Source organism: Nyctereutes procyonoides, unplaced genomic scaffold, assembly GCF_905146905.1.
Source record: "Nyctereutes procyonoides isolate TBG_1078 unplaced genomic scaffold, NYPRO_anot_genome, whole genome shotgun sequence".
In the NCBI taxonomy this organism is placed as follows: Eukaryota; Metazoa; Chordata; class Mammalia; order Carnivora; family Canidae; genus Nyctereutes; species Nyctereutes procyonoides.
Window position 1 is genome coordinate 56165556 of NW_026575131.1, and position 67968 is coordinate 56233523.

Here is a 67968-nt window from a genome sequence, read left to right on the forward strand (position 1 = left end):
GGCAGGGACAGGCAGGGAGACGGAGAAGGGGACGAAGCAGGTGCGCAACGTGCGCGTTCCCAGAGCGCGCGAAGGGTTTAGAGGGTGCTTGCTGTCCATATTCCCGAAATTATGTCCCAGTAAAAAGTTAGGACACAGAAAGCAAATGTTTGTTGAAGCGCCGGGCGGAGACCCCGTCCGTCCCTGGAGACCCGCCCGGGGCTGCGAACCTCTCTCCCGGCCTCCCTGAGGACACTGGTCCTGGGCAGGCGCCCGGCGTGGACCGAGGGCCACCGGTGGACACATTTCTGCAGCCCCGTGGGGGCCACGTGTCCTCTAGCGCCCCCACCACCCTCTTGGGGTGGCCAAACACAAGAGCGTCTCTCAGAGGCCAGGGCTGTGCCTTCTTGCCCAAAGACCAGGGTCCACTCTGTCGCTGGCGGTGGCCAGTTCCTCCCCGGTGAGAGGAAAACCAGACGTCGGCGGGGGCTCGCGGGCTGTTCCTGGATGGAGCTGCGTGGGCTTGGGAGGGCACAGGGTCCCTACTGCTCTGTCCTGGCAGGTGATACATAACCAGGTGGGGGGGCTTGTGCCAATAAAACTTTATTTACAACCACAGGCAGCGGGCTGGGCCAGGCTGGGGGCCGCCGGCGTGTTGACCTCCGGGTAAACGCGCTCCCTCCTGGGGCCGGGGGTGTGCGATGCTGGAAGTTGGGCAGAGCCGTGTGCCGTCGGCAGAGCACCCTCCAGGATGGGGGGCGGAAGGGCGCGTGCACGGGCAAGGACTGTGAAAGGAAGCTGACGCAGGACAAGGACAGCACGATGCTGTCTACGGAAGACGCTCACGCCAGACACAAAAGTCCTGAAACGCCGTCCGCATCTTCCTAGGGATGTGTGTAAAAATGCTTTTATTTTTTAAATGTATTTTAAGTCATCTCTACACCCGACATGGGACTCAAACCCACAACCCCGAGATTAAGACTGAGCTCCTCCGACTGAGCCAGCCAGGCACCCCATTTTTTTTAAAGATTTTACTTATTTATTCATGAGAGACACACACAAAGAGACAGACAGACAGACACAGACAGAGGGAGAAGCAGGCTCCGCACGGGGAGCTTGAGGCAGGACTTGATCCCAGGACCCCGGGGTCATGGCCTGAGCGGAAGGCAGATGCTCAGCCACTGAGTCAGGCGCCCCTAAAAATGTATTTTAAAGAATAAAAAAAGGGGCGCTTGAGGAGCTCAGTTGGTTAGGCCTCTGAGTCTTGATCTCAGCTCAGGTCTTGATCTCAGGGTCACAGGTTCAAGCCCCATGTAAGAACCTACTTTAAAAAAAAAAAAAAAGAACAGAAAGGATAGAGACAGGGAACAAATGTCTCCGGGGAGAGGAGGAGGAGGTAGATTGGAAGGAGACTCACTTGTGCTTTGTTGCCCCGAAGCACAGACCCCTGGGCGGAGGTCCAAGCACAACCTTGGGGGTCCAGGCTCCAGGGCCTCTGGCCTTCGCCCAGATGTCTGCTGCAGCTGCCCAGGGCTAATGACACTGAAGATGAAGCTCACCGGTGCCCGGGAAGCGCATGGAGCCAAACCATCTTCCTAACTGACCTCCAGGAGCTAGTGACCTTGCCAAATGCCACGTCAGGCCACACCCTGTCCTTGGTTCCCCATCACGTTGAGAGTCAGATGCAGACGTCCTGCCCATTCCCCAGGGGCCCCTTCTCCTGCTCCCCCCACGGCTCGCCCGCTCCTCACACTAGGCACAGTCCCGCCCGGGGCCTTTGCACGCGCCGCTCAATGCCTCAATGCCTACACCACCATCCCTAACTTCCACACGGCTGAATCCTCATCCCAATTTCACTCAAAAGCCCCCTTTAGGGAGTCTCACGGTCCATTCTCCATCTGTTGTCATTCCCTGTCTTCCCCTGCTGACAATGAGCCCCGGGACGGCCGGGACAGTGGACACCCCCACCATGTGTCCCCAGGCCCAGCCCGGCACCCGGTGCCCACCCCTGCCCCATTCCCCACCCTGGTGCAGGGTTGGCCTCACAGGTGTGCACAGGACGCTGCACACTTCACACACCAGCTGCTCGCGGCTTGCCTGCCACACCAGCAAAGAGCTGTTTATTTTTTTTTAAGGTTTTATTTATTTATGCATGAGAGACACAGAGAGAGGCAGAGACACAGGCAGAGGGAGAAGCAGGCTCTCCGTGGGGAGCCTGATGCGGGACTCGATCCCAGGTCTCCAGGATCATGCCCTGAGCCAAAGGCAGACGCTCAACCACTGAGCCATCCGGGTGCCCCAAAGAGCTGTTTAGAGGGGATCCCCGGGCGGCTCAGCGGTCTAGTGCCTGCCTTCAGCTCAGGGCGTGATCCTGGGGACCCGGGATCAAGTCCCACAGCGCACTCCCCGTAGGGAGCCTGCTTCTCTCTCTGCCTGTGTCTCTGTCTCTCTCTCTGTGTCTCTCATGAATAAATAAAATCTTTTTTTTTAATTTTTTTTTATTTATTTATGATAATCACACAGAGAGAGAGACAGAGAGAGAGGCAGAGACACAGGCAGAGGGAGAAGCAGGCTCCACGCACCGGGAGCCCGACGTGGGACTCGATCCCGGGTCTCCAGGATCGGGCCCTGGGCCAAAGGCAGGCGCTAAACCGCTGCACCACCCAGGGATCCCCGAATAAAAAAATCTTAAAAAAAAAAAAAAAAGAAGCCATTTAGAGAGAAAGGCAGCCGACCCTCGAACGCAGGTTTGAACCGCGGGGGCCCACCTGCACGCAGACCTTTTACAGGGCAGCCCTGTGATCTATTTTCTGTCTCCGACTGTAATTTTAGCAACTGGTTCTCTCGCTTTACTTCGGGAACACGGCGCGAAATACACGGAACATGGTAACACGGCCCGTCGACTCTCGTGTCACCGCCCGGGCTTCTGGGCAGCAGTGCGCTCTGGGAAGTCGAAAGATCCACGAGGGTTTTCCCCCGGGGGGCGGGGGGACATGCACCTACATGCACCCATACGGTAAGGCTCAACCGTACCAAGACTTACACCCAAACCCTATCCTCAAGACGAGCGGCTGCAAATGCCCCCGGGCGCTGAGACACGGGATGAAAGACCCCGGCTGTGGCTCCTGGTGGCTCGTTTTCCTGGTTTCAGGCTACGGAACTTTCTCCGTAAAAAGGAAGCCTCTGCATGTTTATCCGAGCTGTCAGGCTGGCGTTCCCCCCCGAAACGTGGGGAGTTCCCACCTGGTCGGGGCAGGGGCTGCCTTCTAGCCCTGGGGCTGGGAGGGCAGCACGGAAGGAGCCGGCCTGAGAAGAGGTGGCTGCGACCCTGGAGCACCCGAGCTGTGCCCGCTGCAGGCCCAGCCCATGCACCTCTCTAGGCCCCGCTCTGGGTCCAGCCCATCCCTCCACCCGGACCCCTCCCACCCTCGTCCCCCAGCAGCGGCCACTGGGGGCGCCTGTGAGCACCCCAGCAGGTGGAAGATCTTTCCAAACCGCAGGCACCCCGAGACCACGTGCGGTCACCCCCCCACCACGGTACCCAGAACACAAGCTCCTGAGGACAGACCTTCCCTTTGTTCTTGCTGAACGTCACAGAGCAGGGCACACGGCCGCTGTTCGCAGACGGGCGGAGCTGGGTGGACCGAGGGCCACGCCCAGACCGGGCTCCCCGGGTCTACCTGCTGCCCCCCCAACCTGGGTGGAATGTGCCCCCCCCCTCAAATCCACATCCCCTGGGACCTCAGCATGTGACCTGATCTGGATGGAGGATCCATGCAGATGTGATGGGTCGAGATGGCATTGTAGGGCACGCAGGGGACAGGGGGGCCCCCACCCCACATGGGGTCCTCAAACAGCAGGAGATGCAGAGAGAACCCGTCATGTCGCGGGAACAGGGATGCAGAGGCTGGAGCCTGACGTCTATGAGCCGTGAGAGCCGGGGGAGGAACCCCACGGCCACTGGCCGCCCGCGCCCTGACCCTCGGACTCCTGGCCTCAGAGCTGCCTGAAGGCGCCCAGCGTGCGGCGCAGCTGCCCCGGGAAACGCACGCCCCACAGTCCCCCCCTCCCCGATGAGGAGCTGGCTTGCACCCCACCTGGCAGCTGGGGGGCAGGAGGGCGAGACCACGGGGCACGGCGGGGGCACGAAGGCCAGCCCCCCGAGGAGTGGGTACGCTCAAATCCTGAGCCCCAGCCCCCCCGACAGCACACGCAACGCTCATCATTCGATATGGCTTTATTTTCTGATCGTCCAAGTGCGTCCCACAACCAGCCTGAGCCCTGAACAGTTGGCAGTCCTGACATCCCGCCCCCGGGAGGAGGACACCCACTGGGCGCCTGAGCCAACACCGAGGACACCCACTGGGCGCCTGAGCCAACGCCGGTGCCCGCGTCCTGCCCCCCGCAGGCGGCCGGGCTGGCTGGGCTTCAGCCCGGCTTCGGTAAACAGTCTCTGGGGGAAGACTGGCTGCGGGGAGGGGGTGGTGAGGGGGACAGGAGAGCCTGTGGCCCCCATGCCTGCCCCACCCTGGGAGGCTGGGACCACAGCCCTGCGGGGGGGGGGGTCGGCTCGGAAGGCAGGAGGCCCGAGGCGGAGTTAGAGACGCGGCCCCCAGGAGCCCATCCCCGTCCCCGCAGCAAGTGGCGAGCTGGCTTCTGAGGGGGGCTGGCTGGGGGCACACGGAGGGAGCTGGGGTCCCCCACACCTTATTAAGGCCTCCCTGGAAGCTGAGGCGGGCGCCCAGAGCCCTCTCCCTCATGACGACCCTGCCCTTAGCTCAGAACGCCTAAATGATTATATTGCTAATGAATCTGTACGCCTGGGTCTCCCTGAGATCAATCTCAGCAGCGCTAGACGCCTCCTCCGCACCCCCTCCCCTACAAAAGCCTCATCTGTGGGGTTCGGGCCTGGACCGTCCTCCCCATATCCCAGGTCCTTGGGAGGGCAGCCCCATGGGGGCCGCGGCCACATCCTCTCCAGCAAATGCTCTCCCTGGACCCCCAGCCTGGACGCCCTCCTAGGACACGGGGTCACCAGCTGCCCCAGCACACACCTCCTTTCTACAGATGAGGAAACCGAGGCCCAGAGAGCCTGAGGTCAGGGAAGGGGTGGGGGCGGGTAGGGGCCTCCTCTCTGCTCCACGGCTGCCTCCTGCCCCTGGGGCTCCAAAGGCACCCAGGTTCCTGGGGGGCAGGCCCAAGCTCCCCAGGGCACGTGGGTGGGGGCAGACGGTAAGAAACACACATGAAGGTCAATGGCACAGGGAGCCGGGCCGGGAGGCCGCCGGGTCTTCAGGGCACCAGTGTCCACGGGGGCTCGAGGGAGACGCATTCCAAGGCTGCACCCTGAGGCGGCTCCCCGCAGCCCGGGCCAGGGTGGGGGACACAGGGAGGGGTCAGGACCTGGGGACCTAGAGGCCAGTGCTGCCCTTCTTCAGACCAGAGGGGGAGCATCTGAGTCAGCAGAGAGTGGTCTGGCCGGTGTGGTGGGCGAAGGAGGCCCCTTGCCCCTCGGGCTGCGGTCCATCGGTCCGTCTGTCGGTCGGTCGGTCGTGGGCCAGAGGAGGGACGCTGAGGCGGTGCTGGGCACGTCTCCTCTGTCGTCCACAGTGGGCGAGCCCTGAGGGCTGCGGGGCCGCCTCTGGGGCTGGGGGCTCCTCTGCAGACGCATCCCCAAGTCTGTGGCCTGGCCCCTGGGGACCTCCACCAAACGCTCCTCCGAGGGAGTTCAAAGGACAAAACAGAGAAAGAATCCCCCAAGTCCTCAAGAGCAACACAGAAAAGCTCTAATTCAGGGTTTCGGCCTGAGCCGGGGGCGGAGCCTTGCCCTCCTGCGCGGAGGAGTGGGGAGTGGCGGCAGGCAGGGGCTCGCGGCGCGGGCGAGGGCCCCGTCACTGCGTCTTGGCCTTCACGAGCAGTCTCTGAACTGTTTTGTACAGGAGGTCGAAGTGCTGCAGGCAGCGGGAGGGCTCGAGTGAGGCTGGGGGCAAAGCCACCCCGAGGAAGGCCAGGCCCGCTGTGGGGCCACCGCTCCCAGGCAGCGAGCATGGGGGCCGAGGGCTCACCTGGCCAGGTCGCCCCTCCCACGGGGGGGCCTGGCCTCCCACCTGTACCTCCCTCCCCCCTGCTCACCTGGACTGCCGTATAGGCCATCCCGAGGTAGGCGCCTATGCACACGGCCAGAAGCAGGTCGAAGATGGCGGGCTTGACCCTGAGGGCGGTAGGCAGGGTCAGGGGACCACGTGGCTACCAGCCTGCCTCACCTCACCACCCCCAGATGTCCCCAGATGACACCGGACCACGCACCCCAGGCCGTGACCCAGGGGCGCCACGGCTGCTGGTCCAGGGTGGCTCACCTGTAGGCGTTCATCACCTGCTTCAGCTGGTCATAGAAGACAAACTCGGGGTCCCTGGGGAGAGAGCACTTTCACCCACAGCCCGGCCACCTCCCACGGCCCCCACACACCAGCCCACCCGGAGGCCCCGCCAGCCCGGGACGGGGAGGGCGCGCGAGCACGAGGCTGCCGATGACCCTCCTGGGGAAGGACTAGCCTCTATTCTGGGGTCTCTGCTGCTTTTCTGGGTGTCAATCATACTCTTGAAAAACAAAGGGGGGGCACTCGGGTGGCTCAGTGGTTGAGCGTCTGCCTTCAGCTCAGGGCGTAATCCGAGTTCTGAGATCGAGTCCCACATCGGGCTCCCTGCATGGAGCCTGCTTCTCCCTCTGCCTCTGTCTCTGCCTCTTTCTCTCTCATGAATAAGTAAATAAAATCTTAAAAAAAAAAAAAAAAATGAGGGAGCAGCGCCTGAGTGGCTGTCGGTTGGGTGTCTGACTCTTGGTTTTGGCTCAGGTTATGATCTCGGTGGTGAGACAGCCCTGCGCTGAGCCCAGCTGGAGTCGGCCTGAGAGTCGCCCTCCCCACCCCCACTGCACCGAGCTCTCTCTCGCTTTCAAATAAGTAAGATTTTATGTCCTTACTGAGAAAGCGAGACTGTGTGAGCACAAGGTCGGCGGGGGGGGGGGGGGGGGGGAGGGGGCGGGCAGAGGGAGAAGCAGATTCCCCAATGAGCAGGGAGCCTGACATGGGACCATGACCTGAGCCGCAGACAGACGCCTCACGACGGAGCCCCCAGGAACCCCGATAAATATGATCTTTAAATAAAAACAAAGTAGGGTGACTCTGTGGAGAGTCTCCTGGTCTGGAGAGCACGGAGGGAAGGCGATCATGGTCTGGGAACCGGAGGCCCTGGCTCCACAGCCTTGGGTCCACTCTGGGCCTCAGTTTCCTCTTCTGTCCAAGAGCCCGAACTCTTGCACACCGTGAGTGGGCAAAGGCCGAGAGCCAGCGAGGGGCACCATGTGGTGTGGGGGCATCTCCTACCGGCGGACAGTGGCAGGTGCCCTTCCTCACAAGGCCAAGTGGGGAGCCCTGAAGCACGGAATGGAAAAAAGACAAAACCCAGGTGGCCCACGGTGGGGAGGAGCATCCTGAGGGCAGGTGGGGGACCCCGGGCACAAGCCGCCTGACACCCAGAGCACGAAAGAACCAGAGGGTGGGTGGGGGAATAGGGCTGCCCAATAAAACATAGAACGTCGGTTATGTGCGATTTTCAGACAAAAAAGAAATGGCTTCTGGTATAAGTATGTCCCAAACATCCTGTGAGATATACTTACACCAAAAAAAAACAAAAAAAACAAAAAAAAAACAAACCATTTATGTGAAATTCACATTTAACAGAATCCCTGTACTTCCTATGGATTGTTTTATTTCTGGTCCACTGCTTTACGTGCTCAACCTCGCACCCAGGGTGGGAGGCTCCAGACGAGCCTGCTCAGCGGCGAGCCACAGGCGACGGGTGCAGGCGAGGCGGCTCACCGTTTGTCGGCCTTGATGTGGTGCTGCTTCACCTCCTTCAGGTAGCGGCTCAGGTAGTGCTCCAGCGTGCTGAGCAGCGTGCCGTCCTTGTCCACCAGCTGGGCGGCCCGCGGCTGGTTGGTGAGCCAGTCCATCACTGAGTCCAGCTGCTCCTGCTGGATCTGCTGCGGGGGCGCGGCCATGGTCAGGGGACACCCCCCCCTGCCAGTGCCCCCCCCCCGCCCCTCTGCCCCCACCGTTACCATCTGCTCCGTGAAGACCGGCATGTCCGGGGGGGTTCCCTGTGGAGAGAGGAGGGACGCACCCTGAGTCTGACCCGCGGGCGGGGGGTGCCAGGGGCCAGTGGGCGTGGCGGGGGCCTCACCTTCTCGGTCAGGTTGTAGATGACCCGGGTCAGGGCCTCTGCAATGAGCCTGGTGTTGCGAGTCAGAGTTTTAGAGTCAACCCGGGACCTTAGGGCAGGAGTTGAGGAAAACAAACACCGGTGTCTGGAACGGGCGTCCCTTTAAATCACCCGAAAAAGCCCAAGCATATTTTCCACAATAATGAAAACCAGCAAAGCCACAGCGGCCTCAGGGCGGGCGCCTGCCCAGCGTCTGCCGGAAGGGCTGCACAGCTCTGGGCCCGCTCATCGCTGGGGACGTGGGCATGGCAGAGCCGAGGTGGTGCCCAGTGGGTGAACGGTGCTCCCCACGGTCGCTCCCGCCCGGAACCTGGGAACCGGCCTGGTTTGGAGGCAGGGCCTCCACGGAAGAGGCGGGTACAGGCGAGGTCGCGTTGGAGGAGCACAGCCCTTCATCCGATGCCCCCACAGGAAGGGGAGACGCGCATACGCACAGGGGGACAATCCGACCCCAGGGGCAAAGACTGGGGGACTGCAGGCCAAGGGACCCCAAGTACTGCCAGCGACACAGACCCGTGAAAGGAGCGCGGTGCAAACCAGCGCCGACACTGCTGACTGGGCGGCTGTGTGGTGCCGGGCCTCCCGGGAGGGCGGAGAGAGTGCACTCCTTTGCTCCAGCTCCCTAGGCTCTGGAACACCCTTCTCCTGGCTCATTCCCCTTGGCTCTGGCACCACCTCCTCCAGGAAGCTTCCCTGATGTCCCAGGAACAGTCAACACCTCTGCCCGCACCTGCTCATAAAACCCCGGCCCCATGCAGGGCCGACCCACCACTGGGAGACACAGACGGGAAGCAAAGTCCTATGGTGGCAGAAACCAGAGGTGCCCAGGGTCTTGACGAGAGGTAATGTGAGGAAGGAAGGTGGGGGAGGGCTCCCTGAGGAGGTACGAGACAGGACACCACTGTCCAGGCCTCCACACAGCCGCACAAAGGCCCCGGGGGAGGAGCGGCAGCATCTGAGCCACAGGGCAGACCGAGGTGCCCAGCATCTGGGGGGGCACATGTGGGGTCTGGACCTCACACCTGGGGGCCAAGGGCCCCCAAGCCACTCACTCAACCCTCACGTAGGGGGGTCTCTGTAATCCGACCCAGCTCCCCCCTCACCAGGTTCAGGCTGGCCACCCTCCTCCGTCCCATTCCTTGAGTCGCCACCACCCACACCTGAGGTCCACTCCCCCCGACGTCTGCGTCTACACCCGGGCCCAAAGGCTCGCACAGGGCAGCTGTGGGTGGAGGGGAGGCCCCGGGGCTGCGGCTGCGCCCACCTCACATCCATGATGCTGCTGCGCTGGCCGTCGCGATGGCTCTCCAGGTGGGACAGGGTGAAAGCAGGCAGCCGGCGGATGGCGAAGCGCTCGTGCTCCCAGGCCAGGATGTCCTCCGCCAGGTTGATCTTCTTGTGCACCATGGAGAACCGCACCTCCGGGAACTGGTGGGCGGCCACCTGCGAGCAGTGGCGCTGTCAGGGTGGTGCTCCCGCCTTGGTCCTGGCCATTTCCGTCCACGGATGTCCACAGGGGGTCTTGACAGCTGGGAGGATCCCAGGTCCCTGCCGAACCTCCCTTGCCCTGAGGGGCCCCACTCCCTGGCCCCGGGTCAGGAGAGCACCTACCGCCTCCAGCTCCCGCAGGAAGGCGTGCTGCAGTGTCCCCTCGCGGGGTGGCTTGGACACATGCAGGTGCAGGCTGTCCCCCCGGCCCACGGTGTCCAGGCACAGGACGAAGGCCACGTTGTCCTGGAGCAGGCTGGAATCTGCGGGGCGGCCGAGCTGGTTGGGAGACGCAGGAAGGGCCATGGCCCCAGCCCCAGGTCACACAGGGCCACTCACCTGTGTGGTCCAAGTTGTCTTCCAGCCAGCGCTTGGTGCCCTGGTAGTTGAACTTGCCCCCTCCAGAGGCAAAGAAGAGAAGGTTGTACCTGGTGTGAGGGAAGTGGGGTATGAGCATTGCAGGCGAGTGACCAGGACCCCGACAAGGAGGTGGTCTCCCCATAAGTACTGAACCCTGAGCAGCCTTCCGAGCAGGGTCTCCCTGTCCTGGCAAAGCAGACTCTCTGGGGGTGTCCAGGGCACTGTGGGGGGCTGAGCAGCATCCCTGGCTCCAGGACACCCCCAGCTGTGATGACAGCAAACATCCCCAGAAAGGATGCCGGGCCCTGGGGTGCAGGATCTGGGTGGGGCTCAGCTCCAGGCCTGGTACACAGGGGGCCCTCGATTCAGACGCAGTCATTCCTGGGGTGCGTGAGCCCCTGTACCCAGCGGCTCCACCCTCCCGGCAGCCCCTCCCGCCCGGCTGTCACGTACGCAGCGTGGGTGCGCTTGTAGGTGTAGAGCCTGGAGAAGAGGCGGGCGAGCTCCAGCAGCACGGAGATGCCGCTCCCGTTCGAGTCCGCACCGTGCGACAACCACTGTGGGCAGGAGGGAGACAAGGCCAGCGGTCAGCCCCAGGTCCCGCGGTGGACCTTGCTGCCCCTACCACGGTGCCTGTGGCTGCTAACAGCCCCCACCTGCCTGTGGACACCGCTCTGCTCTAACCCCAGAATGACGGCGCTCCGGGTTTGCAGGGCAGAGCCCCCGGGACACAGAGCCCAGCGCGCTCTCCCCAACACTCTGCCCCATGCCCGCGGGAACCTCCGTGCAGAATGCAGAGCCTAGAGCCCTGGGCGGCCGCCTTGGTATGGTCCCCAGGATGGCTGCCCGCCCATGCTGCTGGGAGTGGGGTCGGCACAGGTTCCCTCTGGCTGTGAAAGCCCCCAACTCCTCTGGATCCTATCATCTAAAGCGACATCCCCGACAGCATGATGGGATCTTGGGAAGTAAAAAAAACCTGGATTCTATGATGGGGCTTGGGACCCTCCCAAGGTCACAATCCACACACTGACATGTCATGTATTGACACTATTAGAATTCAGGGAGAGGGCAGCCCAGGTGGCCCAGCGGTTTAGCGCCACCTTCGGCCCAGGGTGTGATCTTGGAGACCTGGGAAGTCCCAGGTCGGGCTCCCAGCAGGGAGCCTGCTTCTCCTCTGCTTCCTCTGTCTCTCATGAATAAATAAAATAAAATCTTTCAAGAAATTTTTTTTTAAAAAATAAAAGAATTCAGAGATAGATGGCCCCACGATGCTCAGGGAGGGAACCAGACACAGGAGGCCACGCAGTGAGTCCACATGTATGACACGTCCAGGACAAGCTTGTCCACAGACGGGGAGGGGGCTCTGGGGGGTGGCTGCTGACAGGGACATGGCTTCTAAGATGGAATGTTCTGGAAGTAGATGACCACGGTGGCACAACTCTGTGGATGTCCTACAACGCACTAAAATACACATTCTAGGGAAACAACTCAAATGTTATGTCAATTCCATCTCAAAAATAAATAAAAATGGATAAAAGCTCCACAGCAGGGATTGGAGGAGATTAGGAGGATCCCAAGAGGCTCCTGGTCAGCTGAGGAGGGAGACTGATGAGCAGGCCGGGCACTCTGAGGTGACCGCTGAGGCCCTGCCTGCTAGGCCGGGTGGGGCCTGGAACAGCTGCCCACCATCGGTCGCACGGTCAGGACCTCCGACCAGGCTGCCACTGGCCACCTCTCTGGTTCAGCTGATTCGTCTTTCAAAGCAAAACATGCCTGATGAAGACACGGGCACTGTTCACGCGTTGGCGTGAGCCTTAACCTCGCTGTGCCAGGGGCTCTGAGAGCACGGCCCCGGGCAGGTCTGGGGCCCAGCAAACACGCCTGGCCCTCCTCGGCGTCTGAACTGGACTCTGGGCTCCTGCCTCCCTCGTGGGTGGAAGACTCGAGTCCCTGAACCATCTGTGCAGACAAGGGGTTCGTGCTGAGCACCTGCTGCCCTCCTGAGCCTGGGGGCCCGGCTGAGCCGGGCAGAGGGACCCACGAGACCGACCCCCGCGGAGAACCTGGGCGCCTGTTCTCTCCCAGGCCCCGAGACCACACCTTGCGTGCATACTCACGGCTCGTGTTGGGGGAACTGAGCGTGTCCTGTGGGTCACCCGGGAGAGGACCCTGGTGTCCCCGCCCCGCCCCCGCACCTGGGGACCCTGACGCAGACCTAATCCTGATCCCCGGCCTGGGCACCTGCTGGCTGTGGGGGCCAGGCCACAAGACCCGCCTCAGGTTAGCCCATTTCTGCTTCGTGACGACGCCCTGGGCCCTGAGAGGGTGGGTGCTGCTGCTCTGACCCCCACCCCGAGCTAGCCCGAAGCAGTGCCGGGAGCAGAGGGGGGGTGGGGGGTGCCCGTGCCCCTCCCCCAAAGAGCACGCATACATACGGGGGCTACTCCGAAGGCATCGTAGTGGGCCACGATGACAATGGTCGGGAGGTCTTCTCCACCCAGCCCCGTCAGCCGCCCCTGCAGAGAGACGGTCTGTGAAGCGCACACTGGCTGGACCCCAGCGGCCAGAAACAGCGCCGGCCTCCCCCACGCGGCGGGGCAGCATTTCCGGCTTGGCTGCCTCGTCACAGACAACATGCGAATGAGAGCCTGTGGCCACGTGCCAATAAAACTTTATTTACAGAAGAAAGTCAAGGGAGCCGTGGCGCGCCGACCCCCCCAACCTGAGACCCAGCCCATCCTCGACGGCGGAGCCCCCAGCCCTGACGGGCCGGCGGGAGAGCTCTGCTGACGAGGACAAGCAGCCGGTACCGACCGCGGCCACGGGCCAGGTCCCGGCGCCCACACCCGGGCTGCCACCTTGGCCACGTGAACTGGCCCTCACTGAAGTCACACGGGTGACAGACGAGAACGGCCTTCCGCCAGCAAATGCCTCAGCGTCCACTCCTGCCGTCCGAGTGCCAGTCCCGAGGTGCACCGGGGTCAGACGGCACAGCGCGGGGCCCCTGCCAGCTCACGGCCGGGCCCGTCTTCCTGATGCTCCCGAGCAGAGGGCGAGCCCCGGGAAGGCCTCGGCCGTGTCGGAGTGAAGCTCTCCTGGCGGCCGCCCACAGCAAGCCACCCGAGACCCAGGGCCACAGCCCAGGTGGGACTCCTGGCTCGAGACCGTGGGCGTGCTGCTGACCCTAGAGGCCCGGGCCTCCTTCCCCGACCGACAGGCCAATGCTGGCACCACAGGGTCGGGAGAACGGGGGGAGGGGGCACCCCATGTCCACACAGACAACGGGTGGCAGAGGGCTCGAGGCAGGGCAGAGGATTCTGGAAGCAAAGGCCAGGGCAGCCAGGCTGAAACAGACCTCCTGGTGCTGGGAGGGACCCCCCGACCCCAGCTGCTCCTCACCCACAGCAAATCCGACCAGCAGCTGCTCAGCCCGACCTTCGGGAGCTTGACCACGAGGGCTCTGGCTCCTGGGAGCTTTCTCTGCCCAAACGGCCACGATCCTCCACAGTTTTAAGGAAACTCCTTGATCTGTAACCTCCCTGATCACTTAGACAAGGCAGGGGCCTCCCCACATCCTGAATCGGCCCATCCAGCCCTGCTGACGTGACCGGCCTGTCCAGTCCCGCTGGCTACCCCGCCGGCCCATCCGGCCCCACTGACCACGTCGCTGGCCCGTCCAGTCCCATTGGCCACCCTGCTGGGCCGCCCAGCACCCCCTGCCCCACGTCCTCCACCCAGAGCCCCTCCCCGCTGTGTCCACCTGCCTGTTTGCTGCCCTCACGCCTCCCTCCAACCCTAAGTGAGTTCCTCAAGGAAGGAAATGCATCTCGCTTGCTGCTCCCTAACAGCGGGGCTCCGGACGGGTGGACTCACTCAGTTCTGGAGCGTCGCTCCACCCGAGTCCCACCCGTGCCCGAGCGCCAACACCACGGGCTGGCCAGTAGCCCTGCCCCGTCTGGTGGAAGCCATGGGGACCTGGGGGGACCAGCAGGCTCAGGGACGAGTGCTCGCTAGGTGCCCACTGGGCACTGGGCTCCTCCTTTGGCTCTGGGGACCTCACAGGAGACGCAACAAACACGGTCTCAGTGCCTCTGACACTCAGGCTGATGGGAAAGGACCCGAGGACACGCGGCTCCTAAATGAGTCAGGTGGGACGATTGCTCAAGAGAAAGTGCAGCCCGGACGGGTCTGGTGTGGCAGCGCGGGGCTGCAGCTCCTGGTAAAACCAATCTGTGGCTTTTCAGGCCCGAAACCGGATGCATCCAAGGCCTTACCTAGAGGGCTGCCCCCGCACTAATTTGGGGCACACCGGGCGCTGCTAGCTGGCGGGCTGCCACCAAGCACTCAGCCCCGGGCCGGGGCCTCTGTGAGGGTCTCAGGGCGACCTCTTCACTGGGGCGGGGGACACGACACCAGAGAAGACACTCCGGCCCCGCGTCCACACAAGTGCTGGGGCCTTTTGTCCAAGCCCCACATGTCTGCCGGGGGGGGGGGGGCTGACCCTCGACCAGGGGGAGGAGGGCAGCAGAGCCGGGGTCTCCTCTGGCCCAGACCCCTGCCTTCACCACCACCGTAGGTGATGACAGGCTGAACTCTCTCGCATTTGGCTTGTTGTTTTAATCGGCTACTTCCACGTCCAGAGCTTGACACCCTCCCATTTCAGCTAAGCTCTGAAACGGGGTGTGTGGCCCCAAAAAGTTCTGAGGACTTCTAGGGATGCAGCACTAGAAGGACTATTATATGATGAAGAGGAGCACCCACTGTGGGAGAGAGAGCTCTCTGTGAGGCAAGGACAGCCAGTGCAAAGGCCCTGAAGCAGGATGAGGAGGCTCCATGTGCAGCCAGGGATGGTGACAGAAAGTGGGAGATTTGACTCAATTTCCCTATCAGAAGGTCCCTCCAGGGGGGAGCGGGTGGGGGGGAGCTCAGGGAGCCCGAGTGCCCCCTGTCCCGGGTCTCAGTGTGGCACACAGGGCGGGGCACTCACCTCCACACTGGTGATGAGCCAGTCGCTCACGGCCTTGCTCTGGACCCCGCTGGTGACCATCTGGAAGCCGTTGGCAGTGGCGGTGTGGAGCAGCACTGAGGACGGGTAGGGCAGGGTCAGCCCAAGCCCTGGGGGCTCCCGGACCCAGGCCGGCATCCCCGTGGCCCCAAGGCCCCAGAAGGCAGGGGTCCGGGCTAAGCCAAGCTGTATGCAGAAGCGCCCCGTGAGCTCCAGCAAGACGTGGTGACGGTGCGGGAAAGAGCCTGGGTCCAGAGCGGGCTGCTGACCCCGCTCCCCAGCCCCAGCCGGCCGGCAGGGGAGACACGCGCCCCCGTGCCAGCTCCGAGCGCCGGCTTCCCGTTACACCCGCCACTTCCACGGGGGAGAACGGAAGGCCAGGCGGGTCCGTTCTGTGGCGTTCCTTCGACTACTTTAGCTAGCTCACTCTCCACAGCCCCCGGCCCTGCCCCAAGCTCATGGATGGGATGTCCCTGGCCCATCCCTGGCCCACGGTGCAGAAGAAACGTGTCCTCCTTCCCCAACGACGCCGCTGCTCTGCCCCGATGGGCCCAAGCACGATGCTGACACTGAGAGTGTCATCAGCAGGTGAACAGACGCCCCTGTTTTCCTTAAACCATCCACAGGCACCTGGGAAACCCCTCCCTCCAAATTAGCAGCTCTCGAGCTTCTGTTTTCACAGGAGTGAGCGGTGGGGTGGGGGCTGCAAAATGCAAAGTCCTGGCCTCCAGCCCCGAGGCTGCAGCACAGCAGGTGTGAGACAGGGTCCTGGAAAGGGCTGGGTGAGGCCACAGCCTCAACGGGAAGGACCCCAGGAGCCTACCTTCAGCGGCAGAGGCAGAGCCCTGGGCGGCGGACGCAGCCTGTGTCTGCTCATAGATGGAGAGCAGGGCCTCGTCCTCCACGGCGAAGTACACAGGGACGACGGTCTCCATGGCCAGCATCTCGGGCTCGGTCTCCATGAATTGCTGCAAAGAAACACACACTGAGAGGGCTTCCAGGGTGGGGTGGGGGCCCAGAGGCTGTCCCGGGAATGCAGGCACACCAACTCTGGGGCTGGCTAACAAGGCTAAACTCACGCCAGAAAAAAGGATGGGACGGGGCCAGGGTACAACAGGATGAGGACGGAGGAACAGGTGAGGGTGGCAATGCCCACGGGGCCCCCAGGGGTACCCATCGGGGGGGAAGCAGGTTGGGAGAACGGGCGAAGGAGCCGGTCAGGTCTGGGGTCACCGGGGACTGATCCCAGCCCCACTGGCCATCACGCCCTCAGCTGCGAGTGGGCGACAGATGCTGGCACCCTAAGGCTGATGGCGGGCACCCACCCGTGGGTACCAGGTGCCCGGCACCGAGCACTTGCCTCCACCACCCCACACCTGCTCCCCGTCTGCAGATGCATCTTCATCCGAGGGGTCTCACGGGATCCTACCAAGCCGGCTCATCCAAGCAGAGCCCCCTCTCCGCACTTCGTACGTGGGGTGGGTCACTCTGAGCAGCATCCCCAGCCCCTCCCGCTGGCGGCCAGTCATCCTGAGCACAGCCGAGCCCAGACACGGCCCAGTGTCCCTCGGGGCGGGAGGAGGCAACGATGAAGCAAACATCCCGCCTTCTGAAGGGCAGAGGGCACACGGGCGTGAAGCAACGTGCCCCAGGTCACCTAGCTGACTCCAAACCCAGTGCTCTTTCTTCTGTGGAAGCTCCCGGACCCGAGTCTGTGTGGAAGGAGGCTGGACACTCACCCGGATGACGTCCTGGGGCACGGCAGCCATGGCCCGCGGCAGGATGATGACCACGGCGCCGGCCGACTGCCGCAAAGCCTTCTGGTACTGCTCGTAGGAGAAGTCCAATAGCCGCATGAGCACGCAGCGCCGGCTCAGCACGTCGGCGTCGATGGTACGGGCCTCTGTGTTGAGCACTGCGTTCCGGGTGCCTGCAGGGGGCAGGGAGGGCCTCCCTCAGTGGGGCGCCGGGACCCCTACCTGGAAACCACCAACTCGGGAGCCCTCAGGGTCTGCCACTGGGCCACGGGCATCATGGACGCAGTGCTCGCTCCAACCTGCGGAGTCACGATCCCCACCCCGGGCGCCGGTGGGGGGGGGGGACTGAGCAGCATTCCCAGCCCCCACCTGCTCCGTGCCGCCAGGAGCTGGATGGTCTCCCACCGTGACAACCACAGATGTCCCAGACATGGCCCAGTGTCCCCCTGGGACAAGATTGCCTGGGGGGGGAGGAGCCCCTGCTCTAAACCCAAGGGCCACCTCCCACCTCTTCTGAGAGCTGAAGAAAGCTCCAGAAAATCAGGGAGAGCGCTAGAGCCGGAGTTTCCAGGAAACTGAACCTGCCCCCTCCGCAAGGAGAAGGAGTGGCTCAGAACCAGGGCACGCACAGTTTTTCTAAGGCAGGGGCCGGGGGGGGGGGGTCTCCCCCAGACAGACCACCCATGCACTGATGCCCAGAGAGCACTGCTGCCAGAGAAAACCCGCCGCAAGAAGCCACGCGGACGTCAAACGCAGGAACGTGGAGGAGCGCTGACATCCCCGGGACTTCGCACAGGCCCTCAGCACGCGCAGACCCCCGTCTGTGCCCCGTGCGCTGCGGGAACGGACTCAGGCATCTCCCACGGTCGCGGCACTTGACGGGGATGCTGCCAGAAATCCCAACTTTTACACCAAATCACCCAAACGGCAAAGGTAAGCGACGATTCCAGAACCTTTCAAAAGCCGCAGGCCAACCCAGGATGCGCTAAACAAGCAAACCACGTTGTGTGTGGGGACTGGACGTGGCCCCCGGGGCTTCTGGTTTGGGACACAGTGAGCGTGACTCAGAAGAGGACGCACAGAAGTGGGCCGACTTCCGCCGTCCTGGAGGTCAAGGTCGCAGGGGGACACGACGGGCGTCCAGGCGCAGGGGGACCGCCACCAGGCCACGGGACCAGCCCAGCCCCCAGGGACGTGGTCTGGGAAAGCAGACAGGTGGGAGAGGGCCTGCTTCCAGGGGAGGGCTCCGTAGGGCTGGTCAGGGAGGCGGACGGCGTCCCAGCTGCAACGGGGAAGGCCATCTCCAGGGCGGGAGGCCTGTGACCACGGAGCAAGGGTGGGGCACGTGCCCAGGCCTGGAGGGGGCACCCCCGCCTCCACCCCAACCCTCCAGGGGCCTTTTCTCTGATTCAGGCTCCCCTGTGGGAGCCCCCGGACAGCCGAGCAGGGAGAGGGCAGCAGGACCTTCAGCGCGTCCTTGAAGCTCTCCAGGGCTGGGGACACCCCTCCCCCTGCCCCACCTGTCCTGTGCTCGGCCTCCCAGAGGCCCTCAGATTCAGCTGCGGGTGGAGACACAGGGCCACCCGTGGGACCTACTGTGTGCGTCTTCTGGCCTGGAGCCCCTGCAGGACAGGACCCAGAGGGAGGAAGCCAGAGAAAGGGAGGCGGAGAGCAGAGCTGGGTGGACGCGGGCCACCAGCCCCCCCAGGCCCTGAGGGTCCCAAGGGCAGAGGCCCCCTCTTTGCTGAGCCAGCGCGGCTGCCCTCACCCCTCAGTCTAGGCAGGAAGAGGTCAGGCCTGGCAGGTGCCACGAAGGTGAGCGCAGGACCCCTGGACAGAAGTCACGGCTTCTGGCAACAGACCCAGACCCCAGCGGGGCTCGCCAACGGCTCTGTCGGGGGCCAGAAGGTCACCCCTCTCGCCCTGCTGGCCGCACCAGCTCTGTCTCAACTGCTCAGCTCCGTCCCAGGCAGGCATGCCAACCAGAGGGAGTGGCTGTGCGCCAGTAAACTTTATCCACAACACCGGGTGGAGGGGGCTGGCACGGGCGCTGGGGTGCTGATGCCCCCACCTCCTAGGGGCTCGGGTCAGCCCAGGGCATGCAGGGAGCAGGGCTCGAGCGGGCCGCTCAACTTGAGCAGCACCGGCACATGGTGGTGAGCGCGGTGGAGGCCAGCCGTGCCCTCGGGAGGGCCAGAGTCTGCCTGGCAGGGGGGTGAGGTCACACCCCGCGGCCTTGTACCTGGTGGATTACCCTGAGCAGAAACAGCACACGCCTTTCCTTCCCAGCAGCCAGCCGCGTTTCTCAAGAGGAGCGAACAGGAAGTTAGGAAAGAAGAGAAACCCAGAGCAAGGGTTGCTGCAGGAGGCGGGGAGCCTGCGGGCTCGGAGGGGGGGCTTGGGACACTGGGGAGGGCGCCATGGGCGGTGAGCCAGCAGGGCAGCTCTCAAGGACCCGGGGTCCCTCCAGGGCCCCTCCGCCAGGGGCCGCGCCTCCCAGCACCGCGCCGACGTCCCCCCACCAGCACCGGTGGCTGAACGCAGCCTGCTGGGCCTGGCACGGGGGCCAGGAGGCGAGTGAGCCGCACACGGGGGCCTCACGCGGGCACCTGGAGCCGGGCCTCCGCCTCCTCCTGCCGCAAAGCAGCACTTGGCCGGGGCAGGCGGCGCCCCCCAGACCCCCGAGCTCACCCCCGGAGCCCAAGGTCTTCCCGGACGCCCCGCGTGAGGCACGGAGCATCTGGGCTTCTCGCTGGGAGCGGCAGAGACGGGGGGCGTGGAGACCCAGACTGGGGGGAACCCAGGGCTTCGGGGCGATGCGCTCCGGGAAGGGAGGGGAGTGGAAAAGGCAACACAGAAACCCACTCGGATCTGGAGAAGCGGCTTATCTCACATCCGGGGCCCCCGGCCTCCGGGAGTCAGATTCCCCCGGGAAACCAACAGAAGCTCCAGGCTGGGGCTCGGTTCGGTACATGGACAAACCCTCGAAATTCCCCTCCTGCCTTGCCCGAGCCCCGTCTCGAGCCGTCTCGGGGGTGCAGGGACCACCTGTGGCTGCGGCTCCCATCCTGGCACACGGCACACACCCTCGTCCCAGAACGGCCCAGAACGGCTCAGACCGTGTGGGTAAGGACCCCTCCCCAGCAGAGTGTGAAGCACGCCACAGAGAACGTGCCACGGCCGGGGGCTCCCGGTCCTCCCTCCCCGCCCCCCACCCAGAGCCTGAGGCCTCGGGTTGAAGAGCATCGCTCAGCCCGCCTGCCCCGGGTCTGCCCCCTGGCACCGTGGACATGCAGGGCCAGTGCTTCTCTGTGCGGGGCTGCCTGGCACCCCCGCCCACCCCCCACTCGATGCCAGGACCTCTGTACCTGTGACAACCGTGAAGTCATCACCCAACGACCCCCGGGTTGACAACCACTAAACAGCAACGGTCTAACTCTGGGATGAGGAGGGATGCGAAGGGGAGTCTGGACAGGACTCCATGGGAGGCTGGGACCGCACCCCCCCCCCCCCAGGGCTGGGCTGGGGATCCACAGGGTCAGGCTGGGCCTGAGGTGTTCAGACAGGAGGGGCCAGTCCACGAGCAGGTGGGCTCAGGGCCGAGAAGACCCAGGACTGCGGAGGGAGCCCCGCTCTGGAGAGGGCAGACTTTGACCCGTAGGGACCTAAGGCAGCGAGCCGAGAGAAAAACCAGAGCCTGGAAGGTTCTGGAAGGCCAGAGACAGCTGTAATGAAGCAGAGATGAGGGAATCTAGGCTTGGGGCTGGGGTCAGGACCCCGAGAGGAGAAGGAGCAGGACGGGGGAGCGAGAGCGGAGCGGGGTGCAGGCCCAGCAGGTCAGGGAGGGCACGGAGCGGGGAGCGGGGTCGGAGGCACCCGGGACTCCTGGACGGAGGGCGGGAGTGGGGCGGGGAGGCCGAGCCCCGCGCAGGGGTGTGCACCAGAGGGAGGGGCCACGCTCCCGGGGCAAGGGACCCCAGGAGCCCCCTGGCGCCAGGACTGCAGGGGGGGCTCAGGGGCCCAGCCGCGGGGCCTGTGATCAGAGCTCCTGAGCCCCGAGGGGAGCAGGACCCCGGCTCCGGGGCGCCCCCGAGGTCAGGACCGGCTGGAACTGCCCCGGGGGGGGGGGGGCTCTGGGCGCGGGGGCGCGGCCCGGGGAGGATGGGCACCGCGGGGGCGGCCGGGGAAGCGCCGGGAAGCGGGCAGAGGGGAGCAGGCGGCTGCGGGTTCCGGGCCCGGCCGGGGCTCGGGGGCCGGGGCCGGGGCCGGGCGCACGCACCGTAGGGCTGGCCCTGCAGGTCGTACTGCTGCATGCGGTACACGGTGAACTCGTGCGCCGCGTCGGCGGCGGGCAGCGGCGGCGCCACGAGCAGCAGCACCGCGGGCAGGAAGACGATGAAGCCGAGCGGCAGGCACGACGCCTTCAGCATGTTCTCCAGCACCTCGCCCGCTTCTTCCAGCATCCTGGCCGGCGGCGGGGCCGCGCGGGGCGGCGGCGGGACGGGACGGCGGCGGCGGCGGCTCCCGCGGACTCACCTCGGCATGGGTAGCCGCCGGGGTCCTGCGGGCGCCGCGCCGGGCAGCCCGCGCCTGCTCCGGGGTCCTGCGGGCACCGCCGCGGGCCGCCCCGCCCGCCGCGCAGCCTCCGGGGAGTTGTAGTCCTCCTGGCGCGCGCGCGGAGCCTCCTGGGAGTGGTAGGCCGGCTCCGTTACATCGCAATACGGGACGCTGTGACGGACTGTTGGGCTAGGCCTGCGGATGAGGCGTCACCTGACACGCGAGTCAGAAAAATGCGGAGACTCGAAAGCAATTATTTGCAGCGGAACTTTCTCAAACGCTATCTTTGTGGCGGGAGGGGGCGGGGAGGCGAGAGGCGAGGGCAGGACATGACCTTGCGACCCGGAAGGAAGTTGGGATGAGAGCCGAGAAGGGGGGGGCAAGGGGGGGAAAGGGGGGAGGCAGCCTAGTGCGCGCAATCTCCTGGGAATTGTAGTCCTCCTACGCGGGCACAAGGTCTCATGGGAGTTGTAGTCTTCGTGGACGGAGTATGAAAAAAAAATCACTTAAAACTGCCAAGGGTCGTAGATGTTAAACTCCGCGAGGGAAAAGACTTCTGCCTGCTTCGTGCGTTGATGTATCCCCAGAACCTAGTGCGACGCTTGGCGCACGGTGGGTGGGTTATACCATTTTTGAATGAATGAAAGAATAATAAAGAAATAATTGAAGTTTCTTAAAGGGATGGCGCAATGGGTTGTGGGACTTGTAGTCTGGACCCTGGAGTTCGTGAAGGGGGTGATGATGAGGAATATATATATATATATACTTAAGGCTTATTCGTATTTGGGGCATACTCATAGTTTGAAACAATTTTTTATTTTTCATTGTTCATCAAAAATGCAAATTTAACTGGGTGTCCCAAGGTTGTATTTTCGAATGTGGCGACCCTAAGAAGGCACTGTGTCCCAGCCAGGGGTCATACCCACTCCTACAGATGGGAAGGCTGAGGCCAGGGGTGCAGATCAGGAAAGGCCGACCCCCCCTCAGCGAGCTGACGTCCAGGCTCCCATAGGGCCGCCTCCCTTCTGTCCCAGGTGCGAGGTGACGCAGACTCACAGCATTTTGGATTCAAGTCCCAGCGCCTCCCCTTCCGGGCTGTGTGACCTTGGGCAGACTGCTTCACCTCTGGGAGCCTGTTTTCTCAGCTGCCCGATATGATGGTAATAATCCAACACCCTTTCCCCACCCCTCAGGGGTAAGAATCCAATAGAATGATCCCCGTGAACCAGCTCAGAAAGAGCCAGGCCCACATTCAGTGCTCAGGGCGTGTGGGTAGGGAGAGAACGCACCCAGCTCTGCTGCATCTGCTCCCCCCTCCAGGGGTAACATCGTCCTGAGATGCCGTGTGGGGGTCTGTCTCCCCCACAGAGCGGGACCTTTACGGGGTCTGGCAGCGGGTTGCTTAGGGGTGCAAGCCCTGTGCCCAGAAGAGAGCCCGACACTCGGTGGTTCAGTGAATGAATGAGTGAGATGCATGAGAAGCGAGCCCCAGAGCCCCCACCCCCACCCCACCAGGTCCTGTCTGCCGCCGCTGCCAGGGAGCCGCCGGGCCTGAGGATCAGGGCTGGCCTGGCAGGGCAGGGGAGAGAAACAGAGCTCATCCTGGCCCTGGTGCTCTTCATCCCCGATTCCTCCGTCTGTCCCTGTTCCTCCGGGTCGGGCTGTGAACGCACGAGAGTCACACATGCTCACCCAAAGACCGCCTGAGAGCGCGGCCAGAACTTGGCTCAGGTAACAAGGTGAGGACCCCAGAGCTGCCCGAGCCGCCTCCTCCCTGAGCCAGGGTTTCCGTCTGGAGAGCGGAGAGATTTATCTGAGCCCCACCCAGCGGGGGCCAAGCAGCCACCTGCGTGCCCCTGAGCCCAGGAACGCCAGCTCTGCCCCTTCCCAGCTGCGGGACCTGACCTCTCTGGCCCTCAGTGTCCCCGTCTGTAAAATGGAGTTAACGGTGGGACTTTCCAGAGATTTCTGAGGAATCGATACGTTAATAGAAAGGTGGGGATAGCAGGGCCAGGCACCGAGGACCATATAAGGTTTTGTTGCTGTTGTTATTCACTTAAGAACGTATGCGTGGGGATCCCTGGGTGGCGCAGCGGTTTGGCGCCTGCCTTTGGCCCAGGGCGTGATCCTGGAGACCCAGGATCGAATCCCACGTCGGGCTCCCGGTGCATGGAGCCTGCTTCTCCCTCTGCCTATGTCTCTGCGCCTCTCTCTCTCTGTGACTATCATAAATAAATAAAAATTTAAAAAAAAAAAAAAAAAAAAAAAGAACGTATGCGTGTGGTTCGGGAGGCTCTGGGGGCCTCCCCGTGTCCACACGCCGGGGGCGGGCTGTCGATACCCTGCCTTTACAGACGAGGAAGCCGAGGCCGTGGTGTGCGGCACAGCTGGCAAGGGTGGCGGGTTCCAGACGCTCCCCCATCCAAGCGCCTAAGTCAGGGTTGCTGGGACAGCTGCGCTGCTGTCAGGGAGGAGGGCTGGCAGCGGGGGGGTGGTTAGAAGAAGGTTCCGGAGGCTCCGAGGAAGGCACGCTGTTGCGTCCAGTCCTCCCAGAGCTCTGGTCACCGTAGTGACCCGGACACTGCCCCAGCCCCCACCCTCACGGAGTTCACGGCCCAGGCAAGAGATGCATGAGCGTCCAGAAGTGGTCACAGCTGCCATCCATGTGGGACACGCAGGCGGCAGGACACGAGGGGAAACCGAAGGGAGGAGAAGAAATCAGGGGAGACGCCCTAGAGGAGATGGTGCCAGAGCCGAGACCCGAAGGATGGGCAGAGAGAAGGCAGGTGAGGACTAGGCGTGGGCACGGGCCAGAGGCGGGGAAGAGGCCACTATGGTGCAAGCTCAATCGCGTCCCCCAAAGGTCACATGTCGAAGTCCCCAGATGGGACAAGATTTGGAGGCAGGGTCTTTACAGAGGTGATCGAGCTGAAAACCAGGTGTTTAGGGTGGGCCTGGCATCCTTCTAGAAAGGGGTGGCTTGGGCCTGGAGACCCCGGAAAGCAGAGAGCGGATGCTCGCACAGGCCGAGGGGCGCCCCTGCCGGAATCCAGGAGAGCGCGGGGTCAGGCTCTGCCCCTGTCGGCTCCGCGGATGTGCGGCCTCCAGAACCACCGGAGAGCAGAGAGCGGATTCCTGCGAAGCTGCCCCCAACGCGGCCCGGCAGCACACCAAGGCACCGGGAGGGCGACTTTTAAGATTTCATTTCATTTTCATTAATTGTAAGCAGCCGCGCGTGGCCAGTGGCCACCGGACCGGGCAGCGCGGCTTCCCGTCGCTGCGGCGCCCCTGGTCGTGCACACAGCTGTCCGGTGCCCAAGCGGCGGCCAGGGTGCTGCCGCCCTACCCCGCAGCCCCAGAACTTGGCGAGACGGTGGCAGGAAGCCCGGCCGGCACTGTCATGCCTGGAAGGAGGGAGAGGACTTTCTCCCAGCTGGACGTGGGTGCACACGGAGGGCGTGTCACCTCTGGGCCGTACAGCACGGGTGCCACAAGGGCCACAGAGGACGGTTTCACTTCTAGGATCTCACCAGCCACGTGTCAAGTGCGGCACCGCCGCCGGGGCTCCAAAAACAGGTGGCAGGTTCCCACGGTCGCCAGGAGTTTCCTCAGACGCATTGGACACCACGTGCTGCGGTGAGCGCAGGGTGTGCGCCCACGGCCCTGGGCTGCGGGGTCCGACCCTCATCGGCCCATTTTACAGGAGGCGAGGGCAAGGCACTTGGTGCTAGAGGGGCTGGGAGGGGAGCGGGCCGGATTCCCTGTGGCCGGGAGGCCGAGGCGGCTGCGCCCCGCTGGCCCCCAGGCGGGACCCCGAGGAGCACAGAGGCCCGAGGCGGGGAAGAGGCCGCGAGGCGCCCAAGATGAGAGATGGGGTAGGGAAAGGGGAAGTGAGCGAGGGGCCCGGGGCCAGCCGGCAGCCCCTCTGGCCCTCACCCCCGTGTGCACACACGCGCACCCTCGCTCTGCCGCTGCCCCTCGCCCCGCACCCCTGTCCACACAGACCTGCTGCCCTCCCCGGCCAGGGGCGCACGTGCCCACCGCCGCCAGTGACCCGCAGCCCCGTCGCCCCGGTGCCCACAGGTGAATAAGAGCGACGCTGGGACAAACCGTCATTAACTTCCGTGTTGCCAGGGTGTCAACCCCCACCGCCGCCCGCCCCTGGCAGCCTGGCGGCCCCCCCGCCAGAATTCAGGAAGGAGCTGGGGGTCCCCAGCATCGTGCAGGAGCTGGGGGTCTACACAGCAAGCCTGCTCACCCCCACTCCAGGCCCGTCCCCGTTCCAGTGAGCAACCGCCGCCTCCAGGGAGACCGCGGGACACCTGCTTGGCACCGGCGGGCGCAGGCGCTGTGAGGAGGCCCCTGGGGCCTTGGGACACACGCCCAGCTCGCTGCCGTGTCCCTGCCTCTCCCTCAGAGCCCCCACGCTCCCTGCGCGCTCCCAACTCCCGTGGCCCGAAGGAGCGCCCCGAGGCCTGCACGGGGGGGGGGACGAGGGGGGACAGGACAGCCGGATCGGGGCCCCCACAGTGGCTCAGGCGCTCCGCACGCTGGAGATGCTGGTCAGGGGCTCTCGCATCCGAAAGCTGAGCGACCGGGAGCCCCGAAAGCTGTCCCTCGGCCTCAGCGAGCTGTCCGTGGTGGAGGACTGGGCCTCGGTGACCTGGGCCAGGCAGTCCCGGGGCCCCCGCAGCCCCAGCCGGAGACACCCGCAGCAGAGGAAGCCCAGCACGGCCTGGCACACCTCGCGGCTGCGGAAGGAGTAGATGAGGGGGTTCACGGCCGAGTTGAGCACGGCCAGCGCCAGGATCCAGTCCATGCCGCGCAGGTACTCCTGCGCCCAGTCCGTGGAGCTGAAGACGTCGGCCAGCAGCAGGCCGAAGAGCGGGCCCCAGCACACGACGAAGGCCAGCAGGATCATGAGCACCGTCTTGAGCAGCCGGCGGGCCTTGCGGCGGGCGGGGGGCCGCGGGGCCTTCTGGCCGTTGGCGCGCACCACGCGGAAGATGGCCCCGTAGAGCGCCATGATGGCGGCCAGGATGCAGGCGAAGACCCCCACGCAGAAGAGGATGTAGGCCTTGGAGTAGAGCGGCAGCAGGCTGGAGCAGCGCGGGAAGGCGCACACGCAGTTCCAGCCGAGCAGCGGCAGCAGCCCCAGCAGCGCCGCCAGCAGCCAGCACAGCCCGATGAAGCCGTACACCCGGCCGCGCTTGCTCGCCCCGCTCTCGGCCACCGGCCGCACCATGGTGGCGAAGCGCTCGCCGGCGGTGAAGAGCAGGCTGAAGGTGGAGGCGGCCAGCGCCATGAAGAGCAGGCCCTCGCGCAGGAACCACTGGGCGGGCGCCAGGTGGAAGGTGCGCGCGCCCGACAGCAGCACGTTGGCCAGGTAGGCCACGCCGGTGAGCAGGTCGCTCAGCGTGATGTTGACCAGGCAGTAGTACACCCAGCGCCGCGAGCGCATGCGGGTCACGATGGCCACCAGCACCAGCAGGTTCTCCAGCACCACCAGGCAGCTGGCGGCCACGAAGACGCCCCGCAGCACGCCCAGGCTCCCTCGTCCGGCCCGGCGCGCCCCGCCAGCCGGCCCGAGTGGTTGTAGTGCAGCACGATGAGGCGGCTGTGCCCGCTGGCCGCCAGCTGCTGGCAGGACTCGGGGGCGGCCGCCGGGGGCCCCGTGCTGTTCATGGCGGTCCCCTGGGGCACACTGAGCCCGGGGTGGCTCGCCCCGGGCAGGGTGGAGCCGCCCGCCGGCCGGCCTCGGTTTCCTGTTGTTTCAAATTTCCTGTTATGTTCAAGGTACCCCCAAGCCGGGGGTGAGGCCGGGGACGGGGAGGGGCATCCCAACGGTCGGCCCCCACCCAGGCTCCGGAGGGCCCTGCGGTCGCCCCCTGCGGCCAGACCCTGTCTCTGTCCCTCGTGGTCCTAGAAAGCCCGGGGAGGCGTGGGGGCCCAGGGAGGAGGGGAACCGGGCCTCTCCGCGGCGCTCCCCGTGCTTCCCCGGGCCGGGCCGCTCCCCGGCCCCCCACGGGCCACCCGCTCCGGACCGGCTGTTCTCTCAGAGGCTCCGAGCCTGCCCAGCACACAGTAGGTGCTTAATAAGCGTGCCAAGTGACGGCACACAGGTGAGCGCCCCCAGATACCCCAGTGAAGGCGTAGATGCATCCCGTCTTATTCCCAGGGCGCACCTGCAGCATGCCCGTGCACAGAAGGGGAGGTTGAGGCCCGGAGACGGGGTCCGGCTGCCTCCAGCGGGAGGGCAACACCCACTCGCGGACCCATGCAGGTCCCCTTCCTGGGGTTGCCCAACCTGCCCCCGAGCTGGCCCTGCCAGGAGCCTCCCGGACAGCCCCCAAGGCAGCCTCTCACCCCTGGAGGGAGAGGGGCTCATGGGAAAAGTGGGAACTCACCCCCCCATGCCCATCCTGGCCTGCTCAGGCCTACACAGCCTGAGATGTTGGGTCCTGTGGTGCGGGTGGGGGAGGGGTGAGAGTAGAGCCCGTCCTGGGGAGTCTGGCTGTGGGAGGCACGGGTCCCCATGACAGGCTCCAGCAGCCCCATAAGGGCCGGGCCAATCGGGAGACGGGGGCCACCGGGCAGCACCGCTCCCTTTGTTCACCGTTCAGCCCTGGGAGCCACGTGGTCACAGGGAGCCACAGATAGAGGTGCTGCCGGGGGAGGCCGTAGCCTCTTGTCCCTGGAGGTGACCGAGCACAAGCAGCCCCAACAGCAAGTTCTGGGAACAAGTGCTGCCCAGGCAGTGGGGGTGTGACAGGCAGGGGCTGAGCAGCCCGATCTTACTCAGGGACCATCCTCCGTAGCTGAGAACTGAGCCTCGGTCAGCAACCATCCCACTTAGACACATTCACAGAGGACACACTGTGTGTTCTGAGGCTGAGCCTGGACCCTAAAATGGTACTTGAGTCCAGACTGAGCCTTGATCCCAAGCTGTGCTCTCATCTTGGCTCTGACCCCAGGCTGAGCCCTGATCCCGGACTGAGTTCTGATCCTAGAATGAGCCCTGCTCCTAGACTGAGCCTTGATCCCAGACTGAGCCCTGATCCCAGACTGAGCTCTGATCCTGGACTGAGCCCTGGTCTCTGTCTTAGCTCTGATCCCAGACTGAGCTCTGATCTTAGACTGAGCCCCAATCCCAGACTGAGCCCTGATCCTAGGCTGAGCTCCGATCTTGGCTCTGATCCCAGTTTGAGCCCTGATCCTGGACTGAGCCCTGATCCCAAGCTAAATTCTGATCCCAGACTGAGCCCTAATCCTGGCCCTGATGCTAGACTGAGCCCTGATCCTTGCTGAACCTTGACCTCGGCTGAGTATGTGATTATAGGTTGGCCACAACCCTGACCTTGACCCTGGCTGAGACCTGGCCCTGGACTGGACCCTGACCCCAAGCTGAGCCCCAATTCTAGTTGAGCCCCACCCCTGCCTAATCCCCAGTCCAGTTGCATCCCTGACTTAGGCTCAGAGAGCAAATTCAGGACTAAAGTAAATGTAATGAGAGCACAGGTTGGACTAGCAAGGCCCAGCCATCCAACAATGACCTCCTGCCATGAATTACCTGCTGCCTGGTGGAAGGCCCTATGTTCATTATACTTCATTTAATCTCACGATTATCCCCATGCTACAAAAGAGCAATCTCCCTTCTGGAAACCTGCCCAAAGGCACAGCTCTGACCATGTGCAATATGAATGCAAAAGGTTATTCATTGTTGTTTGTAAATGCAAAATATCAGAAGCAGCCCAAATGTCTGCACACGGGGGAGGAGCCACGCCGCATCGTAGCATGGAGTGCCACATGGCCATGAGCAAGAGTGGACTGGAGCCACCTCCAGGTTGTATTGCTTAAGTGGGGAAAAAATACAAAAGTGTATAGATAGTAGGCTACTTTCTGCAAAACAAGGAAGGAGGAATAAAACATACACATAGCTGCTTGTTTTTGCAAAATAAATAAGGCAAAGATAAACCAGGAACCAGTGAGATTGGTTCCCTCCGGGGGGTGGGTAGAGTTAGAATGGAAGGAGGCAGGAGGGGATGACAACCTCTGAACATTTCTGTTTGTGTAGTTTTCAAACTCCATGATTTCTATTCTGCAATAAAATTAAATCAACAAGTGCGCAGAGCAGAAAGCTTGAGAATGGATCGTGAACTGAAAAAGGATGAACCGAACTGTATTTCAGATGGAAATCATAACCACCTGAGAAATAGAGGAAAACGAGCCCATGCAACTTTTGGACATGCACTTGTGCTAAAGACAAAAGGAACTACCAAAAGAACAAAAAAATGAGAACCTGTTTAGTAGATTTGTTTTCAGGAGTGGAGGAGGTGCAGTGATTCTGAAAGTCTCATGTGTGTTATGGGACTGAGCAAAGTAGCAAGTGTACTGATGTTACTAAGAGCCAGGTCTTCACCGGGGAGGAAATACGATGTAAATATGGAATGGGAGGACATACCCCTCAACCCCATGGGGATGGAATAGGATGGAAAGTGTCAGGGTGGACCCATGATTATTTATTTGTTTGTTTGTTTGTTTATTATTTATTTATTTATTTATTTATGAGAGATACACAGAGAGGCAGAGACACAGGCAGAGGGAGAGGCAGGCTCCCTGTGGGGAGCCTGATGCTGGACTTGATCCCAGGACCCCCGGATCACGCCCTGAGCTGAAGGCAGATGCTCAACTGATGAGCAACCGAGGTGTCCTTGGGCCCATGATTTAAACAAAAACCTATTTCGTAACTCGTAACTCCGTCTGCTGAGACAAGCCAGGAGCCACAAGTGCATCTATCTAACACCCAGATCTCCGCTCCTAAATCCCATCTTCAGGGCTCGTGGGAGAAACAGCTGATCCAGGAATGAGGCAGGGAGAGTGTCTGACGAGCCTGGAACATCTGATGTGCCAGAAAGTAAGGAAGGGCCCCGAGAAGGACAGGGGCCAGCCTGACGGGGCAGCTGTTGGCCAAGCCTGGGGCAGGGTGAGCATCAATATTGAGTGACCTTAAAATTGGACAGACCGGGGGCACCTGGGGGGCTCAGCAGTTGAGCGTCTGCCTTCAGCTCAGGGCGTGACCCTGGGGTCCTGGGTTCGAGTCTCGCATCAGGCCCCCGCAGGGAGCCTGCTTCTCCCTCAGCCTGTGTCTCTGCTTCTCTCTCTGTGTCTCTCAAGAATAAATAAAATCTTTAAAATATATTATTCTACCAATGTTAGCTTTCCTGAATTTGACCATCGTCTGTTGCTTATGTAGCTACCAGAAGGTGTTTATTTCTAGGAAACGCATGCTGTTTTAGAATAAAGGTTCATGATGTCTCCAAATCACTCTCAAAATATTTAGAAAAATTAAGAAAAGGGAGAAGAATATTTTCTATGGTATATATTATATACTTCTAGATTATGTTTATAGGCAGATACAAAGCAAAAGGTCAGCCATGGGCAGATCCAGCTCTGGAATCTAGATCTTTTCTGCAAAGGGCCAAAAGGTAAATATTTTCAGCTCTGCGGGCCAGTCTCTGTGACAATTACTCAACTCTGCTGTTTCAGCGGGAGCTGCCTCGGCCACTATGTACAGGATTGGTGGCGAGCCCAGAAAACTTCCTTTGCAAAACACGGGCTTAGTGCAGGTAGTTTGTTGACCTCTGACCTAGATGAAGGTACACGGGAGTTCATTGTAGTCGTTTTGCAACTTCTTTCCTAACTCTGCGGTCGGACTGTGGTCCCTAAATGTCACAAAAGCAGCAGGGCTCCTGGGAGGAATGACGGCGCCGGGGCCGGGGCTGGGAGCGGGCCGGAGGAGCCCACAGCGTCCCTCTGTCTGTGCCAGGCCGTGAAGTCCCGAGGCCGGTGGGGCATGTCAGGAGGCCTGAGGAGCCCGCCTGCAGAGGCCCGGCCACGTGGGCACAGCAAGAGAGTAACGCCTGCTACAGAAACACGTCGACGAGTATTTCTTAACATCCACTAGTTCTCGGAGACACGAAAGTAATGAGTGTTTGGTTCTCTTTTGCAGATGATGGGGAACTGAGTCATTGTTCCGAAAACTGCGAAACCAGAGGCACAGAGCAGAGGAGCGGGCCTGTACCCTGTCTCTCCGGCACGGCCTCTATGTCTAGGTAACCAATAATTGGAGGGGGAGAGGGTTTTTTTTTTTTTTATCATGCTAAGCTTTTAAAAATTATTTTTAATTGTAAAATCATAGAGCATAATATTCACCATTTTAACCGTCTCTAAGTGCACAGCTCAGGGCACGGAGCATACTCACCCTGCCACACACAGCCCCCCCACACTGTCTCCAGAACCTTCCATCTCCCCACATGGAGACCCTGTTCCCAGGAAGCACTGACCCCCCGCCCCCTGCAACACCCCTGGCTCTCACCACCTCCTGTCTCTGTGGACGGGCCTCCTCTGGGAACCTCCTGGGAGTGGGGTCCTGCGGGAGGTGTCCTTCTGGGTCTGGGTCTCCTCCCTGAGCCCAGTGTCCTCAGGGTCCACCCACACGGGGACAGTTGTTGGGGTTCCTTTCCAGAGGGGCTCTGGAGCAGAAAGAGGGCATTAAGGGAACACTGGCCAATGTGGGACAAAGTCTCCCAGCTGGGCACAGCGGACACCCAACTCCTGGCTTCGCTAACCTGGCCTGTAGTACAGTCACCTGAGATATGACATCTGGCAAGCCAGGCGGCCGCTGTCTAGAAACTCTGCACTTACTTCCGCAGCTTTTCTGTAAATCTGAAATTACTATAAAATAAACAGTTTATAGAGGTGCCTGGGTGGCTCAGGTCATGATCCTCGGGTCCTGGGATCAAGTCCTGAATCAGGCTCCCCGCAGGGAAGCCTGCTTCTCCCTCTGCCTGTGCCTCTGCTTCTCTCTCTGTATCGCTCATGAATAAATAAAATCTTTTAAAAAAATAGTTTTCAGGGGATCCCTGGGTGGCTTGGCGGTTTAGCACCTGCATTTGGTCCAGGGCACAATCCTGGAGTCCCGGGATCGAGTCCCACATCGGGATCCTGGCGTGAAGCCTGCTTCTCCCTCCTCCTGTGTCTCTGCCTCTCTCTCTATGTCTATCATAAATAAATACGTAAATAAATCTTTAAAAAAATAGTTTTCAAAAGTGTTGGGTGACTCCTCAGCAGGTGACCGAGGCCCACAGTGGTGGCAGGTTGACTGCATGTGCTCTTGATATAATGAGGTGGAAATAGCCCTTTGCCTCTGTGGCCCTCTGCCCTAAAACCCATAACTGGAGCCAAGCATGAGGAACACCCTAGGCAAACCTCACTGAGGGACTTCCCACAGAACACCTGTAAGGAGATATGGATGGGAAAGTCCTCACCCCTGGTCTGTGCGAATGTGATCTTCTTTGGAAACAGGGTGTTCGCAGATGTGACAAGCAAAGATGAGGCCGTTGGGGGGGTCCCCATGCAGTATGACTGGTGCCCCCATAAGGGAGGGGAATGTGGACACAGACACAGACACACACGAGAAGGGGTCATGTGGAGACGGGGCGGAGGGGCGCCTGGAGCCCCCGAAGCTCGAGAGGTAGGAAGGACCCTGCGCTGGAGCCTCCAGAGGGAGCATGCCCTGCCACACCTTGACTCCCGCCCCCCAGAACTGAGACAGAGTCACCCCGTGTGTGGTACTTTGTTTTAGCAGCTGGGGGAAATGAATGCAATCCCTGCCCGACTGCTTCAAACTGCCGGGATCATTGGGGACACCTGGGGGGCTCAGCCGTTGAGCGCCTGCCTTAGGCTCAGGTCGTGATCCCAGTCCTGGGATCGAGTCCTGCATCGGGTGCTTGCAAGGGGCCTGCTTCTCCCTCTGCCTGTGTCTGCCTCTCTGTCTGTGTCTCTAATGAATAAATAAATAAAATCTTAAAAAAAAACAACCTGTCAGGATCATCAAAAAACAAGGGAAGTCAGGAGCTTCTATCTATCCACTAGATTGGATGCTCCCCAATTCATGAATCGCTGCAGCGGGAGGCCAGTAAATTCTTTAAAATTCCAAATGTGAGGAAAGTCTGAGAAATTGCCACAGCCCAGCAGCACCTAAAGTGACATGACAGCCTAATGTCCTGTGGTGTCCTGACTGGTGTCCTGGACAGGAAAAGGCCACTAGGGAAAAATTGAGGAAATCTGGATAAAGAACAGACTTCCGTTCATCACGGAACAAGTCAGTCTTCGTCCATTAATTATCCACAAAAAAAGAAAAAAAAAGGACCATCTTAATGGAAGATGTTAATAGTAGGGAAACTGGGTACGGTTTCATACGGCAACTCTGTACTAGCGTCACAATTTTTCCGTAAATAGGACCGTTCTGGAAAATAAAGCGTATATTTTTAAAAGTAAAATAAAACAAAACAAAAAGTGTTGAAGGGATCAGTGTCTTGGCTCTGCCCTCCCGCAGGCGGGGGCCGCGGTCACACGCCTGCATTCCCCTGCACCTGTTCCCTCACCTGAAGACCGAGGCGGGCTGGCTTGAGGGCCCTGAGCCATCACCATCTGCAGCTCCACCTTCACCCCAGGTGAGGGGGTGGCTCCTGGAATTTGGGGTGAATAGCATGGGCCTCACACGGCTCTGAGGACGCGCCCTGCACAGGTGAGTGGACAACACGAATGTCCCCCCTCCTTCTCTGTGCTGCTACGCGACCTGGGACAGGTGACCTGAGAAGGGGCTGCGCAGTGAGACACGGGACGCCCCTCAGATCACAGGGCTCCAGACCGTCATGTCTTTAATGTTCTGCAAGGGGCCCCACAGACGGGGAGGGAATAAATACAGAAGGTTGTAAGATGCAGTGCGCCCGGCCCCCAGCCTGGGAAGCGGGGGAAATGCCTGTGGGCCTCAGTTTCCCTCCTCTGTAAACAGGTGAGAACACGCAGGGTTTTGCAGGTCTCTCTTGCCGCCGGGGCTTCCCCGACCTCAGGCTGGCGGTGCCGCCTCCGGCCCGCTAGGGGGCGCCAGAGTCCGGTCCCTCGGGCTGCAGGACCACGCCCCCCGCCCCCGGGCTGTGCACCCCGACCGCGGCGTGGGGTCGGGGGAGGTCGCGGCCTCTGCCCCGGGGAGCACCCAGCACCGCCCAGGGCAGGCCGAGTCCCCTCCCCTGCTCCTCACCCCTCCACCCCGCCGTCCCCAGTGGCCCTGGTGCTCCCCTTCCGAGGAGGTCAACGGGGTCAAGGGAGGGCGAGCCCACGGGCTGTCCCGGGGCGGTGGACCACGGGGGAGGGGGGCGACCGGCCTCCAAGCCCCGACTCACTCGGGCCTTCCGCCGCCTGGACATGGGGCTGAGCGCAAGGGGTGGCGGGGCTCCCCGGGCCCGTCCGCCCGCCGGTCCCGCTGCCACGCGCGGGTCTGAGCCCCGGGGGCAGCGCGGCCTGGGTCACAGCAGGTTGATCTCGTCCAGGTAGCGGGCCAGGACCGAGTCCCGCACGTCCTTGAAGACCTTGCGGATGTTCTGCGTGTCCGTGGCGCACGTGTAGTGGCTGAAGAGGCGCCGGGAGCGCGGGCCCTTCCTGCCCCCGTCAGCGCCGTCCACGCAGCTGGCGTACATGCCGGTGTACATGTCCAGGATGAACCTCTTGGCTGCCTCCGCGTCCTGCCTCGGGCCTGGAGGGGCAGGGGGGGCGGTCAGGGCACGCGGCCCGTGGGGCAGGCGGAGACTGTCCCTCCTGGGCCAGGAGGGGCCTTGGAGCCCCTGCTCCAGACGTTGCCGCCCCCGGGGCTGCAGCGGCCCGCAGGGACCACGCACCGCGGTGCCGGCGGCGCCATCTTGGGCCTTCCTAGATGGTCACGTGACCGCCAGGTCCAGCCAATGGGAGCCTCAAGAAAGAGCTCCGCTGGTCACGTGACCTGGAATGGACCAATAAGACTTGGCTCTGAGACTTTGGGCAGAACTACGTCAAAGAAAGAAACTCTCTTGGCTGGGCTTCCAACTGACGGGATGGGAACTTGGTGCTGCGGAGAAAGATCTCGCTGAGAGGTGCAGATGGGTAAACTGAGGCCAAGGGAAGGGGAGGGATGGCCACCCTGGTGAGGCAGTGGACACGCTCAGTCTCTATTTCTGTGTCGGTATCTCCGTCCCTCTCTCTGTCTCTGGAGCCCAAGACCCGACTCTGCTGCTACTCGCCGGGTTGCCTTATGATGTCCATGTAACTGCCGTGAGCCTCAGTTTGCCCATTTGCAAAAAGGGGATCCTGACAGCCCAAGCCTCCCAGAGTTGTGAGGACTCGGTGCAATCATGTAGGGGGCTCTGGGCTCAATAATCAGAATGTTATTATCATTCTTCCAGAAAGGCAGGATACTCAGTGGGGAAGGCTGGTGGTGGCTCCTGATCCAGGCAGCCTGGGTTCAAAGCCTGCCTCTGCCACTCACTGGCAGTGTGGCCTTTGGCAAGTGATTGCACTTCCCCGTGCCTCGGTTTCCCCATCTATAGTGGTGAGAAGAAAGAATTTTACTCCACAGGACTTTTTAGTGAGGATTAGACTAGTCCATACACTAGGGTGCCTCCAACGGTGTTAGATGCGTGAGCTGTCGTTATAATCACAGATATTATTTAGTATAGAAGAGGAAAGGACCAAGAGCCGGAAGTTGGCAGAGTGCTCCAGCCTGTGGCTGGGAGAAAAAGATGAGTCACGAAGGTTCCCTTTGATGTGAAGGAAAACAGTCCCTCAAAACTTTATCCCCATCCCCAAATCTCCAGGCCACGCCCCCATTCCCAAGGCTGCTCAGCTGGGGAGGGAGTCAGGGCTGTCCCCCATGATGGAACAAGTTCACATCTGTCTCCCAGGCCCCCAAGTCTTCTGGATCTGATTGGCTGGGATGGGTTCACATGGGCTCTGAGACCTGACAGGGCCAAGGGTCACACTCATGGTTATGTCACCAAGCTACCGTGGTTGTTGTGTATGGGAGTGAATAACTCCCCCCAAATTTATGTCCACCCAGAACCTCAGAGTATGACCTTATTTGGAAATAGGGTCTTTGCAGATGTAATTAGTTGGCTTGAATTGGGGTCATACTGGATTCGGGTGGGCCCAGTAGCCAACAACTGGAGTCCTTATAAGAAGAGGAAAGACACAAACACACACAGAAGGCCATGTGACAACTGAGGCAGGTCGGAGAGATGTATCTATAAGCCAAGGGGCCCCAACCAGAGGCTAGGGGAGATGCTAGGAGTCAGAGCCTCCGGAAGGACCAATCCTGCCGACATCTTGATTTCGGATTTCTGGCCTCCTTAATTGAGGGGGACACCCTTTGCTTGTTTTCTGCCCCCAGGAAATAAAGCCAGCTGTCTCCAGGACGGCTGCCATCACCCCCTCGCTGTAGGTGGGGGGCATTTGGCCATGAAGAGGGGAGTCTGCTTGCCTCCTCCTGACTGAGCTGCCCTGAGCAACCTGCCTGACCAGTAGAGTGAGGCGTCTGTAACCACCCACGACTTCTGAGGCTCCCCCCATCCCAGGGGTGAAGTCTGGCTACCCCAAAACAGCCATGAGGTGAGGAAGCCCAAGCCTCGTGAAGGGGCTGTGGATTAGGAGACACCAGATGGGGCCAGGGAGGGGTGCAGGGGTAGAGTAGGAGGGAGTGAGAAGCAGGAGAGAGGGAGGAGGGGGAGGCGGGAGAGAGAGGTGCAGAGGGATCAGACCCACAGTGGAAGAAGCCACCTTGGAGGTGCATCTCCACCGGCCACCTCAGCTGATGCCACACACATGGAACATGAACTTACCCGCCTCCACCCTTCCCAAGTTCCTGCCCCACAAAAACGTGAGCAAAGTCGAATGGAGGCCTCAAGCCCCAAGTGTCAGGAGCAGTGTGTCGCTCAGCTGGGATACGTCCACCAGCCCCTCCCAGTGGCCTTCCAGGGAAGTGCGAGCCAGTACACCCCTTCCTGGGACCCACCAGACCCCCACCTCCCCTCTCCAGTCCTGCTGTCCAGACGGCCAGGCCCTGTGCCCCTCGGGCTGCCTGCGCTGAGGCCTCGCTCCCAAACCTGCTCCTGCTCCACGTGCACCTGCCCAGACTCGACGCAAACCTATTGCTACAACCCACTGCATGAAAGGAGGTCACCGTGTCTAGGAAAACAGAGCTGCGTGCCTTGGAAGGACTTGTCCAAAGGTCAGGCACTGGTTTCCTTTCTAATCTGCTATCTTAGATATAGATAAGGTGACTGCGAAAGAGTCGAAAAAGAAGTCTCAAAAATCTAGGAAGATTCTGGAAATAGCTGTTGACACCTTCCAGGTGTGGCTGATGACAATGAACCCTACAGCGGACCCACGCGCAAGAGATCTACACCTGCCTCTCCAGGGCCCCCTGCTCACAGCCACGGCATCAGGAATGATGGTGCCTGTCACCTTCCCCCCACGCTGCAGAGGGGGACATGGAGACTCGCAGCTTGGGTCTGGAACTCGGGTCTGTCCCATCCCATCTGAAACTCCACTGGCTCTGGCTGGGCTAGGGTCCAGGCCAGCATCTCTCTTGGGAGCTGCTTTTGGGAAGTGAAGGCTACAGAAAGTTCTAGAACCACTCACCCTGGAAACTGGGGAAGTAGGTAGCCAGGTGGGAAGTGGGGATCTTCTCCTCCAGGATGTCAGTTTTGTTGAGGAAGAGGATGACAGACGTGCTTTTGAACCAGGGCAGTTCCAGGATGGTGCCAAATAGGGCCAGGCTCTCCTTCATTCGGTTCTGGGTCGAGGGGAACGGGCAGGTCATTGATCCAACAGCCAGCTTGGCCCAGACAGGAGCCCTCCCCCACGTCTCCACATTGGGCTGTCAGCCTAACGTCCAGGGGCTCGGGGCCCCCGATTCCCGGCCAGGTCAGAGAGGGTGCGCCAGTGCTTTGGCGCAGCCTGTACTGGTTTGACTAGTGTCCCCCACAAATTCATGTCCCTCTGGAACTTCAGAATGGGACCTTATCTGAAGATAGGGTCTTTGAAGATGTAAAGAGGTAAGAAGAGGTCATGCTAGATAGATTGCCACCTCCACTGCCAGGGGTCCCTTCTAAAGAGGAGACATTTGGTGGGAATCTCTGGGTGGCCCAGCGGTGTAGCGCCGCCTTCGCCCCAGGGTCTGATCCTGGAGACCCGGGATCGAGTCCCACCTCGGGCTCCCTGCATGGAGCCTGCTTCTCCCTCTGCCTGTGTCTCTGCCTCTCTCTCTGTGTGTGTCTCTCATGAATAAATAAAATCTTTAAAAAAAAAAAAAGAGGGGACATTTGGACACAGATACACGGGGGTAAGGCCAGGTGACCACAGAGGCAGAGATGGAGCGACGAGTGTACAGGCCAAGGGACCCCGAAGCAAGGGGAGCTAGGGACAGAGTCTCCCTCACGAACTGGGGAGGAAGGAGCCTGGCTGCTCCCGGCGTGTGGCCTCCAGGGCTGGGAGAGGGGGCGTCTCTGTGGCTCCTGCCCCCAGGCTGTCGTCCTTTATCACGACAGCCCCCAGCAAACTAGGACATCGCATGCGGCTGCATTCGAGCAACATCTGTGGCGGCATGACCTCAAACTCATTGTTTCATTTGGTCTGAAAGTCAAAATTATAGCATCTGACCCCTGGACCCTCAGACTGTGCGTGTAAAGCTTCACACCCTAAAAGCGCAAAGGTCTGAAGTGATCCGGGTCTTAATCGGGAGAAGAGTTCACAAAAGAGCGATGCGCGGCCTTTCCGAATAAAAGCAGGCCACTATCCCCGGGGCATGACCCATTTTCCCGGGCCAACTGCACTGTGCTTCCTGGGGGCCCTGTCTCGGGGGCTTGAGTGTCCCTTAGAGAGAGAGTCCAGGGTCCTGGCCACACACTGCTTGTGGATCTGGGTCTGGGGACTCTGTGCTCTGGCCACGGAAGGGTGCAGAGCGGAGCTGAAAGCCACGCCAGACACACACAGGCCCGCTCAACAGTGGCAGTGGGTTCCCTGCTCAGCCGCGGCCCGGGCCAGGAGGAGGCGGCGCCCCTGTCCCCGCGGTGGCCCTCACCTCCTGGTTATTCTCCTCCAGACACTGGTCGTATTCGCTCAGCGAGGCCAGGTAGATGAGGGCAATCACGTTCTCGAAGCAGTGGATCCACTTCTTGCGTTCTGACTTCTGGCCCCCGACGTCCACGATCCTGCCGATTCGGGAATCACCCCGTCAGACCTAGCCAGGGCCCCCTGCCGTGGCACCCCAGACCCCGGGCACCCTGGGGCATGTCGAGATCAATATATAATCATTGCCAGCCTCTGGGCCAATGCCTCTGCTGTGTTACCACATTTCACCCCTTGAGGCAGGCGTTACTGTTCGGCCCATGAAGAAACTGAGGCACGGGAGGGGAGACCTTGGTGAGCCTCTGGACTGGGCTGCCTGATTTGCACCCCGCGGAGGACAGCAGGTCAGACACACCCGGGGTCTGCCCTGGTTCTGGCCCGGTGACCTGGGGCAAACTGCAGAACATGTCCAGAACTCAGTTTCCCCACCCGTGACATGCGCATTGTTCTGACCAGCGGACACCATCCCCTCTGCGTGTGGCCCAGGGCGAGGGCCCAGCCTCCACCTCCACACACCGCAACAAAAGCCGGAGCCCTCACGTCTTCCTGTTCTCTCTAAGAAATGTGGGTCACTGATAACAAGGCTTGCATCATCTCCCCGGGGATGGGACTGTTACCCAGGCAGCCGACAGGAAATGCCAGGAGCCCCAGAGCAAGAAGAGACTTGCCCCTTTGTATGGATGGGAAACCAAGGCTGGTGCCCTGTGGCTCCCGATCCCTGAGCCCCACCCCGCTGGTGCAGACTCCCTGAAACCCCAGAGCAGAACGGGCCGGGCAGTAGCTGACAGTGAGGCTCTGGAGACTGAGACAGATGTGGGGAGGCTCCTTGCCAGCCTCCACTCTCCTAGTCCCAGCTTCCTCTGAGCCCTCGCTCCCTGGATTAGGCCTAAGAACACACTCAAGGCTCCCACCTGAAAATCAGTGCCTTAGCCCAGCCTTTCCTGTGAGCTTCTCCAACCTCTACCTTCATTCCTAAACTTTGATCAGTTCATCCACCCACTTATCCATCCACCCGCCCACCCACTAATCCATTCATCACACATGTATCCATCCGTCCACCCACCCATCCATCCATCCACCTGCCCATCTACTCACCCATCCACCCATCTATCTGTCCATCCATCTACCCACCCACCTACCCCCCATGCATCCATCCATTCACCCATCCGTCCACACACCCTCCGTACATACACCCATCTCTCCATCCATTTGTTCATCCTTCCATCTTCCCAGTCATCCTCTCACATTCACCAACTTCCCCTCTGATCTTGAGCTGATCATCACTAGGAAAGCAGGAGAATCAAACTCATCCCCTAGCCTTGGGGGGCTCTCCATCAGGGGAGACTGATGCCAAACAGAAAATTATGAACCATTCTCATCAGGAAAAGGCCAGAGGAGCATGTTTGGGGGGTCAATCCAGGGAAGCATGGGACACAGTAGGGTGAAGTGAACACACCCGTGTTGCACCCTGCACCCTCCACAGCTCCCTGCCATCAGCTCACAGACACAGAGCTTGCAGAGGTCACCGATGAGCCTCTGATCACCAACCCCAGAAGTCACTGCTCTCAGTGAACTCTTCCTGACCTCGCCTTAGCCTTTGACACTGGCCCTCATTCTGCCTGGACGACCCCTCACTGCGCTGGCCACTCACACCTCTGCCTTCCAGCTCAGGCCTCTGTGTGTCCAGCTACCTCTGAGATGCCCTGGACCCCAAAGACTGCAGTGTCCCAAACGACTTCATTGTCTAATCAGATACCTCCACGCTGCCGCCGCCACTGTGGCCCAACGTGTACCCCATTCCCTTGATTCTCAGATCCTTACACGCATCTAGTCTTGCCCATTCTACACCAAAACGATTTTTGCACCATCCCCATGACCACTGCCATGGCCCCTACCAACCCTTCCTGCCTGAATCGTGGCTCCTGCCTCCTCTTGAGTCTCCTGACCCCCAGCCTCACGCCCTCAAGGGGGTCACCCTCTGAGCTTCCCCAGCCCTGAGCCCATCCCTCTGGACTATCACTGACCACACAGTCTCTGTCTCCTCCTGCCCAGCAGCCCTTCAAGAGTCCTCCTAGTGAACGCCTACTCATCCTTCAATGCCCTAATATCGATGTCCTCTCCATAGACCTGCACCCCTGGAGCTCTGGTTGCCCCCCTTCGAGGGGGCTGAAGGTGCCTAGATCCAGCTCTGCCCCCTGTGGCCTGGAAGCCCCTTGAGGACTGTGACTAGGAAACTCCTACTCACCCTTCAGGGCCTCAGGGCCTTTGCCCCTCCTATAGGAAGCTTCCCCCCCCACCCCCCAGGCTGTGAGCTCACCGCAGGTTGGTCTTCTGCACAGAGAAGCAGTACTCATTGATGCCAGTGGTAGGCATGCGGCTCCGGAGCACGTCCTGTGCTGTGGGTACGTAGCCCTCCTCGGTGATACGCTCCAGGTGGGACAGGTAGCTGTGGAGTGAGGAGCCCTGAGGCCCGGTCTTGCAGCCTTAGTTTGTTTCTCAGACCCCCCCCCAAGCCCAATGAGGTGCCTGCTCAGGGAGGGGAGCTCCTGGGGAGGGCCCAGGATCTGTGGGTCTGCAGGTGGCCCGGAAATATCACCCTGAGGCTGTGGGAGCATCGAGGAGAAGCGGTTTCCCCCTCGGAGCAGTATGACCTCAAGGACAGTGTCGCTGGGGAGGGGTGTCACCTTCAGGGAGCTGTCACCCCAGGGGTGGTGCTGTCCCAAGAAAAGTGATGGCCTGGGAGTAGGCTCCCAACTGCCAAATCAGCCTAGATGCGCAGCATCGTACTCAGGACGGCGTCACTGTGTGATGATGACCAGTGTCACCCCCGGAATGATGTCACTGTTGGAACAGCGTCACCCCAAGAGCTGCATCCCCGCAGGAATGACATCATCACCCTGGAGCAAGACCATCTACAGCCAGCCCACCCCACAGCGTGTCCCACCATAGCAGCCAACCAGCTTGGGCACCATCCTCCTGGGAGTTCATCCCTGGGGGCGTCTCCGCTGTGCCCCACACCCTGCACCCGCTGCCCGCAGACCCCAGACTCACTACACGGCCGAGTCAAGCAGGTGGAACTCCCGGCGGCGCTCGTAGCAGGCCCGGATGCCGGCATCCCTCCACAGCCACTGCATGGCCACGGCATAGCGCTTCTCAAAAGTGGTCACCTTGTAGGGGTCCTGGCTCATGACCAGACTGGCATGGTGCTGGGGAGGGACGGACGGGCGAGTCAGGGCGGCCTGTGGGGCCGGCACCCTGCGCACAGCCCTGCGAGCCACCACCTGTCTCCGCGTCCACTGCCCGCTGCCCTTCCCGCTCCCGCCCTCCGCTCCACTCCTTCCTTCACCGACGTGATTGTCTGCAGATGGAGGGCAGAAGGGCAGCAGAGGACACATGTGCAGGGATGACAGTTCTGGTTCTTTGATGCGTATGGGGCAAGTCGCCGCAGGTGTCCCCATTAGAGACTTAGTGCCATGACCCAGGTGGCCGGGTCTCTCGGGGAAGTAGAGGCACGTGCAGCCTCAGCCGCCCACCGAGTGGCCCCTCATGTGTCCTCTTCCTCGCAGAAACCTCTGCTCCTCTGTCCTCCTTTCTTTCCAGCAGGAACACCTCACTGCTGCTCAGACTCCTGGGTTGGCCTGTGCACAGGCACGTGTGTGCACCGCTGTGTGCATGCATGCGGGTATGTGTGCAGGTGGGCTTGCATACACCTGTGAATCTGTGCGTGTATGTGGTGCGCGCATCTGGGCACATGCATGTGTGCTTATGTGGACTTGTGTGTCCCTCCGAGGCTGGGAGTATGACAAAGATGTCCCAGAGCTCTAATTCATGCTGCATTGAGGTCCTCCCCAGTGCCATACAACAGGGAGAGGGAACGAAAGGTGTCAGGTTTGGAAACGAATACGTTACACTGTTATTCACAGGCAACACGACTACGTGTAGAAGATCCAAAACCGTCTAGAGATGAGCTATCAGAAGAACATATAACTTAGCAAGGTCCCCGCATGCAAGATCAATTAACACAAATCAAACGGGTGGCCATATATTCACCACTGACCATGCAAATTTTTTAAAATTTAAATCCCAGGGATCCCTGGGTGGTGCAGCAGTTTGGCGCCTGCCTTTGGCCCAGGGCGCGATCCTGGAGACCCGGGATCGAGTCCCACGTCGGGCTCCCGGTGCATGGAGCCTGTTTCTCCCTCTGCCTGTGTCTCTGCCACTCTGTCTCTCTCTGTGTGACTATCATGAATAAATAAATAAAATCTTTAAAAAAAATAAAATAAAATTTAAATCCCATTTATGGTAGCACCAAAAGATATCAAATACCTAGGGATAAATCCAGCAACAGACGTGAAAGCTCTCTACACTGAAATGTAGAAAACATCACTAAGGAAAGATTTTAAGGATCTAAATAATTGGAGGGCTATGCCATGTTCATGGATTGAAAGAGCATCTTTTTCCGCTGCCCATTCTGCCCAAAGCAATCCACAGATTCCACGCAATTCTACCAAAACCCCAGAAAGGTGTGAAAGGGTGTGTGTGTGTGTGTGTGTGTGTGTGTGTGTAAACACTGACAAGATAATTCTAAACTTTATGTAGAAATGCACAAGGGCCCAGAGTAGCTAAGACAATTCTGGAGAAGAATAAAGTGGCAGGATTTCCACTGGCAAGCTCGAAGCCTAGATACCAGGAAGCTACACTCATCACCATGAAGCAATATTCACTCAAAGGCGGATAAATTAGTCAATGGAACAGAACAGGGAGGATTAAGCGGATCCAGGCACATTTGAACACCTGATATCACCAAGATGAGACCTTGATACCGTGAGAAAAGCGTAAGTGGCGCTGGCACAACTGAATATCTGCCCGCAAGATGCGGGTGGGGAAGGAAAGAGAAACATAATCCCTGCCTCACACCGTACACAAAAATCAATTCCGGGTGGAATGTAAGTCTAAATACGAAAGAATAAAAGACAGCGATGCGGGCACCTGGGTGGCTCAGTGGTTGAACGTCTGCCTTTGGCTCAGGGTGTGACCCCGGGGTCCTGGGATCGAGTCCCACATCGGGATCCCTGCGTGGGGCCTGCTTCTCCCTCTGCCTGTGTCTCTGCCTCTCTCTGTGTCTCTCAGGAATAGATAAATAAAATCTTAATAAATAAATAAATAAAAGATGGCAGCAGAGAGTTTCATCATGACCTTGGGGTGGAAAACCATCTCTTGGGCAGCCCCGGTGGCTCAGCGGTTTAGTGCTTCCTTTAGCCCAGGGCATGATCCTGGAGACCTGGGACCGAGTCCCATGTCAGGCTCCCTGCATGGAGCCTGCTTCTCCCTCTGCCTGTGTCTCTGCCCCTCTCTCTCTGTGTCTCTCATGAATGAATAAATAAATAAAATTTATTATGCCACAGATCTGTAAGAAGAAGAAGAAACAAAAAGGAAAGTACTTCTTTTTTGATGGGCAAAGGCCAAAACCAAAAGCAAAAATGGGCAGAAGATGTGAACAGTCGCCTCGCCAAATGGAACATCCGAGTTCCCAACAAACATATGGAAAGGTGTGCAACCTCCCCATTAATCAGGGCGGTGCAAATCACAACCACAGTAAAAACACTACCAAGAACCCTCCAGAATGGCTACACCAAGGTGACGGCACCACGTGCAGGTGAGGACGTGCGGCAGGTGGAAGTCTTTGCGCATGCGTGTGCGCTGCTGGCGGGAGCGTGGACTGGTACAACTGCTCAGAGACAGTTCGGTGTCTCCCCCTAATCTAATCCACTTTATGATCCGCATCCACCTCTACGCGGACACCCAATGGAAATGCAAAGGCTTTCACAAATGGCTCATGGCGGAGATGAACCAACCGCCACTGTGCCTCCAAACACGGAAGGGCCACAGATCAACCGTGCAGTGCCACAGGCCACACGTGGCACAAAATTCCGTGTCATTCCACGTAGGGGAAGTTCAAAAACTAGGCAACGTGCTGATGGGAGATGGGCTAGTGGTTAGGCCTGGGCCGGAGGGTGGTAGTGATTTCGGGAAGGGGCCTCATGTTCTGCTTCTTGTCTCCAGGCAGTGGTTACCCACGTGTTTGCTCTGTGATGATTCACTGAGCCCGCCACCTGGCTTCTTTGGCTCGCGTGTTATGTCCCAATAAAAAAAAAAAAAAACAAACAACTACGTTACTTTGTAAGGAAAGGCGGTGTAACGGAAGGTGGTGACAGGGCCAGCAGGTGCTTATCTTGAGTCTTCCACATGGGGACTGTGAATATCAAGCTAAGTGTCCCCTCTCCTCTTGCTTCTCGTCTGGGAGGTGGGGATGACGGCCCCCAGCCGGAGGGGTTTCCTGGGGGTTAAAGTCATCCCATCCACTGATGCTCACCGCCCCCTACCCCCTTCAGGCCCCGTGCTGAGAGCTTTCGGCTCCTTTAATTTATCGAGTTCTCACCACGAGCCCCGTGAGGATCTCCTGAAGCTCGGGACTGGCCCAGATTCAAACTCAGAAGCCTCCTGATCTGAGAAAGGTGATGTCAGCTGACGCCTGTCACAACGGCTATTATAAAACCCAAAGAAAAGACGAGCGGTGTGGACAAACTGGAACGCTTGCGCCCCGGCGGCCGTGGGAAACAGCCCGGAGCTTCCTCGAAAACCCTGAAACCCGTCTGCCCTGGGGTCCAGCGAGTGCTTCTGGGGGTCTGACCCGCAGGCGGAGATGAGGATCTTGGAGAGGTCCTGGTGGCCCGCGGCCCTGAGCGTCGCCAGACGGATGGCGCGAGCACAAGCCGTGGAAGAGGACGGGATTCTGCTCGGTAACGGCGCGTGTGGCCCCGCGGACGTCGTGGTAACAGAAATAAGCGAGGCAAGGACGGTCCCGCTCCGCATGACATCGAGAAAAGGCAAACCCACGGCCGAGGAGCAGAGTGGGGCTGGCGGAGGGGACTCGGGGGCCACCGGCGGGGCACGACGTCGTAGTTACGCAGGATGAGCGCGTTGCACAGGCCACCGGGCCGGCCACCGCGCACCGTCCACCGAGACGGTTACGGGGGCAGATGGCACAGAGCGTTCCCGAGTCAACTTCCCTGGAAGGTGATGTGCCGGCTGCCGCATGGCTGCACCCCCACCCCAGGGCAGGACTGTGTCAGAGTCGGCAGTGTGGACGTTTCCACAGCCAAACGGGGTGGCTCAAGACTCCCCCCGGGAGCTGGGGCCCAGGGAGAGGTGACGGAGCCACAGGTCCACAGGGATACATGGGGGACGCCAAGCTGCCTGGACGCACAGAACACCCCCAGGAAACTCCTGGGCTGTACAAACAAGCCCTGGGGACCCCAAATACGGCCCAGCCCCAGGTGCTGCCTGCAGGGTCTGAGGGGACACGGTCCTGACCTGGGAGGATCTGAGGGGACAAGTGCTGGACTATGGGGGAGGACGCACATCCTGCCCCTGGGGGCCCTAGTGGACACAGCCGGGGTTTGGGGTCCGAAGGGACACGTCCCACCCTGAAGCCCAAGACCCCACCCAGCTTGGAGCCCAGGAGGGGAGGCCCCAGGATGCTCACGCTGCTCTCAGGCCTGCTGAAGGGGATCTGCAGCCGCTCCATGGCCTCGATCATGGCCCGCATGGAGACGAAGATGTTCTGGTAGACGAGGGGCCGGAAGCCCTTGCGGTCCTCCTCCGAGTAGCCCGCCCCGTGGATGATCCGCATCTGCTTGATGAACGTGCTCTTGCCGCTCTCGCCAGGCCCTGGGGAGGCACACCACCAGCTCAGCCCCGGGGTCCCCACCCCCGCCCCCCAGGGCTCAAACCCTGGCTCGGCCAAGGCCGCACTCTGCAACCCTGGGCGAGTGCCTTCACCTTCTGGGCCTCAGTTTCCCCAGCTGTAAGATGTGGTTCACAACAGACTCTGCCCGCTGGCTCCACCTGATGGTAAAGGAGTTCACTGTCAGGTGCTCCCAGGAGGGGTCAGCAAACCATGGCCCGAGGGGCCTTCCAGCTGGCCACCTGTCCCTGCACGGCCAGCAAGTTTACAGTTTGTAGGATGGCTTTTACGTCTCTAAGACTGGTGGCTTTTTACATTTTATTTATTTACTCATGAGAGACACAGAGAGAGGCAGAGACACAGGCACAGGCAGAGGGTGAAGCAGTTCCCCTGTGGGGAACCCGATGTGGGACTCGATCCCGGGACCCCGGGGTCACACCCTGAGCCGAAAGCAGATGCTCAACCACTGAGCCACCCAGTCGCCCCGTGTCTCTAACACTTTTTATGGTTGTGGTTTTCACATTTTTAAACGATTGAAAGGAATTAAAAAAAACTATTTTGTCACATGTTGAAATGATACAAAATTCATGTTTCGGTGTCTATAAATAAAGTTTTATTGGCACACAGTCACCTCCACATGTGTACGAATTGTCTACGACTGTTTCCTCACCACCACAGCAGAGTCGAGCAGCCAGACAGAGACCATCTGGGCCCCAGGGCTGAAAATATTTACTATCTGCTTGTACAGGAAGAGTCACAGCATGCCTGCAGCGCTCGCGCTATCGTCAGGAGTGGTAGCATTGACTGTAGTTAGAACTGCTGTTATTATTATTTGCTCTTATACTTTCAAGTAGAGAAACTTTTACAAAGGAGAGACGATAGGATAAATAGTGTTTAGCTGAATGTCAGGGGCGGCTTCTCCGTGGAGGTGACTTGTGGAGTTGAGATCCAAAGGCTGGGAAGGTTGGAGGAAGGGCACATCATGCAGAGGGCACAGCCCGTGCAAGGGTCCTGGGGCAGAAGCAGGCCTGGCGTGTTGGAGGAGCAGCGAGGAGGCCTGTATGGCTGGAGGAGAGTGGGTGAGGGAGAGAGAGGGAGGACAGGGAGGGGACGGGGCAGGTGCGTAGGGCCTCGGGGAGTGCAGAGAGGACTTGGACTTTTACTCCCGAGAGGAGGGAGCCCTGGAAAGTGGGAGGGGGGAGTGGAACACCTGCCGCGCATCCTCACAGGTGTCCTCGGGTGGCTGCTGTAGTGAAGACAGACTGTGGTGCGCGTGGGCCGGAGCACGGGGGCCGGGGTGGAGGTCTAGCTCAGTGGGGGTTGGACCCAGGTGGAGAGAAGGGGCCATTCAAGAGAATCTGGGAGGCGACTCAACAAGTGGGGACCAGTGGACATGATTTACGGGGCCAAGTGCAAGACGAGGCCCTCCTGAGCCCGGGGCGCCGCGGGCCTGCCCAGGTCCTCCCTCCCTGCCCCGGAAGCCAGCCCTGGACTTGCCGCAGTCACACCTGGATGTTCGACACTGGGTGTTCCGGCCTCGGGGCTGGAAGCCCAGAGCCGAGGCTGAGCCCCGCAGCCTCCCTCTCTGGTGCCTCCGTCTTCCCTCCTGGCTCCTCCAGCACCTCCCCGCCCGTGCTGCCCGGCTCCTCCTGGGGGCCCTGGCATGGGGTCCTTCCAGGGACAGGCTGACGGGCTGGGAGGAGGAACAGGGAAGCAGCAGCAAAGGAAGGGGTGGCCTGACTGGAGCACAGAAAGAGGAAATGGGGCAGAGGGGGCAGAGGGAGGTAGAGCATGGGGAGTGTGGGCAGCGGGGAGACGAGCAGGTGCCGTCTTGCGTCACCCCCCACCCCGGGCTCCCTGTCCCTACACATCTGAGGGCAACAAGGGCAGGCCGGGGTGACACCGGGTCTTCGTTAAGTACGCTAGACCTCAAGCTCTAGCCCCGAGGGACATTAGCGGGGAAACGGGGCGAGCGTTCGGGCTGCGGGTCAGGGGTGCGGGCCAGGAACTCCTCACCTGCTCTTGGCCCCGTCCTGGGGCGCCCCGCTTCGGGGTGGGCTCAAACCCACCAAGTATTTAGGGGCAAAAGGTGTCAGGTCTGCAACATACTTGCAAACCGTTCAGGGAAACGACGAGAATGTGTGCGTTAACTATAGGACTACAGAGCACGCAAGTCGTAGCTGTCGTTACGCACCGCGTCACTGTGTCAATTGTGAACATAGACACCTGCTCGTCTGGCGGGGCGGGGGGCGGAGGAAGAGTGGAGAAGGGGGAGAAACCTCCCGGCGTCAGGTGCGCGTGAGACGCCGAGTGGGATCCGGAGCAGAAAAAGGGCCGCGGCGTAAACCAGCCCCACCCGGGCCCGAGCGGCGTCCGCGTGCATCTCTCAGAGGTGACAAACGTGTGCGGTACCCGAGATGCGAACGCGAGGGGAGGCCGTTCAGGAGCAGAGGCTCCCTCTACCACCTTTGCCACTTTCCTGTCCTTCTAGAATCGTTCCAACATAAGAAGTGGCCCCTGGACGCCCACGCCACGGTCCACGGCCTGAAACTCCGCAACGTGAAGCCGCGTGTGCCCCACATTGCGGAATGTCTCGGGTTCCGGGAGGGACGCCTCCGGCCCAGCGAATGTCCCCGCCGCGAACATGCGAACATCAGGCATCAAGGCACAGCTCTCCGGCCCCCGGCTCCCCGAGCCCAACACGCACCATCTTCCAGAGCCTCACCTGACGGACCGACGGCTCCTGGCTCACTCTTCTTGTGGGGAAACTGAGTCCCAGACTGGCTGATGGGATCGCCGTGGGCCGTGCAGCTGGCAAGCGGCCGAGCTGGGACTCAGACCTCGTTCCGCCTGAGGCCAGAGCTCGTGGGTGTTAAGGACGACACCAGAAAGTTCCCCATAACAGTAATCCCAGGGAGCATGGCTTAACTCTTGGCGTCCGCCGGGCCCGGGGCCACGATACTCCGTGCCTGTCCTCGGTCAGTCCGCACAGACATGCCCTCTGGTTCACCAGGAGACCCCGAGGACCAGAGAGGTGAGGCGGTTTTCCCAGGGGCACACAGCTAGCGGGGAAGCAGGAGCCCCCCCGCCCCGCCGGTGGGGCGTCTCCAGGGCATCAGACAACGTCCGTCTGCGGACACTTGGAAGCCGGGCAGCTGGCGGGGGTCCGCCGGGGGCGGGGGTGCACTCAGGCCAGCCCCGGGGACTGCGCCCTCTGACCTCCGGGCCTCGGGGCTCCCCCGGGAGTGTGGAGGGCAGTCAGAGGCCTCACAGGGCAACAGTTCCCTCAATTTTCTTCTCTTCTGTTTCAAGAAAGGGAAAAAAAAATCCCGGTCCCGGGGCGCCTGGGTCACTCAGTGGGTTGAGCATCAAGTCATGATCCCGGGGTCCTGGGATCGAGCCCCGCGTCAGGCACCCTGCTCAGGATGGAGTCTGCTTCTCCCTCTTCCCCCCAACTTGTGTTCTCTCTCTCTCTCTCTCTCTCTCAAATAAATAAAATAAAAATAAGTCTGGGTCACCCCCACAATATGGATTGTGTGCCTCGCGCATGGGTCACAACCTGATGTCTGAGGGTGGAACCCCCCACCCCCCCGCCAGCAGCCCATGACCGTCCTGAGGCCACCAAGGGCTGTGGACCGTCTCCAGCCCCAGGCTCCGGGTCCCCTGCGGGAACGTGACCCCCCCCCCCGGGGCTGGGGGCTGCGGGGAGAGCTCTTCCCACCGGCCAGGGCCAGAAGGGAAGTGACTGCTTCCTTCTGGGGATGGATGAGGAACTGGAACCTCACAGATGCCAGGAGGGGCCGTGCCAACCCCGAGCATCACGAGACACCCATGCGGCTCCTTCCCTGGAGGATGCAGCCCAGGCACCTCGGACATTCCAAGAACTTAGCCTCAGGGGGCACAGGGAGCTGGCCCGGGGGGCTGGGGGGACAGGCAGCTCAGGCTGGCGACCCCAGACCAATCCCATGGTCCATCCCCTCCCTGGATCTCAGTTTCCCCATTTGTCCTTGGGGAGCCGGGGCTTTCCTCTCCGGGGGCACACGCACACGGAGGTCAAATACACGGACTCTTGAGCCAGAATCCCGGGTTCTGATCCTAACCGTGCGACCCTGGGCCGATGGCCTCGCCTCACTGGGCTGCGGTGTCCCCGTCCAGGGACAGGCGCTGGTGGACAGAGCTGGCTCCTTTAACGGCTTCCCTCAGATGCTCCTTGCTCCCCAACACACCAAGGGCTTCCTGTTGGGGACAGATGCAGGCCCGACCCTGCTTCCTCAAAAAGATCAGCCACCTCCAGGAAAAAATAACTTTTGGATTCAATTCCTGTTTTCGAGAGGGGAGAGTGGTGTGGAGGCCGCCCTCAGGGCTGGGGGGCTGGGGGAGGCGGTCAAGACCACAGTCCACGGCGCCGTCCACGGGGTCGGTCAGTGCTTGGGGCCGTGGACAACCAGCCCCCCCCACGGCAGGAGAAGGGGGCTCCCGATGGGGGCCTGGCCGGGGTACAGGGGACCGAGTGGGTGGGCCAGGGGATGCGGTGCGGCACCAGGGGAGGGCACCCCCGAAACAGGATGCTCATCCATTGCCTTGTTGGTGTATAAAGTTTGCTCTAGGCCTCTGCTCTGTGTCACACCCCCGCACTCCCGGGCCAATGCCCTGGACCCAGCAACTGGGGAGAAAGACACGGTCCCCACCTTTGTGCTATTTGCTGTGCAGCCGGAGACACAGAAAATGAAGAACGAATAAACAAGTCTGAGAGCGTGTCGGTGAGTGAGTGCGCTGAAGAAAGATCAAGGGCATCAAGTGGAGGAACGGGAAGGACGGGCTGCCCTCGTAGCCAGCGAGGCCGGGAAGACTCCTCCCAGGGGGCGACACACGAGCCTATGCTGTCTCGAGGGACGCTGACAGCTCCCGGCAGGAGAATAGCAAGTGCAAAGGCCCTGTGGTTTGCACATATGAACTTGAGGTGTGCAAGGGAAGATCACCAACATTGATAACCCCTGAGCCTGATGGATGGGAAAAAGCTAGCAGACGGAATGGAATGAGGGGTGCAGGGGGGGGACACCACTCCAAATGCTCAAGGCCTGAAAAAGATGACGGCACGGGGGCTGTGGTATACAACTGCATGCCCAGCCCTCTGACAGCTTCGAAAAATGGGCGCGTTCTTTGAAAGGCACCAACAGCCAAAACTCATTCAAGAAGAAATAACCCGGGACGCCCGGGTGGCTCAGCGGTGACCATCTGCCTCCGGCTCAGGGCGTGACCCCGGGGCCCGGGATCCCCGCAAGGAGCCTGCTTCTCCCTCTGCCTGTGTCTCTGCCTCTCTCTGTGTGTCTCTCATGAATAAATAAATAGAAATCTTAAAAAAAAAAAAAGCCCAACTAGCCCTCATTAACAGTATTATTAAAAAGCAGCCAATAAAACATCGTATATCATACGTATTATTAACCTAATAGCCTAACGAGTCTGAAGAAATCAGACACACCTATTAAAGTCATTAAATTCTTAATTAAAACCTTCCCGGCTCTGACAGCCTTCATTGATGACTTCACCACCGTCTAAGGAAAACAAAATATTCCCCGAAAAGCAGAGAAGCCAGGTGGCCACTGAAGGACTGTGGGAGAAGCAGCAGGAGCCGGGGTGTGAGAGGCCACGTGCCGGGGTCTGGGCCCCCCTGGGCCCCCCTGGGCCCCCGGGCCGGCTTCCTTGGAAAACTAAATCACATAAACCTGAATTACATAAAAGGCTCGAGTCAGAAGGGCTCAGATGCGACCCTGGGGTTCCGGGCTCCCCCCGCCTCCCACCGGGTCCTCAGCCCCCCCCCAAACCAGGAAAAACGAGGCCACCGCACAGACGGCCGGCCTCCTGGCCCGGGGCCCGCAGACGCGCCTCGGGGACACCCGACCTCTTCCCCAGTGACCCCTGCCCGGGGTTCAGGACATCCCACGTCCCACGCAGAGCGAGGTGGCAGCGGACGGGGGGGACGGGGGGGTGGACACACGTGCGGGACGCGGCTTGCAGCTTCCGAGGCCACGGCCTCGAGCCCCACAGTCTGCCGGCCCCGCCGCTCCTCCCTCCCGCCCTGTTTTCTTCTCTTGCTCGCTTTTCTTGCTGCAGGAAATTATTTTATCTGCTCTTTGGTTTATGGGCTAACGTCTGAGCATCGCGGCACGACGTGGTCCCAGGGGGCCCGGACACTGCCCGTGTCCTTGGCCGCTGGACCCCAGGAGTTACCCAATACATCTTGGGTGTGAATGGATGAATGGATCCGTCAGTCAGTCAATCAACTGGCCGGTCGGCCCGAGCCCACTGGCAACGCCCCGCCCCGGGACGAAGGGGGTCGAGCCCTCCCCGCGGTGGGGCCCTTGCGGCGGGCAGGGGAGAGGGCGGGAGGGCACCCCACACCCGCAGTCCCGGCGAGGCCCAGGAGCCGCATCCCGGAGCCGGAGCTGGTAGGGCGGGCTGGGCCTGCCGCCCCCGGGGCCACCTCCGCTGGCACATGCCCCGCGAGGCGGCTGGCCGGCCCGGGCCGCGGGCCACCCCTTGGGACCAGACCTGGGGCTCTCTGCGCCTTAGTCTTCTCGCCCAGAAGCGGGTCTCCAGCTCTCCCGGCCCCGCCAGGGGTGAGCCCCCCCCACCCCCGTCCTGGCCCGGGGCCCCTGTGCCCCGCCGCCCTGCCGACCCCACTCACCCAGCAGCAACAGCTTCAGCTCCCCGCGATCCCGCTTCTTCTGCTCCAGGAGGATCCTGTTGATCTCCTGGTCGATCCGGGCCGCCGCCTTCTCATCGTCCGTCAGGCAGCAGGGGCAGCAGCGCCGGGTCAGCGAGCGGGCCATGGTGGGGGCCTCAGCGGGCACGAGGCGGCATGGCCCCGGCCCCGGGAGGGCACCCCGGCCGGCCCTGGGGAGGGCTCCTGGCACCGGCGCGGGGGGCTGGCCGGGGGGGGCTTTCCTTGGGGGGTCACCCCAGGGACCCCTGACGTCCCGGCCTCGGGCACCGGGGGCCCAGCTCTACGAGGCCTGAGTGCCCGGCTCAGGCGGGTGGGGGGCAGAGGAGGAGCCCGAGAAGGTGTGGAGGCTCAGGGCTCCCCGCCCATCTGCAGACCTGCCCGGCCCTGCCAAACTGGTTGAGGGTGGGTGCCCCCGGGGAGGGCGGGCTGCCGGCGAGGAAAGGCCCCGACCACAGTCAGCGTCTGTCCCCGTCCCCGCAGCGCCCGCTGGGCCCTCCTTCCTCATTCTGGAGAAGGGGTGGACTCCATCGTCCCGGCCTCTGACGCCGCCTCCAGGGTGGCCCCAGGCCCACCCCTTCTTCCCCTCCGCAGAACCAGTTAGGAGAGGGGATCAGAATGCCAATCTTTGATCTTTCTCAAAAAAAAAAACCCTGAAGGCTGGGGGGCGGGGCGTGGGGATGGGGGGCTCCCGTGTATGGGAGTTCTTCTCACCCCCCAACTGCAGATGAGCAAACTGAGGCCGAGAGCCAGGAAATGACGTGCCCGGGCGGCCCCAGATGACTGTTTGGCGGAAGGACAGGATGGGCTGGGGAGCCCGCAGGCCCGGGCTCTAGGCGCTGACCAGGCCGCCTGGGAGCGGCCGTCCTTCTCCGGCAGACGTTTACTGGGGGCCTACTGTGTGCCTGACCCGGTTCTAGCACGAGAGGGAGCAAAACGACAAAATCCCTGGCCTCCCCGCCCAACACTCTAGATAGAGGGACAGATAAATACGTTTTTAAAAAATAGTGAAGCCTGTTGGATGATGATACAGTCTAAGTCCAATAATAATAATAAAGCAGAGCAGGAGGTAGGAGGGCTGGGGTGCTCGAGTTGGGGGCATTACATAGAGGGTCAAGAAGGTCACGCTGACCAGATGACGCGAGGCACCAGAAGGAGGAGGGAGGGGGCAGATGGCCTGGGCACAGGGGTCCCAGGGAGAGCTCAGGGTCTCTCCTGACAGCCTGCGGGGCCGCCTGAGCCTGTGCCCTGTACCCCCAGGCCCTAGAAGAAGGACGGTGACACAGGAGGTGAGTACACGGCCGCTTCCTGGATGGACACTCACAGCAAAAGGGGAGGTCTTGGGTGGCCTCCAGTCCTGCAGATCTTTGCCCTTTGAGAGGTTCTAGAAAGCTCTGGAAAGTTCTAGAAGCCCTACCCCATGCCCACCCAGCCCCGGAACTACACATAACTCGGGAGGTCCGGATACCTCTCAGATGGCGGCGGGGCGAGGCTCAGGGAGGGTGAGTGAGGAGCCCGGGATCACACAGCAGCGCGGGCAGCCCTCCCCGCCCACCCCCTGCGCGGCCGGAGGTTGCGCGGTTGTCTTGGCCGTTGATTCATAACGCTCGGCAGATGGGAAGTTCCAGAGAGGCCCCCGCTGGGTCCCGGGGGCCTGGTAGGGGCGGCCCCATTCTCCCGCCCCCCGGCCCCCCACTCCCCTGGCCTCCCGCCCCTGCATGGCCATGGCCCAGAGGAGAGGTGCTCCCTGAGGCCGCGGCCCGGCCACTTCCCAGTCTTGGGGCAAAGGACCAAAGGCAGAAATAGGTCTGAGGCGGGGCGGGCAGGAGGGTGGGCAGGGGGGCGGCGGGGGGGTGGCGGGCGGCAGAACAGAAACAACCAGCTTGGCAAAACCGGGAGGCCCAGCTGAGTCACAGACGCCGATGCCAGTGCCGAGCGCAGGACACGGAGGAGGGGACGCCGCAGCGGGACCGGGAGGCGGCCGCGGCCTAACGTCCTCCGTGGCTCCCACTGGCCTCAGGGCAAAGCCCCAGCTGCTCCCTTGCCCCCGCCCCTGCCCCCGGTGGCGGCCCCAGGCACCCTGAGCGTCCCCAGCTTCAAAATAAATCTTCCTTCCGGTCCCTTAACCGGCGAGCTGCTTCCTTCCCCGTGCCAGGCGCCGTTCGGGACATCTGTCACGTTTTAGTGCACGGGGAATACCAGGGCGAGCTTGTGCGTGTGTTTTTAAGACACGCGCACACACACAACACATAAAACATGAATATATAACCTAATAAATTCTTGTGAAACCCACGGCCACGTGATCCGCATCCAGGAGAAGCCGAAGCACGTCGTCAGCCCGGGAGGGGACCCAGATGCGCCTCGCTTCTTCCCCACGGTCCCCGCTGCTGCGACCCCGCCGTCTTCCTGTGCCCGCGGGTAGTTTTTGGTCGGAAGATTGATCTCATCCTTCATTTCTCAGGTTTACGCGGTGCTGTATTCATCATCGGGGCCCTAGGAGCTGGGGCTTTTTAAAGATTTTATTTATTTATTCATGAGAGACCCAGAGAGAGGCAGAGACACAGGCGCAGGGAGAAGCAGGCTCCCCGCGGGGAGCCCGATGCGGGACTCGATCCCGGGACCCCGGGGTCATGCTCTCATGCTCTGAGCCCAAGGCAGACGCTCAACCGCGGAGCCACCCGAGCGCCCCAGTTCTACGAGTTTGGACAAAAGTGCAGAGTCATGGAAATTACCACCCGTGCAGTTGCCAGAAAACCTCCCGCCAGGTACTCCTGGGTCGTCAGGCCCTCGACCCGTCCCCTGTCCCTGGAAACGGCCGATCTTCGTCGCGATGATTTTTCCCACGTTTCTCAGGACGTCATGTCAACGGCGTCCTACCTTCTCGGGTGGGCCTCTTCACTTAGCAGCGGAGCTCCGTGCCCACAAGCGGGGTGTTCTGGGCACGGAGCACCGCCCAGCGGGGTTCACGATCACCCACAGACATCCGCGGCTGTTCCCCGCACGGTGCCCGAGAAGAGGGCTGCTGCGAACGCGCGTGGGCATGTCTCCGGGACAAATCCCTAAGCGCTGGGGTTGCAGGGCCAGGGTCTGTAAGACACCGCTAACCGGGTCGCCACGCAGCCGCACCGTTTCGCAGCCCCAGCAGCGACGGATGAGACACCCAGGTGCGCGGCGTCCCCTTCGACGCTTGCCGTTGCCCGTGGTTTTCGTTTCAGCCGAGCTAAGCTCGTGCATGGTGGCGTCCCATCATGGACCTAATGTGCGTCCCCTGGGAAGGAGCTGGTCACCGAATCTGCCATCGCGTTCAGTGTCTTGTGTCCTGTGTTCTCTTTCCTGCGTTTGGAAAATCCTCGGACAGTCGGGATACAAGTCCTTTATGGGGCGCGGGGTTCGCGGATAGTCCCTCCCAGGCCAGATGGTGGCTTTTCATCCCTTCACCGGGCCTTTTGAGGAGCACACGTTTTAAATTTCGATGATGTTCGGGACGCCTGGGTGGCTCAGCGGTGGAGCGTCTGCCTTGGGCTCAGGGCGTGACCCTGGGGTCCTGGGATCGAGTCCTGCTCCCTGCATCCCCGCGGGGAGGCTGCTTCTCCCTCTGCCCTTGTCTCTGCCTCTCTCTGTGTCTCTCAGGAATTCATAAATAAAATCTTTTTTTAAAAATTTCAAAGACGTTCAATGTACCCATGTTGTTTTTTAACTCCGAGGACCGTGCCTTCCGCGGCCTATCACAGCTCTTCGCCCAACCCGAGGCCGTCAGGATGCTCCCTGGGCTTTTCTTCTGGGACTTTTACCGCTTTGCACGTCACGCTTAGGTCTGTGGTCCACGTGCTCGCTTTGTGTGGAGCAAGGAGCTCTTCCTCTTCTCCTCCCTCCCCGTCCTCCCCGTCCTCCCCTTCCCCTTCGTCTCCTCCTCCCTCTTCTGCACACTGAGGCCCACTTGTTCTGGCACCAAAGCTCCCGTCCCCGGATTTCTGCGAGTCTGGGATCGATGGTCCCGTTCAGATGTGTCCCCGCGGCTACTCCACTTGCTCACCGGTACGATCACTGAGTGGGGCGGGCTGACGGCCGCGGCGGCCGCGTGGACGCACCCACTCCTCCCCTCCCCCCCCCCCCGGGGCCCTTGGCTCCGTGCATCTCCTGCTCGCACGTGAGAACCGTCACGTCCTCGGCTGAGTCGACGACGCTCTCCCGGAAAGTCGCCCCTCGCTGCAACTCGCTGCTCCGCTTTTCTTTACAGGCTCGCAACGGAATCGGGCAAACCTCCACGTCTTGGTTCATTTTAGCCGCTTCTGAACCTCACATAGAATTGCTCAAGGTGACCTCTGGTGGCGAGTCTGGTTTCCACCTATTGCGCTGCAATTGGCTTGGGTCACACGTGGTGCTGCTGCCCGCGGCGGGAGGTCGTTAGTCCTCGCTGCTGCTTCGGCCGAATATCCCACCGTCTGTTCGTCCATTCTTTGGTTTTTCTGATCAGTATTTCATATTTTTTTATTATTATTTTTAAAGATTTTACTTATTTACTCATGAGAGACACAGAGAGAGAGAGGCAGAGACACAGGCAGAGGGAGACGCAGGCTCCATGCAGGGAGCCCGACATGGGACTCGATCCCGGGACTCCAAGATTATACTCTGGGCCGAAGGCGGGCGCTAAACCGCTGAGCCACCCAGGGATCCCCAACTTATTCTTTTTAATTGGCATATAATTTTGCATTCATTTCAGGTGTCCGACATAAGGCCCCGATATTTGAGTATCTTGTGAAATGATCCTCGCAGCGGGTCCACTTACCATTCGCAGCCACACGTAGTCACGCTGCGTCTTCCTGCGATGCAAACTCCTACGATCTGCGCTCAGCGGCTTTCAGGTGGGCTGACTGCCCGTTGTGTGGGCATCTGGTTAAATTGCATCTCAGGGCCGCCCGACACCCGGCACACGCCGCCCGGCGACCCCCTGGACCACTGTCCGTGGACAAATGCCTGAGTGTGGAAGCGCTAGGGAGACGGTGTTTCCCAGACACGACCTTCTGCCCAAGCGCAAGTGCCCGTTTATGCTCCGTCGAGCTCCGGCGAGTTTTCAGGGGCACTACTCCCTCCCGGTCGCCTTTATTCCTAAACAACCTCGTGCTCCTTGCTGCTCCTCTGCTATTAAGAACGCCCTTTCGGGATCCCTCGGTGGCGCAGCGGTTTGGCGCCTGCCTTTGGCCCAGGGCGCGATCCTGGAGACCCGGGATCGAATCCCACGTCGGGCTCCCGGTGCGTGGAGCCTGCTTCTCCCTCTGCCTGTGTCTCTGCCTCTCTCTCTCTCTGTGACTATCATAAATAAATAAATAAATAAATAAATAAATAAATAAATAAATAAATATTTAAAAACGCCCTTTCTGGGCACCCCGAGTTTAGCGTCTGCCTTCGGCCCAGGGCGTGACCCCGGGGTCCCGGGATCGAGTCTCACGTTGGGCTCCCTGCAGGGAGCCTGCTTCTCCCTCTGCCTGGGTCTCTGCCTCTGTCTGTGTCTCTCATGAATAAATAAACAAAATCTTTTTAAAAATAAAAACGCCCTTTCTTCTCGGGGAGCCTGGGTGGCTCAGTTGGTTGGGCGTCCGACTGTTGGTTTAGGCTCAGGTCGTGACCTCGGGGTCCTAGGGTCGAGCCCCACGTCAGACTCTGCACTCGGAGGGGAGTCTGCTTGGGTTTCTCTCTCTCTCCCTCGGACCCGCCCTCCACTCAAGCTCTCTCTCTGTCTCTCAAATAAATACTTTTTTTTTTTTAAATAAATACATCTTTTTAAACATGTGCTCTGCGGCCCAGCGCACTGCGCTCAGCAGCCAAGGGCTGTCCGTGCACAGGTCAGCAGGGCGGCTGCGGGGCTCGGACCCCGCTCTGCGGCTGTTCCACCCTGAAATCCTCCTGCTGTTAACAAAGGCCCTGTGTTCCCCTCAGCCCCCGCCTGCATCTAGCTGGGCAGCTCGCGGCTGGAGGCCAAGCCCGGCGACCGCTGCGCTGCGGTCGGGGTGGGGGACTGGCCACTCCGTGCCTCGGTTTCCCTATTAGAGCGAGATGAGGGGCCCTCCCCCCCTGCAAGAGGCAGGTTAGAGCTGCAGGGGAGGGGCGGGGGGCAGGCCCGAGGGCGCGGGAGCGGCACCTGCCCACCTGCTGGACAGACAGACACGGGGCCAGGACGTCCAGGGGGCGGGCAGCCTGGCTGGGCCTCCTGTCCTCCCCATGGTGGCCCCCAGAGGGCGCCCATGAGCACCCGAGCCGGGTGGGCCACCTGTGCCAGCCGCCCTCTGGGCCTCCCGCGTCCCCGCAGTCCCCAGGGCCCTGTCCCCTCCCGCGGCCCCCCCCCCCCGTCCCGCTCCACCAGTCGCTCACTCGGCTCCAGCCACACCGGCCCCCTTGGCTGTTCTGCCACAGGACCTTTGCACAGGCAGTGACCTCTGCCTGGAATGCCCTCCCCTCGCGTCCCTCTCATGACCCATCCTGCCTTCCTGCTCTACTTTTCTTCAGAGATTAAGTCCTGGTGGTAACCGGCCGCCTCCGCTGCCACGTCCACAGCGCCTGGCACCAGAGGCCTTCGGGGAATATCCTGCTGATGAGTGAATAGAACCACAGGAGGATGTGCACACGGAAACCCTGTGCACGGCTGGTGGGGTGTGAAATGTGGACGTCGTGGTTCTTCATGAAGTTAAGTACAGGGCCACCTGGGGGGCTCAGCGGTGGAGCGTCTGCCTTTGGCTCGGGTCATGACCCCGGGGTCCAGGGATCCAGTCCCAGATCGGGCTCCCCCCGGGGGCCTGCTTCCCCCTCTGCCTTTTGTCTGCCTCTATGTCTCATGAATAAATAACAAAACAAAATCTTAAAAAGTCAAATACAGAACTGCCCCGTGATCCAGGAAGGCAGGGCCTCAGATATTTGCACACCCGTGCTCACTTCGGCATGACTCGCGCTAGTGAAGAGGTAGAAACGCCAGTGCCCACTGAGGCATGAACAATACAACAAAAAGTGGTTCATCCGTAAACTGATTATTCAGCCTTAGGAAGGGGCCTGACACCTGCCCCCTGCAGACGGACCCCGAGGACACCGTGCTGGGAGGGGACCCAGACCCAGAAGGTCACCTCCTGCAGGACCCCAGGAGGTCCCCAGAGGAGGCCCGTCCACAGAGACAGAGGAGGTGGTGGGAGCCGGGGGGGCAGTGGTCAGTGCTTCCTGGGGACGGGGTCTCCGTGTGGGGAGATGGAAGGTTCTGGAGACGGTGGGGGGGTGCGGGGCGGGGTGAGCGTGCTCCACACCCTGAGCTGTGCGCCTGCAGGGGGTTATGATGGTGAATTCTATGTTATGTGTGCTTACCATTTTTTAAAACAGAAAAAAAAGCCGAAGAAGACTGCAGCGACAACCAACCTCCCCAGTTTACAGAAATACAGAAATGTCCAGAAGCTGGGCTCCTCCATCCCCGCCCCCACGTGGGAGGCTCTGCTCGCCGCTCCAGCCCCGCGGTGCAGACTACGGGACCTGAGGTCGGGGCCGGGAAGAGCCCAGCACAGGGCAGGGGCCCGGGTCGGAGCCGGGCGGGGTGTCAGGGGGCCCCCCTGGGGCAACTCAGACCCCAGGGCGGCCCGGGCGAGCCCCGTGGGTGGTGGGCGCCCCCACACCGCCCACCCCCACCCGCCGCGCCCAGCAGGAGGAAATAAGCCAGAGGGGGCCACAGCGTTTAGGAACAAAATTTATTCCAATTTAAAACAGAATTCATTTCAGGAGAAAGATATGAAAAGTCCGCTTCCGTCAGCTACCTCTGGATTAAGGGGTCAGGGCCCCGACACGCTGAGCGAAGCCTGCCGCCCGCCCGCCGAACTGCAGCCTCGGCCGGGAGCTGGGCGCCCAGCTAGCGCCTGTCCCCCAGCGCGCACGACAATACATGCATCTCAAATGACAAAAGGTTTAAAAACAGTATTTTTATAGAATATTCTTCTTTAAAATAGGTTAAGGTTTCAACCGTCTGAAATCAGGACTGTGTAATGTACAAGTATCACCAGAGGCCGAGGCCGAGGCCGGCGCCCCCCGCACCGCCGCTGGTTCGGGACCTCTGGGGGGCCGGGGGCCCCGGCGGCGGCTCTGCCTCTGCTGGGGGCCTGACACAGTGGGAGGGGGACAGAGATCCCCAGGGAGGACGCGAGAAACCAACCTCACACAACGGGCGAGGGGCCCCGGCACCCCAGGCTCCCGGCACTGGCACAGGACGGGTCTCGGGCCCCCTGGGGCGCACACCACCGTCCCCACCCTCGGGTCCGGGGCCCTTGGGGTCCCAGATGCGGGGGGGGGGGGTGCGGTGGCGCTCCAGCCAGGCTTTGGCTGTGAGGTGCTTGGCACACTTCTCCCTCCGGAAAGAATACTTCGGGCGCCCAGGCCCACATGCTCCTGTCACCGCCCCCCAGGCCTAAAGACATGGAGATGCCCACCTGCGAGGACCCCAAGTTCCCTGGGCAGGCCTGCCGCCAGCAGCACCATCTGCTCTGGCACGGAGGGTGCACCCGGAGGCTGCGGCACACGCCCTCTCGTGTAGACACTTGGCACAAGGTCCCTTTGGGTAGAGACCCCAAGGGGAAACTGGCACAGAAAGCTGCCCCCCCCCACCATTCTGCCCCCACAGAGGGCCGATGGCCAGGAATGTAGCCGCCCCACCCCAGAGAGGCTCCCTGTGGTGGCCACAAAACCCCTCCCGGCTCGGGCCCCCCTCAGCAGCAGGGCCTGTGCGTCAGGAGAGCGGAGGGAGGCGGCCGGACACACGGGACCGGCATCCGGTGGATCCCGACTTGTTTCCACTGTGTTGCCGGCCCAAACACGCAGCGGCCGACGGCGACCATGCAGCGTCCAGATGTGGTGGGCGGGTCCAAGGCATCACTGGCAGTTCATTCCCGCTACGTTGTGCAAATCAAAACAAAACAAAACAAACCCACAGAAAAACACTGTAGTGCTCAGTCCACATCGGATGAAAACGCCACTGCCCCCAATAAGCAGCCCCCACTTGTTCCCACCCCCACCGCCCCTCGGAAGGAGGGGGCCCAGGCAAGGCCCGTGGCTCTGGCTCAGTGCGCGGCCGTGGCCGTGGCCAGGCCTGGAAGCCACCCGGGGCCGTGGTGCCCGCTCCCGCCGGCCCTCCGTGGCTCTGGGCAAAGTGCGCTTCGTGCTGCGTGCTCACCTCACCTCCCGGGGGGGGACAGGGGGTTTGGGGGCAGAAGGGATAGGAGTGGGAGTGGGCCTTGCGCCTGGGGCCATGCCTGGTACCACCACAGCAGGCGACTCCCCTCTCTGCCTCTGGGGGACACACCTGAGAATATTCTGAAAACGTCCCCACCCCACCCCCACGATTTTCAAATTGGTTTCCAAACAGAACAAACCAAAAGCGACTCCCAATCCCAGAGGCCCTGCTCCTGGCTCCCCGGGTGTAGCAGGCACCCTCGGCCCCTCGGGGGTGTCTGGGCAGCAGCCTGCAGGAGGCAGGGGAGCCCCCAGGCCCAGGGAGCCCACACACTGCGTTTTGTTTCCTCACCAAAAAAAAAACAAAAAAAAAAGGTTAGGCACTTCCCAGGGCGGGCAGCGGGGGGCGCCACCCACCCCCACTTCTTGGAGTCCGGGACATCAATAACTTAGGGAGCGAGAGGAGAGGTCACAGTCCCCAGCCTTGGCCAGGAGCGCCGGAGGGGGCCGGCGGGTGGCTCTGTCCCCGCTGAGCGCCGGGGGGCCGCCGGCCCGGGCGCGGGGCCTGCAGTGGGGGTGCGGTGCGCTCATGTGTCTCGTCTCTGCTGCTCTTGTTTCCTTCTTTTCCTTCTTTTTCTTTTTTTCCTTTTTTTTTTTTAATAGAAAAAGCGAGCCACAAGTCAAGGCCAGGAAAAGGCGGCCTCGCCGCTGACACAGGTGAGAAGGTGCACGAGGTGTATAGAAAGAAAGACGTACGTCCCCTGATAACTGTGAAATAAAAACCATTTGTTAAAAATATGAAAACAAAATCAACTCGTCTGCGGGCAGAGCCGGGCGGGCGGGGCGGGCAGAGCCGCGGCGGGCTCGGCACCGGAGGCAGGCCCCCGCCCGGCCCGGCGGCGGTCCCTGTTCCTGGGCGCGGCGGCGGCCGGGTCAGACCAGGTTGTACTCCTTCAGGTTGAGCTGCAGGATGGTGTCCTTGACGGCCGCGAACACGAAGCGGATGTTCTCCGTGTCGGTGGCGCACGTGAAGTGCGAGTAGATGATCTTGTCGCTGTCGGGGTTCAGGTCCACAAACATCTTCAGGATGAACTCCCGGGCGGCCTGGGCGTCCCGCTGCGGCCCTGGGGAGGCGGAGGCAGCGGCGGGTGAGCAAGGCCGGCCTGCACCTGCCGAGCGAGCGCACCCCCGAGCATGGACACACGCCCCCCGCCCCCACAGTGTGCACAGACACCTGCTGTGCACACACTGACACTCGCCAGGTGCAGACGACGTCCACTGAGGGTGGGCCTGGTGCCAGCCAAGCAGAGGCAGCTCCTCCTGCCGCCCCCGAGCAAGCCCCAGGCTGACACCACCGGCCTGGAGGCGAGCTGGGGGACTCCCGAGGCGGCAGCTCGGCCGGCATCAGGCAGCCTCCACTCTGGGCCCTGTTCCCCTTGTGGCCCCTCTGCCTCTCCGCCAGTTGCAGCCCACATCAGACACCCCCACCACCTCCAAACTGCGCCGACCTTCCTGCCCGGCCCCATCTCATCCCATTGTGTTACCACATCCCCCCAAACACCACCACTGAATATATGTGTATATTCACACGCACGCGCACACAGCCCTATGCTCCCCTGTGCACACCACACATGGGCACAGCTGCTGTCTCCCGGGGCCACAGCCAGGTCCCCGATGCTCCTCTACCAGCTGGGACCAAGCTGCCAGGGAGGCAGTGGCCAGGCCCAGACTGCTCCAGGGTCCTGTGTCCCGAGAGACAGCAGCTGCAGTTGGTGCTCACATGGGAGGGGGGCCAGAAAGGAGGTGAGGATGGTCAGCACTCAGCCTCCTGTAGAGCTCAAGCTAAGTGGGGAGCAGGAGAGGGTCCCGGCTCACCCACTCATTCCCAGGGCCTCGCTCCTCCCCACTCAGGCTGTAGGCAAACAGGGGGCCAGGTCTGGGGGGGCAGTGTCTCCGTGCATCCCCCCTGGGGCTGTGCACACACCACCAGGCATCCCCTCCCTGAGAGGACACCCCCCCCCTTGGGACACAAGGGCCCCTCCATTGGTCAAAGGCTGGGGGACCGTGAAGCCATCAGCACTCCAGGAAGCTCCCCGGCCTACACTAAGTGTGCCTCCATCAGGGCGTGCATGAAATGCCCTCTTCACCCCAGCCGCCAAATCACAAAGACATGGAGGCCCAGGAAGCATGAGGGATGTGCTGGAGGCACCTGGTCCTCCCCACCAGGACACGGGTGCAGAGGGGCAGGGACCCCACTCTCTGCTCTAGCCTCCCCACCCATCCCTCCATCCTGGCTCACCATCGAACTCGGGGAAGTAGTCCACCAGGTGGGAGTGCAGAATTTTATCCTCCAGCAGGTCCTTCTTGTTGAGGAAGAGGATGACCGAGGAGTTCTGGAACCAGGGGTAGGTGATGATGGTCCGGAAGAGGGCTTTGCTCTCCTCCATGCGGTTCTGTGGGAAGAAGGAGGTGGGAGGATGGAGGATGGAAGATGGAAGGGGGGTCCCCCCAGGGCCCCAACCCACACAGCATCAGGAAGACCCAGAGGTGCAGGGTGGGAAGAACACAGAGAAAGGTGCCTCACCTCGTTGTCCGACTCCACCAGCACTTGGTCATATTCACTTAGGGCTACAAGGAACATGATGGACGTCACATTCTCAAAGCAGTGGATCCACTTCCTCCGCTCTGACCTCTGTCCTCCCACGTCCACCATCCTACAGGAAACAGGAACCCCATAGGGCTCAGCACCAGGGTCCCTCCGACAAGACCCTTCCACCACCATGGCCCAGAGACCTGCCAGGGCCCCCAACACTCGTTGGAGCCAGGGGAGCCCCTGTCCCTCACATCAGTCACAACCAAGAGAACACGATACACACACTGGTGGTGCTGCATCTGCACCTGCCCCTGAAGGAGACATCACGACTATGGGGGTCCCAGAACCCAAGCACTTGTAGGGAGCATGGGACCTAAGACCAATCCTTGGACCTCCTATCTCACATCTGGAGACCCACCCTCTCATTTGGGCAACATGCACAAATGCCCACCAGAGTGCTGTCTGGAACACAGGAAACTGACTCGGTATCTGCCACAGGGAGACCAAGATATATTGAGGACATCCACGCAGTGGACACGCCTCGGCATTGCAAGGGGGCGGCTCAGAGAATGACACGCTTCCCCTGTTGCCAAGAGCAACAGCAAGTGGCACAGTTTCCTGTCCTACACAAGAAGCACGTGCAACATAACAGAACTAACAACAGGCTCCCAGGCACAAGGAGGTAGCTGGTGGAAGGGAGCAGCAGGGTGGAAAGGAGCAGGGGGGTGGAAGGGAGCAATAGGGTAGAAGGGAGCAGCCAGTAGAAGGGAGCAGCTGGTGGAAGGAGAGAAGGAGAGCAGCTGGTAGAAGGAAACAGCCGGTGGAAGGGGAGCAGCAGTGTGGAAGGGAGCAGCCAGTGGAAGGAAGCAGCTGGTAGAAGGGGAACAGCCAGTGGAAGGGAACAGAAGGGTGGAAGGGAGCTGGTGGAAGGGAGCAGTTGGTGGAAAGGGAGCAGCTGGTGGAGGGGAGCAGCCGGTGGAGGGGAGCAGCAGTGTGGAAGGGAGCAGCCAGTGCAAGGGGAGCAGCCAGTGCATGGGGAGCAGCCGGTGGAAGGGAGCAGCCAGCGGAAAGGAGCAGCCGGTGGAAGGGGAGCAGCCAGTGCAAGGGAGCAGCTGGTGGACTCAGCACAGGGGTTTGCCACTGGCTACCTGTGAATTCCCTCAGTTTTCTATGATGAACAAAGATGTCATCGTTTAAAAGGATGACGAGCAGGCAAGGACAGTGGCCCTTAGGTCCCGAGAGGGCAGGGGTCCCGCGGCTGGGCCCCTCCGGGGCTGCAGGGTCGGGGGGCTAACACTCAGGGTAATCCTAGGCACCGCCAACAGAAATGGGGCCGCCTGGCGGAGCTTTCAGAGGAAACTCCAGGAAGCACAGGTGGGTGGGAGACGTGCCAGGATGACACTGAAGGGATAGGAGGGTGGTGACAGCAGGGTGGTGACTGGCCAAGAGCCCTGTGCGAGGCTGCTAGGCCCAGAGCGACAGCTGTGGCCCGTCTGGGGAATGCCATCGGGGCCGATGGGACCTGGGGCCACTGCCCTTCTGGAGCATGAGGCCTCCCCGGTATGGAGTGGATCTCCACACAAGGTTCCCCGGAACCGGGCCCGTCTCGTCACACACTGGGACAGTCAGGGGCCAGGCCACAAGCTCAGTGCCAGCGCCCCAGGCTGCCCTCATGGGTGCACAGCTGCCCCGGAGGGGCACCGCTAAGGAAGGGGTGGGCTGGCAGAGAAACGGCAGTGGCAGGCGGGGGCCCGCGACAGAGCAGAGCGCAGACCGGGGAGGAGGCACCGGGGAGGTGGGGACAGGTTTCCAGGCAGAGGACACGGCAGAGAGAGGTTGTGGTGCGGTCAGGGTGAGGCCACGAGACGCCCTGCAGAGGGGGCTGGGGGGCACTGGAATCCAGAGGCTACAGCCCCATCAGGGGTCCCATTAAAAGAGAAAGAAAACTAACACCTTGAACCCTCACCAGGAAAATGTGCCATCAGACCGCGCAGGGTGGAGGCCGCCAGCCACCGAGGGCTCCCGACAGAGCCCGGGGGGGCGAGAGAGCGCACAGAGGGCAGGGAGGGGTGAGGGCTGGCGGTGCCCCCGCTCTCTCCTCGGGGGTCCCTTGCCCAGGCGGGTCTCGGGCCAAAGAGCACCCCAAAGCACACCTAGCGGTCCCCTCGGGTGCTCCTCAGAGCTGGCGCTCCAAGGCCGAGGAGCAGAAGGCCACAGCCAATGACAACTGCCACAGCTGACTCAGTCTTTGGGACGCCCGCCCTGGGTGGCATCACCTCCTTCCCCAGCGTGAGCCTA

The 67968-nt window shown here is 61.3% G+C and overlaps 4 protein-coding genes across 5 annotated transcripts in view; all 4 read right to left on the bottom strand.

The window, feature by feature from the left end:
- Positions 1 to 4198: 4198 nt before the first annotated feature.
- Positions 4199 to 21442, bottom strand: NCLN (nicalin). 2 transcript variants are annotated; one of them, XM_055344233.1, is made up of 15 exons: positions 21149 to 21442; positions 16852 to 17042; positions 15936 to 16080; positions 15095 to 15189; positions 12543 to 12623; positions 10561 to 10664; positions 10087 to 10175; positions 9871 to 10010; positions 9524 to 9702; positions 8221 to 8308; positions 8099 to 8137; positions 7857 to 8017; positions 6336 to 6389; positions 6112 to 6190; positions 4199 to 5930 (listed from the first exon to the last, which is right to left on the bottom strand). In XM_055344233.1, the coding sequence occupies exons 1-15, from the start codon at positions 21330 to 21332 to the stop codon at positions 5871 to 5873; spliced, it is 1689 nt and encodes a 562-aa protein (XP_055200208.1). In that variant the 5' UTR covers positions 21333 to 21442; the 3' UTR covers positions 4199 to 5870. The 2 variants fall into 2 exon arrangements, with proteins under 2 accessions (XP_055200208.1, XP_055200207.1); XM_055344232.1 differs by having other exon boundaries at positions 7857 to 8020.
- A 4119-nt stretch (positions 21443 to 25561) lies between these two features.
- On the bottom strand, positions 25562 to 27111 carry S1PR4 (sphingosine-1-phosphate receptor 4). Its single transcript, XM_055344641.1, is given in 2 exon segments — positions 25562 to 26976; positions 26979 to 27111. Coding segments are annotated over 2 exon segments (1149 nt in total). The 3' UTR covers positions 25562 to 25960.
- Positions 27112 to 34131: 7020 nt separating this feature from the next.
- Positions 34132 to 54403, bottom strand: GNA15 (G protein subunit alpha 15). Its single transcript, XM_055344468.1, has 7 exons — positions 53856 to 54403; positions 46970 to 47154; positions 42475 to 42629; positions 41741 to 41869; positions 39377 to 39506; positions 37936 to 38089; positions 34132 to 35020 (listed from the first exon to the last, which is right to left on the bottom strand). Exons 1-7 carry the CDS (start codon positions 53998 to 54000, stop codon positions 34794 to 34796), a joined length of 1125 nt encoding a protein of 374 aa, XP_055200443.1. The 5' UTR covers positions 54001 to 54403; the 3' UTR covers positions 34132 to 34793.
- Positions 54404 to 61592: 7189 nt separating this feature from the next.
- Positions 61593 to 67968, bottom strand: part of GNA11 (G protein subunit alpha 11) — a 22280-nt gene continuing 15904 nt past the window's right edge. The window contains exons 5-7 of the mRNA XM_055344142.1: positions 65662 to 65791; positions 65377 to 65530; positions 61593 to 64201 (exon numbers count right to left, since the gene is read on the bottom strand). Of these exons, the coding sequence (XP_055200117.1) occupies positions 64011 to 64201; positions 65377 to 65530; positions 65662 to 65791 (475 nt within the window). The 3' untranslated portion in view covers positions 61593 to 64010. The remainder of the gene's footprint in view (positions 64202 to 65376; positions 65531 to 65661; positions 65792 to 67968) is intronic.

Excerpts from the sequence above, each read along its gene's own strand:
- NCLN (XM_055344232.1), bottom strand. The coding sequence starts at position 21,332 with ATGCTGGAAGAAGCGGGCGAGGTGCTGGAGAACATGCTGAAGGCGTCG. Across the intron at positions 16,081-16,851 it reads TGCCCCAGGACGTCATCCGG|CAATTCATGGAGACCGAGCC; the intron begins GTGAGTGTCCAG and ends GTTTCTTTGCAG. Across the intron at positions 8,309-9,523 it reads AGCAGCATCATGGATGTGAG|GTCCCGGGTTGACTCTAAAA; the intron begins GTGGGCGCAGCC and ends TCCTGCCCTAAG.
- GNA15 (XM_055344468.1), bottom strand. The coding sequence starts at position 54,000 with ATGGCCCGCTCGCTGACCCGGCGCTGCTGCCCCTGCTGCCTGACGGAC. Across the intron at positions 42,630-46,969 it reads TCAGCAGGCCTGAGAGCAGC|CACCATGCCAGTCTGGTCAT; the intron begins GTGAGCATCCTG and ends GTCCCTCCCCAG. Across the intron at positions 38,090-39,376 it reads TGGAGGAGAATAACCAGGAG|AACCGAATGAAGGAGAGCCT; the intron begins GTGAGGGCCACC and ends CCCTCGACCCAG.